The 72,089-nt window shown below is 33.8% G+C and overlaps 3 protein-coding genes, 2 long non-coding RNA genes and 1 other non-coding gene across 6 annotated transcripts in view; 4 read left to right on the top strand and 2 right to left on the bottom strand.

Annotated features, from left to right (window-relative positions):
- The window catches only part of LOC146931871 (uncharacterized), a 2,364-nt gene extending 617 nt beyond the window's left edge, over positions 1-1,747 (top strand). The window contains exons 1-2 of the long non-coding RNA XR_015006866.1: positions 1-815; positions 849-1,747. The exon at positions 1-815 is cut by the window's left edge and continues 617 nt beyond it. This is a non-coding gene — a long non-coding RNA (uncharacterized LOC146931871). The remainder of the gene's footprint in view (positions 816-848) is intronic.
- A 4,189-nt stretch (positions 1,748-5,936) lies between these two features.
- Positions 5,937-6,043, bottom strand: LOC146931870 (small nucleolar RNA R71). Its single transcript, XR_015009136.1, has one exon. It is a non-coding gene; the product is annotated as a small nucleolar RNA R71 (small nucleolar RNA).
- Positions 6,044-19,579: 13,536 nt separating this feature from the next.
- Positions 19,580-28,750, top strand: LOC146931869 (pre-mRNA-splicing factor cwf26-like). The gene is made up of 10 exons (XM_085703443.1): positions 19,580-19,731; positions 19,855-20,080; positions 20,711-20,939; positions 21,711-21,731; positions 22,587-22,630; positions 22,911-22,972; positions 23,601-23,704; positions 28,031-28,103; positions 28,199-28,370; positions 28,483-28,750. The coding sequence occupies exons 2-10, from the start codon at positions 20,047-20,049 to the stop codon at positions 28,566-28,568; spliced, it is 825 nt and encodes a 274-aa protein (XP_085559569.1). The 5' UTR covers positions 19,580-19,731; positions 19,855-20,046; the 3' UTR covers positions 28,569-28,750.
- Positions 28,751-43,804: 15,054 nt separating this feature from the next.
- LOC146931868 (uncharacterized) lies at positions 43,805-45,509 on the top strand. Its single transcript, XR_015008383.1, has 2 exons — positions 43,805-44,292; positions 45,233-45,509. It is a non-coding gene; the product is annotated as an uncharacterized LOC146931868 (long non-coding RNA).
- Positions 45,510-48,259: 2,750 nt separating this feature from the next.
- On the top strand, positions 48,260-49,967 carry LOC146931867 (expansin-A10-like). Its single transcript, XM_085703442.1, has 4 exons — positions 48,260-48,325; positions 48,457-48,586; positions 48,727-49,039; positions 49,143-49,967. The coding sequence occupies exons 2-4, from the start codon at positions 48,460-48,462 to the stop codon at positions 49,447-49,449; spliced, it is 747 nt and encodes a 248-aa protein (XP_085559568.1). The 5' UTR covers positions 48,260-48,325; positions 48,457-48,459; the 3' UTR covers positions 49,450-49,967.
- Positions 49,968-55,355: 5,388 nt separating this feature from the next.
- LOC146931866 (uncharacterized) lies at positions 55,356-58,001 on the bottom strand. Its single transcript, XM_085708348.1, has 3 exons — positions 57,648-58,001; positions 56,555-56,926; positions 55,356-55,639 (listed from the first exon to the last, which is right to left on the bottom strand). Exons 1-3 carry the CDS (start codon positions 57,999-58,001, stop codon positions 55,544-55,546), a joined length of 822 nt encoding a protein of 273 aa, XP_085564474.1. The 3' UTR covers positions 55,356-55,543.
- Between the last annotated feature and the right edge of the window lie 14,088 nt (positions 58,002-72,089).

Raw genomic sequence — 72,089 nt, 5'->3', positions numbered from 1 at the left:
ACCAAGCAAATCTCTACGCAACAGAATCGAAGCAACTCGGAGAGAAAGAGATCCGAGCAAGTTCCGGTGAAAGGACTCAAAGCAAACTGAACCAGATCTGTGAAGAAAGAAGAGGTAAAAGTCTATTTCATTGTCGATTTTAACTTGTAGATTTAAGATTATTCGGTGGTTGTTTGTGAAAACTAAGTTGATATTTGAAAAATATAGGGAAAAACGATTTGGAAACTGTAAAAACAATTTGAAACGGACGGAGTTTTGAACTCCGGCACGGTGGTGCCGCCACCGGCCACCGCGTCGGAGTACCTCCGACCATCTTCCCTTGTCTTCTCCGATCAGAACTGTGTGAGTGAGAGAGAGCTTTTGTTTCATGTTATTAAGAGGAAGGGAGTGTTATACGTTACTGGTGGGTCTGGAAAATGTTCTTAACAAGCAGCCATCCCTTTTATATTGCTCCAACCCATACCCACCAGTAATCTAACCCTGCCCATGACCCAGTAGGCTTAACCCTAGCCCAGTTCAATTTTTTGCATCAGTCCATTTATGTTTTCTGCAATTTCTTTGCTGATTGCTGCTTGAACCCCTTGCACATTTGCTTTATTTTTAGCAGCGTTTTCTTAAACAAAAAACTCATGCATTTTTTGTTAAACTACGTTTCATGCATTCTTTTTTTTTTGTAATACTTTAATTTTCATAATATGCACTTTTTAGTTGTATTTTAGTGTTTTTTAAAAGCTTTATATCATGCATTTTTTATCTAATTCATTTAAGGATTATATTTTCATCTCATGCATTTTTAAACTCATTTTTGGGACCTTGTTCCGAGCTTTTTAAATACTTTAATCTCCAAGATTCCGAGCTTTTTAAATACTTTAATCTCCATGATTCTCTTAGCTTTTTAAATACTTTAATCTCCATGACTCTCTTATTTTGCTTTAAAACTTTAAAACTTTAGTTCATGCATTTTAAATGTTTGTTTTTTTTTTCTCCATAATATCTTATGTTGATTTTGCTTTAAAATTTCAATCTCTACTTCATGCATTTCCTTAATACTTTGACATCATGCATTCTACTTGGTAAGTCATCCTAGTATGTGATACCTTTAAGCTTTTTATTATCTTGCTTGCTTTAATTTGCTTTTTATTATCTTACTTGCTTTAATTCTAGAATGATCTCATGCATTTGCTTTATTCTTGCAATTTATTTACGCCCTATGATATTTAGTGTGTATAATTAGGGGAGTGATGTAATTTATTTTGGGCTTTGCATTTCTCTTAGCGTGTATCTAGGAATGGTATGTAATAGCGTAGTAATTGCACACACCGACACTTGCACCGACACTATCACTTTATTTATCGCTTTTATCTCGCTTTACTTTTTCACGTTATTACGCTAGATTTCCGTTAGTTAGAAAAAAATCATTTTTATCTCAAAAATCAAATGAGCAAAAGACAAGTTCCTTTTCTTAATAAACCTTGGATCCAAATCCAAGAGATTTTTCCTTTATTTTCTCAATCAAATTTTCAATGAAGCTTTAATTAAACTTAGACTAAATTTCTCAAATAAAAATTAAACAACCTCACTTCTATTTTATTCTTCTATACCTTGAGGTCTCGCAACCCTTCTCAAAATCATTTTCAAAATCAAATTAAAATCAACCTAACCAACAAAAAATATTTTTTAAGAACGAACTACGGCGGTTTTGATCCCTTTTAAGGGTACGTAGGCAGAGGCTTTATTCCTTTCAAATCGATCAATCAAAAATAACCAAAACTCCTACTTCTTCTCCCTCCATTCTTTCACTCATACTTTAATCAATATTTTTTCAAATAAAATAAAGTTAGAAAGAGGTTCTCACGGAGTACCGTGAACGACGCGGGTGCCTAACACCTTCCCGAATCGTAACCAACCCCCGGATCCAAAAAGGGTTTTTCAATCTCTTTTTCCCTTCCCAAGAATAAAATCGAGCAAGTCCGGTAGATTGAAGGTTCAAGTTCAATTAATGGCTTGACACCCGAAAATCTTGGTCTACAGTATGGGTGGTGAATTGTTATATACACATGGGTACTATAGGGGTACTATATATTTCATGGGTGGTGGCTGCCCCATTTCTTCACTACTTAGCTCTGTCTCTGATTAGGCTATGTCACTATCTAAGTGCCTAAAGAAGGGTTGCGCTTCAGAGGAGACAAATCTTACGCATTACAGTAACACTAAATAGTGAACAAAAAATAACTGAATAAACGACATTAAATTAAATAATTATCTAACAAATAAAATAGAGGTTCATCTTAGAACTTTAGCTTAAAAAGATTTATTTACACATGATAACTAAAAACAAATTACAAAAAAAAAAAAATAAACATACCCTAGGAACACTTGGGAGAGAGGAGAGAGAAACTCCTCCTTGAAAGCTCTTAGTGCGCGCCCTCCTCTTAAACTGCTCCAGTTCTGAGTGAGGAATGTTGTCTTTATAGGGAGAGTTTCCACCTGAAGTTGGGTCAAAAACCGGACTTTTCCCACAAAAAAGTAGGAAAAAGCAGTTTTGACCCGCACTAATCAGTGCACGGGGGCGCACACCTCATGCCCTAGACGCATGAGTGTGCATTGCAAACCATACCCTAGATGCATGGATGATGCCTAGACGCATGGCGTACCCTAGATGCATGAATCACGGTGACTTTCTCGTCCTAAAGTCACTAAATCTCAATCCATCATTCCAATGCATATTTTTAGTCTTTTTAGTTTCCAATGCACATGTAATAAATGCTCGAACATAATACAATCACACACAACAATCATCACCACTACTTTAGTTCCAACGTGTAGTAACAAGGCACACATGGAACTTTATTTCATGCCACTACTATTATAAGAAAAAATTTGCATTTTAGATTTATTTATTAAATGATGTATGTGGTATATAATAAAGATCATATACATCATTAATTGAATGAATCTAAAATGCAAAGTTTTGCTTATAATAGTAACCGGAGGGTGTCTCTTTCAATATAGTATTTTTATTTCCCATGCACATGTTGTAAATGTACACGCATTATTTATACCCACGACAATGCAATCATTACCGATGTTTTAATTTCAATGTGTAATACTAATGCAAACACTTATCCGTATAAGCGATTTAATTCAAACATGTAATATCATTGCACGAATGCAATAAATGTATGTGAGGAGTTGAGATCCTCTCCATTTTTAAAAATAAATAAAGATTGTTATTATGAAGGGTTTTTATATCATGTGCGAATTTGCACATTTTTTTTTTTGACGTTAAAGACAATTTCATTAACGAAAGTCTGGCAATAAATCAAATGTCAAGACTGCAGAAATACAAGGCGGAGTTTCTTCGACCCATATGCAATCTAAATTCTTAAGAGCATATTTAGCTAAATAATGAGCAGCTTGGTTGGCTTCATGCCTAATATGCAAAAAATTTAAACTACGAAAACTACCCTTAAAACTAATACAATCTCGGATAGTAGAGCCAACATAGTTGGAAGATTGTTGGTGAGCATTCAACGCTGAAACCACATTTAAAGCATCTGATTCTGCTATAAGATTCAGAAAAGACATGTCTTTTGCAAATTCCAAACCTTTCCGCATAGCTAAGGCTTCTGCAACCTCTGAATCCGGTGATGAAACTACTTGCCAAGAACTAGCACCAACAAAACACCAATACCCCACTTATCACCCTCTATCGGGCCCGCTACGTCAACATTAAGCTTATAGAAACCACTAAAAGGAGGTGTCCAATGAACATCAGATATTGGTAAAATTGGACCTCCACTTAGTGTCTCCACCAACACCGTACTAGCACTCTTAAAATTCACAATAGATCTTTGTGCCTTTTGAATAGTGGCAGCCACATCAACATCAGTCCCCTCAAAACATTTATTATTTCTAGCACACCATATCTCATAACACAAGGCCAGAACATGGACTATAACATCCTCATCGACATCAATAATATTTTCCTCTAGCCACTTGTGAAAAGGGACATTCCTGGAATCATGTGAATTAAATACCACACCTAAAGTGGAAGCAAACCATATCTGCTTTGAGCAATGACACTCTGATGAGTCATAGATAGTCTATTTTATTGCTTTATTTAGTTTAGTTTTATTTAAGATTTGATTTGATTTTATTGCATTTTATTTCCTTTTAGAATATTTTACTTTAAATTGTCTTTTATTATATTTTAGGAACGAATATATGGTGGAAGGTGTCTTGGAGCAAAAGAAAGAGGACTGGAGCAAATACAGTACAAGAATACGAAGATACGAGACAAAAATATGTCTCTACCAAGTCAGAAGCTTGGCACGGCCCGTGCCAACATGTGGCACGGCCGTGCCACCCTCCAGGACCACTTTTGCTGCTTTTCTTCAAGCCCAAGTTACTCCGTTGCAGCTTTACTGTTTTGCCCTTATAGTAGCTTAGTTTCTAAGTCAATTGTAAAGCTATAAATAGAGTAGCACTCCATCATAAACATTCATCTTTTGTTCTTGGAATAAAAGTTCACTTTTATATTATCGTTCTCTTACTTTATTGCTTTCTCTCTTCTTCCCCTATGTCTACAATGAACGTTAGTGAGTAGACACTTCTTTGTCTTGGGATTGTTGGTAAGTCTAATGACATAATCCTAAACAAACCAAGCTTAAACCCTAATTTCTATGTAACCCTAATTTCTAATCTAGATTCACCGTCTTAACGTGGATTAACAATTATCAAACTGTGGAAGCGAAAGCGGAGGGTTTGATAATCGTTAATCCATCATCCCAAACATCAATTCATAAAGCGAGAGCGGAGCTTTGATGTTGGAACAAGTGAATCTAGACAATAATTGCAAAACAGTGAAATAGTCTTTGCAATTATTGAGACAAAGAGTAGTTTCAATCCTCTATGCATCTTCTAGTAATCATGTCAGTGAAATAGGCTTGGTTACTAGAAGTAAACTCTCATCGGACTTTCATCGGAAAGGTGAGGGGCTAAGGGAAACCGGTCTTTAGAAATTAAGGTGTAAACCATGAAATTAGATGTTTAAGTCTTGTCTAGTGAAGGGTTTGTTATTATGATAAACCAATAATCCCAAGGCTCTTTTATTATTATTGTTATTTATCTTCAGCAATTAACCCCCAATTTCATAATCTTTCTTCTCTTCTAATCATTCTCTAAAAGTTAATTGAATTCACAACTCCCTAGCGGAACGATACTCTACTTACTACTATTACTTCGATAGGCCGTGCGCTTGCGGTTTGGCTCTATCAAGTTTTTGGCGCCGTTGCCGGGGAGTTGTTGAAATTTGATTAACTTTTTAATAGTGATTAGACTATAAAAAAAAAAAATCTTTTTCGTTGTTTTATTTTATTTTATTTTATTGTTTCTATATTTCCTTCTAAAAAAAAAAAAAAAATCTTTATTTGATTCTATTTTATTTTATTTACTTAATATAAAAAAAAAAATAATCTTTCTCTTTATTTTATTTTATTTTATATAAAAAAAAAATAAATCTTTTTCTATTTCTTCTTTTGCCTTTAACTTCTTGGGAAGATAATAACGATATGGCTAAGGAATGCACTCTCATAGAGTATGCAATCCCATCTTCAAATGAGTCATACGATGCTATTGTGTACCCAACGGTTGATGACAATTTTGAAATAGAACCTGAACTTATTGAGTTAGTTCAGCAAAATCAATTTTTCGGATCAACCACTGAGGATCCGAATTTTCATATTTCAACCTTTTTAAGACTCAGTGGAACCTTGAATGCAAACCAAGAGGCCGTAAGGCTGCACCTCTTTCCTTTCTCCTTAGGGGGTAGAGCTAGTGCTTGGTTTCATTCATTGGAAATTGGTTCTATCTTTTCATGGCAACAAATGAACCAAGTTTTTCTTGCCCGATTCTTTCCCTATGCTAAAACCGTCCAATTAAGGATTCAAATCACACAATTCACTCAAAAAGATGGAGAATCTCTTTACGATGCATGGGAGCGTTTCAAAGAAATGCTTAGACTTTGTCCCCATCATGGTTTAAAGAATTGGCTTATTATTCACATTTTTTATAATGGTCTTTTGTATACCACAAAAATTTATGTTGATGCAGCTGCAGGTGGAGCTTTAATGAACAAGAATTACACAGAAGCATACGCCTTGATTGAAGACATGGCTCAAAATCATTACAAGTGGACCGACGAGAGAGCCATCACTAATTCTTCACCCTCCAAAAAGGAGGCAGGTATGTATGAAGTCTCTAACTATGATCACCTTGCCGTTAAGATTGATGCATTAACCCAAAAATTTGAAAAAATAAATGTTAGTGTCATCTCTTCTTCTTCTGCATCTCCTTCTTGTGAAATTTGTGGTGTATTTGGCCATTTTGGCATTGATTGCGAACTAGGTAGTGTTGTTAGAAGTCCTAAGCAAGTAAACCATGCTCAATATAATCAAGGGTTTAGAAACAACCAAAATTTTTTTCAAACCCCTCAAAATCTTTTTGGACAACAAACAACACCACCCAGTTATGCAAACAACCAAAGAGTCCCTCAAAAATCCAGCTTGGAACTTTTTTTAGAAAATTTTTGTATAAATCAATCCGAGCAGCTCCAAGAGCTTGAAAATCAAACTGAATTTTTGAAGGACTCTATTGCCAAACTTACATCAACAGAAGACTCCATAGTTACTCACAGTAAGATGCATGAGACTCAGACTTCTCAAGTACCCCAACAGGTGGCTACTTCCTCACAATCCTCCGAAGTCCTCCTAGACCAAACCGAAACCAACCCCAAAAACCATATAAGTGCTATTACTCTTAGGGATGGTAAACAATTAGAGGACCCCGTTGTGAAAATTAAGAACAATGAAGGAGAGATAGGGAGTGATGAGCCTCAAAGTGAGAAAGCCATAGGAGAGAATGAAAAGCCATTCGTTTCACCATCTCATGAGCATGAAATTCCATTAACACAAGGGTTTGATGAGTCCAAGTTAGATGAGCAGTTTATGAATATTATTGAAATACTTCCAAACAAATTGCCACCTAAACTTAAGAATCTAGGAAGCTTTTCCCTACCTTGTGTCATAGGATCTGAAACTATAGACAAAGCCATGTGTGATTTGGGAGAGAATGTTAGTTTGATGCCATTGTCCCTTTCTGAAAGATTGGGTATAGGATAGATAAACCACTTTCTAACCGTCAAGCTAATGACTCTAAACGAGCGCTTCGTGGGAGGCAACCCATGAATTTTATTGCTTTTATTTTTGTTTTGTGTTATTTTAATTTGTTTTGTAGGTATTTGTCCAAATATGATGCAAAAAGGGGAAAGAAAGTTGAAGCCATTGACCAGAAACCAAACCAAAAAAAAAAAAAATCCAAAAAAAAAAAAAAAAATTCTCAAAAAAAAAAAAAAAAAAAAAAAAATTCTTCCCTCTTTTTACAGAAGCTTGGCACGGCCCGTGCTAATGTTGGCACGGCCGTGCCAACCTTTCACCCAAAAAAAAAAAAAAAAAATTTTTTTGAAAAAAAAAAAAAAAAAAATTATTTTTTTTATTTATTTTTTTATGTTATTCAAAACAACCTCTTTCATTCTACCTCCATAACTCTCTTCAAACTTCACCAAACCATAATCTCTCCACCAATCTTCATCAATAAACTCAAAAACCTTATTTAAACCCCAACCCCATCACTAAACCAACCTTTCGCACACAAAACCCTAACCTTCACCCAAAATCCACACCAAATCAACTAAGGTCAATTGGAATCAAAGAAGAAAGGTAAGTAGACTGAAGACTTCAGAAGTGGTGCAACCAAGAAGCAATCAACAACTCATAATCATGGGATCCAAATCAAGGATTCCAAGCAAAGAAATAGGTACAATTCTCTAATCTCTAGAACTATCTATGCTTGCAGGTACCCTGATGATTAATGTTATGGATAGACTAGGAATGGATGAACATATGATTAGGCTGTTGAATAACACAACCCTGTGCTTAGGTACCTTCAAAGGGTTATGGCTTGCACCATATAAAGTAGGAAAGAGGTAGGAATGAAGAGGATTGATGAGCTGTTGTTGTGGGCTATGCTTTATAACCATTCTATTAACATTTGCTATTATTTGCATGATTATCTTGTTTCAATTGTTAACAAGAAACAGGATGATTAGAGTGATATAATGGTAGGTGGAATCATCACTTTTATTGCTAGGAAGTTTGGGGTGAGTGTGAATTAAAGGATCAAGAGGATAGAGGGGAACTATTATCTAGACTTATATACTACTTTGTCCTTCCTTAGAACTCATGACCACAATTACCAATATGAATGGAAAATTATTAGAGCTTATTGTTTGATTATTCTATCTAATCCGGACTTAAATAATTCGGAGGTGGTGGAAAATTTGCTTTATGTTGGTACTAACCCACAGGTACATAATGATGGTGATGATGGTGGTGATAAAGCGGAGGTAGGTGCAAACTTGCACCATGAACAAGAAGCCGGTGGAAGCTATAATGATGAACGGCGGGCATGGATGCAAACCAAAGTTCAAAGAATAAAGCACCGAGCAACAAAGACAAGGTGTTGAAAGAACCAATGTTCAAAGGAGCAATCGAATAAATGAAGAAAACAATCAAATGCTCTGAAACATGATACAACACCTTCACCTCCAAAGGTCTACTTTATGAACTTCAATAAAATTGTGAGCTTTCCTCTTCCTTTACTCTTTCTTCTTCCTCCTCTTCTTCTACTTCTACTCCTTCTTCTTCTTCCTCTTCTTCTTCTCCTTCCTCTTCTTCTTCTTCTTTTATTTTTTCTTTTGAATCATTGAGGACAATGCTTCTCCTAAGTGTGGGGGGGCCTAATAAAGTGTCTAGAGTCGTAGTGTTCCCAAACTCCCTTGAACTTTATTCTTTTGTTTTGTTTTTATAGCAAGAGGCATGACTAGTAGCTTGTTTTTAATGAAAAAATGGCATGAAAATTTTTGTTTTGTCTCTTTCTCAAAGGTTGCCTCTTGTACATGAAAGTAGTTTCTTGTGTTTCTTATGTTCTTGCTATACCCATGTCATGTTTTTATTGTGAAAATCTCCAATGAGAAAAGCACCCGGTTGCAATCCTTGAGTAAATGTATGAATAGGTATTTTAAGGAACACGTTCTATCTTTAGTGTTAACTTAGACCCTTTAAAGTCTTAAGAGTAAAAGTAGTATAAGTTTGTGTGGGAAAATTAATCAAATTGTTCTTAATTGTTATATTCTTATTAATTTGTTAATGTTAAATGGGGCGGGAGAATGGCACCAACATGTGGGGGAAAGGACAATCCCTAACTTCCTAATTGTGGTGGTGACTCCCTAATTTGAACCTAAAGTGAAACAAATCCATCAATGCTAGGGGGAAAGGACAATTACATCCAAAAAGACTTCCTACGCGGAGATGAAACAATAATTTTGCAGCACTGCTTAGGGTGATTTTGAATCTAGGGGGAAAGGACAATTACATCCGAGAAGACTTCCTATGAGGATAGATAGCCCCTAAGCATCTGCAGCCCCTTGTGCTTAATTGTTATATCTAATTTAATTTTTAACTCAAATTCCCATCACTCTTATATGAAATGAAGAAAGGACTTTTCTCGGTTACTTTAGCATTAAGGATGGAACCTATTCCTCATAATATCTGTCTTATACAGGAGCAAGAAAAGGGTTGGACTGCACACACACACTCACTTGAGACTTGATGTTGGGTAGAATAGGTTCATGAGAAGTGTTTGAAGTTGTAATTAGTGTACTTGAAGCAAAGCCTTTCTTTTGAGACATTTGTTCTTAATATTGCCATAATCAAATCTTTTGTTGCTGCTATGTCTGTTGCCTTTTGCTTGAGGACAAGCAAAGATTCAAGTGTGGGGGAGTTTGATGAGTCATAGATAGTCTATTTTATTGCTTTATTTAGTTTAGTTTTATTTAAGATTTGATTTGATTTTATTGCATTTTATTTCCTTTTAGAATATTTTACTTTAAATTGTCTTTTATTATATTTTAGGAACGAATATATGGTGGAAGGTGTCTTGGAGCAAAAGAAAGAGGACTGGAGCAAATACAGTACAAGAATACGAAGATACGAGACAAAAATATGTCTCTACCAAGTCAGAAGCTTGGCACGGCCCGTGCCAACATGTGGCACGGCCGTGCCACCCTCCAGGACCACTTTTGCTGCTTTTCTTCAAGCCCAAGTTACTCCGTTGCAGCTTTACTGTTTTGCCCTTATAGTAGCTTAGTTTCTAAGTCAATTGTAAAGCTATAAATAGAGTAGCACTCCATCATAAACATTCATCTTTTGTTCTTGGAATAAAAGTTCACTTTTATATTATCGTTCTCTTACTTTATTGCTTTCTCTCTTCTTCCCCTATGTCTACAATGAACGTTAGTGAGTAGACACTTCTTTGTCTTGGGATTGTTGGTAAGTCTAATGACATAATCCTAAACAAACCAAGCTTAAACCCTAATTTCTATGTAACCCTAATTTCTAATCTAGATTCACCGTCTTAACGTGGATTAACAATTATCAAACTGTGGAAGCGAAAGCGGAGGGTTTGATAATCGTTAATCCATCATCCCAAACATCAATTCATAAAGCGAGAGCGGAGCTTTGATGTTGGAACAAGTGAATCTAGACAATAATTGCAAAACAGTGAAATAGTCTTTGCAATTATTGAGACAAAGAGTAGTTTCAATCCTCTATGCATCTTCTAGTAATCATGTCAGTGAAATAGGCTTGGTTACTAGAAGTAAACTCTCATCGGACTTTCATCGGAAAGGTGAGGGGCTAAGGGAAACCGGTCTTTAGAAATTAAGGTGTAAACCATGAAATTAGATGTTTAAGTCTTGTCTAGTGAAGGGTTTGTTATTATGATAAACCAATAATCCCAAGGCTCTTTTATTATTATTGTTATTTATCTTCAGCAATTAACCCCCAATTTCATAATCTTTCTTCTCTTCTAATCATTCTCTAAAAGTTAATTGAATTCACAACTCCCTAGCGGAACGATACTCTACTTACTACTATTACTTCGATAGGCCGTGCGCTTGCGGTTTGGCTCTATCACACTCCATAAAGAGCTGTGAAATTGTCTCATTATGTTCCCTACATAGAGCACACAATGGATCGCTACTTATTCCTCTTTTAAACAAAACATTTTTTACTGGTAGTTTTTCATGTAAAATCCTCCAAGAAAAATGGATGTGTTTTGGAATACTTTTTATTTTCCATAATTTTTTCCACACCTGATAATTATTGTCATGCGTTGAGCTATGTGAGCCATTTGCTTCACGCCTTGCCTTTAAGAAATGGTATGAACTTTTCACAGAAAAAGTAGCTGACCGTGACGCACCCCACACAAATTCATCTTGCAATTGAGAGAAAGAAATTGGCAATTGAAGAATTTGTTGAGCCTCCAAAGGGAGAAAATTTTTATTAATTAAAGGAGCATTCCAACATCGAATATCATGGTGAATGAGATCTGAAACAAACATAATATCACAATTAGGGGGTTTAGGGGACCAAATCTTGTGTCCATTTTGATAAGGAAGTCAATTATCCTCCCATACATTAATTAGATGACCATCTCCTACTCTCCAAATACCAGCTTTCTCAATAACATCCACTCGTGCTTGCAAAATACTTCTCCATGTATAACTTGGGCAGTAACCAGTTGAAGCTTTCAAGAAATTGCTTCTAGGAAAATACCTTGCTTTCAAACATTGTGAGATCAATAAGTCGTCGTTGTGCATAATACGCCAACCTTGTTTAGACAACATTGCAAGGTTAAACTCGTGAAATGTTCGAAAGCCTATCCCACCTTTCTTTTTTTCCTTACATAATGTCTCTCATTTAATCCAATGGATTTTACGTTCACCTTGTTTTCTACCCCACCAGAACTTACTAATCATACTCTCAATATGCTCACATAAACCCATCGGAAGTAGAAAACAACTCATCACATACGTAGGAATAGCTTGAACCAATGATTTGATCAAAACTTCTCTCCCAGCAGTTGATAGAAATTTTTCTTTCCAACCTTTCAGCTTCTTCCACACCCTATCTTGGACAAAATTGAAAACCTGTTTCTTAGACCTACCAACAAAAGCAGGCAGCCCTAGATACTTAGAATGACACTCAACAGCCTTAATTTGCATCCAACCTTGGAACAAAATTTTACGATCATCAGGTACATTTCGGCTAAAAGAGATTTCAGATTTGTCCAAATTAATAAGTTGACCAGAAGCAGATTGGTAAGTATTAAGAATTTCTTGAATGGTCTGAGAGTCTTGAAAAGAATCCCTACAGAAAATGAGGCTATCATCTGCAAAAAATAAATGATTAATTTTTGGAGCTCCTCTAGCTATTTGAATTCCATGAAGGCCCTTTTCTGCTTGTGCCTTATTTAGAAGCCCAGAAAAAACCTCAGCACATAAGATAAATAGGTAAGGAGATAAAGGGTCTCCTTGACGGAGACCTCGTTGAGGATAAAACTTCTGACAAGGACTTCCATTCAACAAAACAGAGAAAGAAACAGTGGAAATACAATTGAAAATCAAGTTCTGCCATTTCTGAGAAAAACTCATTGACTGAAGCACCTCAATCAAGAAATTCCACTCGATAAAATCATATGCTTTTGACATATCTAGCTTTAACGCCACATACCCCTTCTTCCCTTTTCTTTTTTTTCCTCATATAATGGAAAGATTCAAAAGCTAGTAAGGCATTATCAGTAATTAAACGTCCCGGCACAAAAGCACTTTGAAATTTTCCAATGATATCCGGAAGAATTAATTTCAACCTATTTGCAATTGTTTTCGTAATTATTTTAAAAATAACATTGCAAAGAGAAATAGGTCAAAAATCACCTGGCACCTTCGGCTTCTTTTTTTTTGGAATAAGACAAATATATGTATAATTAATGTTGCTCGAATTTCCACCACCATTGAGGATCTTCAAAGCAAAAGAAGTCACATCCTTTCCAACTATACTCCAAAACTGTTGATAAAATCAAGCAGGCATTCCGTCCGGCCCCGGGGCAGCACGAGGCTTTAAGTTTTTAGCGGCTAGCAAAACCTCATTTTCTGTGAACTCAGCTTCCAATATGTTATGCATAGCATCCGACAATCTATCTTTGACCACTTGCACAACTTCGGTAATTCTTTCTGGGTGACTTGTAGAGAAAAGATCTTGAAAGAAATTATTAAAAACTCTAGCAATGTCTTCCCCATCATCAAATTTTTCCCCATGATCGTCACATATAGATTCCACCCAATTTATGGATTTTCTTTGAGAAGCTTTTTGATGAAATTTTTTTGTATTATTATCTCCATGCTTTAACCACAAAGCACGAGACCTCTGAGCCCACCAAATTTCTTCACTTTCCACTAAGTCATTCAATTTAGCCTCAACTCGTCGAATTTCTGACATCACCCCCTCATGCTTGGTTTGCTTATTAAGATCATCCAATTTCTTTTGACCAATTTTTATCTGATTGGGAACATCCCCAAAACGATCCTTACTCCAGTTAGAATCGCAGAGCGATATCGCAATCGCAAGCTATTGTCGTATCGCAATCGCAAGTAATCAAGTAATCGCAAGTAATCCTATCGCTCTGGCAGTTTATGAATTTCCTAATATACTACTTTAAGATCGATTCTTGAAAGCAAATCCTTGTAAAGATCCGTGAGCTTTCAACAGGAAAAAGAAAATAGCACCTTATCAATACTCCACCATTGCTTAGTGAGGGGTTTCAATCAATTCAAAGGAAAACTACATTCGTCCATGTTATTGATTTTGACGGGATGATTGATCGTTGAGAAGACATACGCTATGCACTCTTAATTAGGGTTTCTTTCGTGTTGCTACCTTTGAAATTCATTCGCCCACCTCTATTAATATCAAGTAAGGATGCCCTAAACCTATTTGATGAATTGCTCATGAAGAATGTTCTTTTTTGTTTTCCCTTTTAATAAGGAGTATTGATTTTCCCTTTCAATAAGGAGTATTGTTTTCCCTTTCAATAAGGAGTATTGATTTTCCCTTTCAATAAGGAGTTTTTGTGTTTATCGGAGACAATGAGTTGCATAGCTTGGAATTCTCGTGGGCTTGGTAATCTACGAACGATTAATGCGTTCAAAAAGCTCTTACGAGATAAAAAACCCACATGTGTATTTCTATCAGAGACTAAGAAAAAATATTTTGAGATGAACAAGTTTAGGAATGTTCAAGGTTATCTGGTGTTGTTGTCGTTAGTTGCTCAGGAGCAGGTAATAGACGTGCTGGCGGTCTTGCAATGTTTTGGAAGGAAGGGGTTGCAGTGGAGGTATTATCTCTTTCCTCTAAGCATATTGATATCTTAATTGCTATTGAAAATGGAGATGAGAAATGGAGGCTCACGGGGGTATATGGTTTTCCGGAGTCTCAAATGAAGCATAAAACTTGCGAGTTAATTGACCAGTTATCATCGGTGGAAAGTACTGATAAGTGGCTTCTCATGGGGGATTTTAATCTGATTCTTTCACAGGATGAGAAGGAAGGTGGGAATTTCGGAAGCTCTCATATGATTTCATTGTTTAGGGACACTCTTCAAAATCACAATCTTTCTGACTTAGGTTTTGAGGGTGATAAATATACTTGGCATAATAGACAAGATGGTGAGTCTAATATCAAGGCACGCCTTGATAGGATGGTAGCTACGCCAGCCTGGTCCTCATTTTATCCTTCGGCTTCAGTGGTGCATTTAACAAGATATGCTTCAGATCATCTACCTTTGTGGTTGCGGCTTGCTTCTAGGAAGCCAAAGAAAAAACAAAATGTTCTTAAATTACAACGTTTTGAAGAATGTTGGCTACGTGATAGTGGAATTTTGGAAGCAGTGAAAGGTTCTTGGGAGGTGGCAGGGGATTCTATGTGCGAATTTGCACATGTTAAGAAGTTCAAAATAGAAATTTTGTATTGGAACTTGTACATTTAAAAATAAATATAAAACTTTTGAATAAATAATTGTTGTTTTCCAAGAAAAAGCTACTACTATTAGTTGTTTAAACATGTGCAATGTTGCACATGTTAGACAAACCATATTATGAAAGAGGTAGACACAAAAAAATAGGCGGTGGGTCCTATCATTAAATGGATCCCACCATCATTAATTATTTTTAAGATTTATTGTGTCTTTATCTTTCTAAATTGAAGAAATGGAGAAGAGTTTAAATGGAGATGATCTTATCTCGTGTGTGTGTGTGTGTTATACAAAGGCGCACACATAGCTCTACGTCAAAATGCCCTTTGGCCTGCACATCCATTTAAATGCCCACAAGTGTACGAATATGTCGTCGTGATTAAAAGAGTATTGGATCCACAAGAACCTGTGAATCTTAAGGCTACCTTTTTTTTCTTCTAAGTATCCAATTAAAAACATTTTTGAGTTTTTAAAAGATCAGTGATTGTAAATTTGTTGAAAATATGTAACTGATAAAAAAACGCCTCATAATTGTTGAAGTTCATCACTATAATGAGCATTCCAAATCTTATTCCTTTATTAAGCCTTATGAGTTCAATACCTAAGGATGAGGTAATACCAAAGTGTCAAATATTCTATTTTTAGCAACAAAAGAAGTGTCTCATCGACATAGCTCCCTATTCTCATGGTTTATTCGGTTCGACCCATTAAGCCTAACATATTTCATCCCAAAATTTTCAAGGCTATTATCATGCATCAAAACATTTGTCTAGCCTTATATTTTCAGCAACTACCTTCACCTTTCAATTCTTTGGTCTTTGCCTAATAATTTTCTTTGAGGTAGGTTGATAAGGTTAGAGTTTTAGGTATCTCGTTAGATTCTTCAAGGCCTATCACTGATTGGAGTAAAGTTAAACATGCACTCTTGTCTCTGATCCTTGTCCATGTTTTAATCATTAATTCCTACTTCATGATGTAAGACGTTGTTTGTCGGAGAGGTTTTGTATTCTCCTTGCTGTGCTACTGTGATATCCTCCAAGGCGATGTAGCTTGCTACTAGCTTGTGCAATTCGTCTAATGTCGAGAAGGGTTAACTTTCTATCGAATCAGCAAAGCCCTTGTTTTGATTTCTTATACCAATACGTGATGCGCTACATCCGAATTCAGATATTTGATCTGGGATGTATCGTCATTGAAACGGTCCATGAAGGCATTTCATTTTGTTGTTTTCCGAATCCAACTAGGCACATCGAACTTTTCTTGGCTATGTGACTCATAGCAAAATGAGCCATGAACATCTCATCAAACTATTTCCAGGTCTTCATTGATCTTTTGGCAAGATGGGAGAACCACAATAAAGCAACATGTTTCAAAGTGCAAGGAAAAACTACGCACTTAGGTGCGTTGGAGCCCCCATTAAATCTTCATTCTAGAATTGTACCAGGTTAAGTGTTCGTGTAAGTCAGTCTTGCCATCATATTCTTCCATGGTTAAAAGATAAAAACACCTCGGTATTGACTCTTTGTTGATCTCCTTGGAAAAGCAAAGTTGTGTATCATCTTCCTTGTGTGTCTTTCTTCTTTGAGAGTCTCATGAGGAAGCCCCGCTTTGTAGTCCATAACCGGTACTACTATTGTAGTCATGGTCTCTATCATACTTAAGAGGTGATCGAAATTTTTTCCTCCTTTGTTTCTCAATTCATCTATTACGGCCTTAAGTCATTTCACCTGCACATGCATCTCGTTAACGTAAGATTGTGTAGGACTACGAGTCTTACGTCTTCAACAAGATAAAACGAAAATGTGTGTTATGACGCAGTTTGGAGGGCATTTGACTCATGGATGTCGGTGTTTACGCCATGTGTTAATGGACTTTATTACTAGACGACTCGCATGATAATTGAGTCAGATCTTTTAGGCTATGTTTGGAAGTTTTGAGGGGAGGGGAGAGGAGAGTTTTTGAGGTTTAGGTAAGTTTCTCAAATTCAATCTATGTTGTTATAATACTTTCAAAGATAAAAGTACATTAATCATAAGTATTTATTTATCATTCTCTACAAAACCACTCTCTCAAATTTTTGAAAGATTTTTTCTATTTTCTCCTCTAATCTCATCTCTTCAAAACCCTCCCCCCTTTCTCCTCCAAACTCTCAAATAGAGCCTTAGACTCGGCCCGTTACATCTAGGGGTGGGCAAAAAGAATCATAAACCGAACCGAACCGTGAACCGAATTGAAATTAACCGAACCATTTAAGTGGTTCGTAAACCAAACCAATAATTTAATAATAGTTATTTTTTTTTAATCGGCAAATATTATTAAACGCCATCCCTGCAAGACGCAAGGTATGGACGAAACAAGATACAAATGGTGCCGCATATAGGCGGTACACCATAACCACCTAAAAACACCCCTGAAGTTAAACCCAACAAAACACATCACCACCTGAAACAACCTCCAAAAAAGCGACCACTCTAAACACGGTATCCACCACCGCCCATCGTCCCAACTCGCCCACAAAGAACACCCTCAAAATAAAACTCCCAGACACCAACACCCAAGCTAAGCCACATATCGAAGAGCACCTAACCGAAGGAACATGCAGCTATCACAAACCTCGCGACCTTCGAACCACCGAAAGAGCATAACACAAAGCCCAAAAACCAACTTGAGTCAGAATTGACTCCCGATCTCGAATCAAAAGTGATCGGCCCACCAGACAATAGAACTAAATCAGCAGGGCACCCCTCGCTCTCGGTACATCAGAGAAAAACCAAAACAAGTCAAACAAATATTGCAGCTAGATCCCGACTCCCGATCTCGAAGCCAAATGAACCGGCCCATCGAAAACCAGCACACAATATGTAAGACGATAGACGTGGAATGCGAAGTTTAGACAACAAACAAATTAAAAGGAAAAGGCTCAACTCAATGTGACACGCACCCTCCAAACTCCATAAACACATGAACCATCCAAAAAGCACAAACAAGAGTTATTGACGACGAACAAGGACCCACGTAACAGAGGTTGCTTCTAAAGAAAATTACCCCAACAAGCACCCACCTCCTCACTTAAAACACCAACCACCACCCCACAACAACACCCCCACCAGACTTCACCACTACTTCACCACCACGCATCACCACCATCGACACTGCATCACTACGCCACCAAAACATCATCACCAAGAAAAAAGCAGCAACATAACCTTAAATATAGAGGAAGGCGAAATCCAACAACAAAACACGGGCAGCGACGCCGGTTTGTAGCGAACCCACAACCCAAATCAAATTAAGGTTGCCGCCTATGACAAGGAGAATGTGTTTGTCGCCGTAGTAAAAGAGAACCAACGGTGGAGTAAAAACGATGGATCTGAACAACACTTCCCGGATCCCGACACCCTTGAACTCCTCCCACCACACCACCGCCACCACACAACCTAAAACTGCCACCCAAAAAGTTCACCCCAAAGCACCGCAAAGAAACCACTCATAAAATCCATGAATCCACCTCCCACACTTAATCAGCTCCTGTCTAACAATCATAACAGCGCCAGTTCCAAGTCCACGTTATCCACGACCACCCCACCCGAACCGAATGCTACAAACCACCACGCACCACTACGCAAATCTGCACAACCACACCAGTACCACACCAAACAACCACGCAAAACCTTCACGACAACACCATAATCACCACAACCACACCAGCGAGAAATCACATCACCAACCACAACAACATCCACCTTGCACCACTCTCTCTGTTGTTCCCGATGACGCCACCCTCCACCACCAGAACCGTGAACCGCACCACCACCACCATACCAAAACCAGTGAACTGAACCACCACCCCCATCAAAAGCCGTGAACAGTAACACCACCACCACCAAAACCACCAAAAAAACGTGAACAACAATAGAGAGGTTTGCAGACCACTGTGTATGGCGCAGCCGACAGCCGTGAACGGCGAAGTATACAGTCGTGAAAAGGCGCAGCAGTCAGATCTGGAACAGATCGGGACAAACAAAACTGGACTGGAACAAAAACAGTGAAACTATCATGGAAAGAACCAGGAGTATAAGAAGAAACCACCACGACACCGGAATTGACGCAGCAGCCTGACCCTCATAGGAGGTGGATGAAGGTGGTGCAGTCGCAAGAGACGCGCGCACCACCCAAAACGGCATCTACATCTTGCTAGCCGCGTACGGCTTGTTTGGACAGAGGGAGAGGAAAACAACTTCTTTCTAGAGAGAAGGCAGAGACAGATTATTCTAGAGAGAGAAAGAAGAAACAATTTAATAATAGTTATTAAACCATAACCAAACCGTTTTGAACCAAACCGAACTGTTAGCAAAACACAAACTTCATATTTTAATAATGAAGTTTTATTTTCCCTTCCATCGTGCATTATCATTGGAATTTGTTGATGTTTCTGTTGATATTCCTAAAATACAACTAGTAAAACCACAAGAAATTAATAACACTGTGTGATTTAATTCTTAAAAAAGATTAATACATTTAGTCATATTTTAAATATAATTAATAAAAACTCATTCAAATAGCAAGTAAGATACACGAAATTTTCCCTTTTATCATCACCAAACCACAATCCCTCCTCTCATCACCACATTCACCCAACCACAACCCGTCATCAACAATTCAACATCTTCTCTTTGCCATCGCCATCAGCATTGCACCGCCTTATCACGGTGGCACCATCTCTTCTCTTTGCCGCCATCGCTGGTGAGTTTTCATGATTTAGGATTTTTAGGGTTTATCACATGTTAATCTTTATTTTCATCTTTCTTTCCGATGATTTAGGGTTTTTAGCGTTCCCTATTAGTGACCTTAGTTTTTATTATTCAGGTTTAATTTCATGCATTCAGGTTGTTTTCTTTGCCATTTTCTTTAACATGACACAAACACAACACCAGACACTGACATGTTGACACCGATAAAGTTTTGAGAAGAAAACGACATAATTCAATGTAATCACATGTGTTAGTGTTGTGTCGGTGGTGTCAGACACTGTCACATGTCGGGCATCGGGACACGCCTATGAGCAGAAGTGTCGGTCAGGTTAATTTCATCGGTAATGTTTAAAACTCTTCAGAGTAGAATAATGGTTTCAGAGTTTACAATAAAGCATGAATGTCTATAAGTTATTCTACATTTAGTGAAATTGGTCAGATTTGCCATTTTGCTACTTGCTACTCTGTTTTGTAAATGGTATAAACCATGGATGTTATGTTACTAAGTACTTGGATGCATCAATGTTCTTAGAACGTCATGACAACTTTTTCTGTTTCAAATATAAGGCCTGTTTGGATTGACTTGTTTGAGTTTATCTACTGGCAGGCATAAGTTTTGTGAGACTACTTTGGAAAATAGCATATGACATTTTTTATAAGTTTTTTTTAGCTATTTTCTTAAGTTTTCCAAGGTAACTTATGAAAATAGCTTACAGCATATACAAAAACAATTTAACTTTATTTTATCATCTGCTATAAAAATAGCTTATGTGAGCTTCTACATAAGTGCTTATCATGATAAGTTGTGCTATAAGCTGCAAATAAGTTGTTTACCAAACAGGCCCATAATACTGGATACTCGTGTCGATGCATATCTTCAACTACTTTGATTCACATTTAATTAGTTCATGGTGAAGGAGTTAACTTTGTGCTAAATTTTGATTTATCTCCTCATTGTAAACAAAGATCAGAGTATTACAATTGTAGCTCGTTAGCCAAGGTCATCAAATTTGAAGATAGTGATATGTCATCTCCTCGACGAAAACATGTTACTAATTTGGACCATGATCTCTCTCCGCCAAGGAAGAATCGAAAGGAGCCATCCATTCCAGCATCTGTTAATGAAAGAAAAGCTGGTTTGATTTCTGGTAAGGATCTCAGAGAAGAGATTGACAGAAAGAAGAAGGATGATATGTTGAGGTGATTGCGCAGTTATTTTATGATTCTTTTCGATGCACATATTCTTCTTATGTACTGCTGAATGGATTTTCATTAATATTTATACTTCATTCCATAATCTTCTGATTCTATTTTATTTTCTTGTTTAGTGCCGAAGCAAGCATGTTTTTATGTTGTTATGGTAGTATAGAATATTGAGTTAGTTCTATCTGCTATACACAATTCAGAAAAGGCAAACCACAATGTTCAGCAACAATGGTTGTTAACTGTTTGTTTTTTATGGCTACACTTGAATGAGTTTTTCTGGTGTGAATGACTTGAGAGTAATCCTTGACAAGTAAGTCTCATGAGTCATCAATTTATAATTACAATTTACAGCATACAATTTAATTCCTTAGTTTTAGGAACTGCTAAACTGAAAACAACAGGCAACAATGTGTTTCCTATTCTATTTGCAAAAGGTACAGACTAGATATGAGGAACATCAGCAGCAGGACCAACATTTTGATTAGCTTGTTTCATTCTTTGTAAGAGTTGTTGATTATTGCTAGAAAATAAAAGAGGCACAACTAAAGCAATCACATTTCTGAAAGTGTAATTAGTATATAATGCTTGTTTCCCTTTCTTGTTAGTTGTTCATAACTTGTTTATTGCGGTATGCACTAATCCTTAGTTTTTCTTCATTCATCAAGAAATATAATGCCAATAAAAATATACATGTCAAGAACTCATTCTTCTAAATCTTAAGATATTCAAGAAAATGTTGTTCTAATTATCGATTCCTTTATGCAGACTTGAACAGATGGACCCAAGGTAGACAAACTCGAGATCCTAAGTAAGATCGGGGAGGACAAATGAGATCGTGAATCGGGGGATCGTAACACGGATCGTAAGATCCTACCAAATTTAGAAATTCATATATATTGCATATAAATTCATACATATTCATATGAAGCAACGTAATTTATTAGGAAAAAAACTCTAAATAACACTCATTCATTAATAGAAAAAGAAAAAAAAACACTTTCCAATAGCAGAATTTGATGCCATTGATACTTTGTATGGTAGAACAGAACAAAGGGAAAAGGGTTGAATATAAAATAGAGTGGCTAAGAATGAAGGATTTTTTTTTTTATGAAAGTAAGAATGAAGGATTGTTGTTGCAGAAGTAATACGTAGATGATTAAATAAGTAACATTGGAGAGGGAGTTGAGTGCTATGAATATGGAAATTGCATTGGTAAGGTTCCCTAATTATTGATAGCGGCTGTTTTGGGAAGATCTTCAATAATCAATAGGTTTAATGATAGGATTTGAAACCGTTTAAGAGATTAAGAAGGGTGAAAAACGTATTTTTTGACTTTCTGTTTGGGAAAATGCGTTTTTTGTCGAACCGGGTCACGAACCCGACCCAGTAAACCCGGATTTCTGGAAAACAAAACATCAACCGGGTCGCGGATCGACCCGCGAACCCGGTTTTCTGGGTTTTCAACCTACCTCGTCTGGATCGACGTTACCACCGCTTCCACGTTTTTGCGCGGCGATCCAAGCCGTTCCGACCAATTTCCGATTCCGGCCACTTACCAGCACGGAAAGGGGGGGCAAGATCGTGGAACCGTACGATTCTACGGTCCAGATCGCGAGTTTGTCTACCATGGATGGACCCGAGCATCAGTGGGCACGGCGCTGAACCTGTATTTCGTGATAACAAAGGTAAGAGTTGACGTCAATTTTTAGTTTATGTTTCTGTCCAGTCTGTTGGATGCCTTTGTGACGGGTCTCTTGAGAGAATGGGTTGGGGGAAAGGCATGGAGTTTTGTGTGGGTATTGTAGGAGGGGTAAGGGAGGAAAATAAAAAGAGAAATGGCGTAGTTGTGCAGTTATACAGTTGGCATTTTGTAGCTTTCCATTTGGGGCAGAGAGTGCAACTTTTTCTTTGGGTGAATATCATTTTATGATAACATGAATTATTCAATCAAGCTGAATTTTGCAGGACGACGCGTTACCAAAGAGGAACACTTAAAGTCAAAACAGAAAGTAGTCAAAAAGGCCAAGGTATTTTGTGCAGCACTGCGTTTCTTATCTGGATGTATCTTTCTGTAAGTTATATAATTATTTCAATCGTACTAGTGAATGTTATATAATTATTTCCATATAGAATATAGTGTAACTTATTTGTTTCATGCACAAATATGTTGGCTAAAAATAATTTTATTAATGCCTTGTAAAGATACATGATTCTACTTATATGACATCTTGAAGACAAGAAACCATCTTTATTTGCTTAGTGATTCTATTCCTATGCTGTATTGAAATATGAAAATCGTTTGTAGTGATGTTTTAACATTCATTCTACTTATATTACATCTTGAAGACAAGAAACCATATTTGTTTAGTGATTTTTCTTCCTATGCTGTATTGAAGTATGAAAATCATTTGTAGTGATGTTCAAACATTGATTATACTTATATTACCTCTAGAGGACAAGAAAGCATCTATATTTGTTTAGTGATTTTGTTCCTATGCTGTATTGAAGCGAGAAAATTATTTGTAGTGATGTTTTAACATTCCGACCCCACTTAGTTGGATAAGGCTTTGTTGTTGTTGTTGTTTTAACATTGATGTTATTCATGTTTTCTTAAGAAAAATGGCAAGTTGAGTTATTGGCTATCTTGACTTTCAGAAAATTGAAATAGATTGTAGCAAGGGCTTGACTCAAAAGTGGAAAGCCGAGGCTAAGCAAAAAGAACTAGAAGATGAGAAGGACAAGCCTTTTGCACGGACCAGGTATACAGAAGGAAAATGTCCAGAAAGTTGTGTTGTGGTCATGTGGATTGTGTTAGATTTCTTATCTTATTACTTCTGTAGCTTATTACTTTCTTATTGAGTTTTGTCATGTATTCAATCTTCTATAACTATTAATAAAGGCAAAACACTGATTTGGTGTAGCCCTTTTTTTAATACCAAAATACCCTCAGACGCTCACACAGTTACAACTCACTTGGCCGGTTATTTTCGAAAACAATAAAACTGCTGCCATAAACAATTATAGTTTCACAACCGCTGCCACATTTCCAAACAAACATGCATTCTTTCATGCATTCTTTTACATTAGACAACTGAAAAATTGTTGACAAGGGAAGAAATAAGTTTGTCTCCTCCTCCAATAATACACAGGTTCCACCTACTCTCATTAAATTATAATTGCTTTGGTTAATTTTATACATCCAATAAACTTACATGCATTATTTTACATATATGTTGAAGAACACGATTGAAGTATATGGAAGAGCATAGTGAGTATAACTGTATAAACAATTGTTGATTATAGAGAAAGTAAATGACTATCATTAGTTGTATAATTGTTTTTATTTAAACTCTTAAATTTTTTACAACAATATATAGTTACTATCCTTCTATTTTGATCCTTTTTTTTTGTTCATTGACGTTCCCTTTTTCCTGTGTTTTTTTTTCTTTTATTCATTTTATTACTCTCACCCATTTGAAATATTGGAATTATTTAAAAAAATATATAAAAAAAAAAAAACTTCATATATATCTGCTTGAAGATATTAGAATATCGTCAAGTTTGTGATGAAGTGGCCAAGTGGGAATATCTTTTTCTTTTGCATGGAATAGTCCACACATCTTTGCCAATTTCTTTTTGTATCAAATACTTTGTTCATTGGCATGCTTACTGTAATTAATCAATCAATGCTCTAATTGAATGTATGCATGATTTGATTAGCATATTTTGCGATTGAAAATAACTTTTTAGCCAGAAGCACTTTTTTGAAGCATTTTGATTATAAACTTTTTAGAAATCAAGATAAGCATTTAGCGTGAAAAAAAAAAGTTTCAATTGCTCCAATTTTTGCAGTTAAAAGCCTCCTCATGGCAATTAAAAAATATTTATATGGACGCTTTGTTCATATATTTTCATCCTAAGATTGTTCATTATGGTTTTGCAGTTACTTTTTAAATGCTTATTTCAATTAGACAGATGGACAAACAACATAACAAAATGGAAAATAATCATGGTCAACAATCAAAGGACCACCAAAGGGAAAGTTGGACTCGAAATGCAAGAAAACTAAGGCAAAATATGAGCATCAAGCAGAGACAACAAGATTTTTTTGTTTTGAAGAACATAGACAAGAAGAATTGTAAGGCGATCAAATTACAGTCAGACGAAGAACAAAGATAAACAAGTGGAGATAACGAGTGTCATAGACGGAGAGCACATGATGCCATTTCAGGATTTGACAAATTTTCTATTTTGCTTTGTCACATGTTCAAGGAACACATGATGAGGCTTAGTGAGTTAAAATTATTATTTCTTAATTTATTTCATATTTATTTCAAATTACATTTACTTATATGAATTTACAATATATTAACTATTTTTAATCAATTAACCACTTTACTATCTATATTAGTCCTTACAAAGCAGCATTTTGATTCATCATATTCTCTAGGAACTCATATGAAGCGAGAGGCCAAGTAGAAGAAATATTGATGACACGACAAGTATGGTAAGTACAAATAATTTCTAACATTTAATTTGTTAAATTTAGTAATTATATATCTTTCGGTAATTACCTTTTTTAAACCACATCTTCCTAATATGAATTCAATGTAATTTTACGGAGCCTCCAACACCAAATGTGCTATCCGGTACCACACCTAATGACACAGCGTCATATTACAAACAAGGTACCGATTAAAATTGTGTAAAACCCAAAAAAATATAGAAAACAAATAGGAAAATGCTATTTATCTAGAAAAATAGCATCAAGAATTTTTCAAGACACATGTGGCAAGTTTTAATTGCATTATTTATTTGTCTATTTCCTATTTTTCAGTCACACCTCCTTGAATTGTGGCAAATAGTGCATTGTGATTGGTTGCTCTTTATTCTTGAAGAATTCTTGATGTTTTTTTTCTAGATATATAGCATTGCTCAAACAAATATGTTGATATTTGGTTTATTTTTATTTCTTATTAAAATTTCATTAAATAGAAGAGACATACAAAACATGAAAAAAGTAATAATAAATGAATTAAGACTCATTGATTATTACCCTTATTGTGAAACAAGTCTGGGGAAGAAGAGGGGGAAGGGAAAAATATTGAGAAAGAAATAAAGGGAAGGATGGGAACTATAGCGTTGGTGGAAGAGAGATGGTTAGGGAATTTTTTTTGCAGGTTCTTCTAATGGTTTGTTTGTTAGGTTTGCTCTTAATTCTACTATCATCAAATTCACATGACAAAATTATTTTTTAAAGTAATTTTCTCTGTAAACTGGAGTTTACGGCATTTCTTTAGTATGTTTTACTAAGAGGCCCCCTTTTAAACGGTGCATCATTTTTTTTGTTCATTTGATCATACCAACATTTGTCTTATCAAGTTCATTTCATTCCTCCTTTTACCAATTGGATACGTGTTGTCATATTGTGAAATAGATAGAGTACACATCAGTTTTCCAGTTGCGGGATGAATGTGAAAGAAATTCGTCCTGGTGCAGATTTTCTCAAATGAAAAGAGATAGCCTCTATGTTCAGCGACTCGATTTTGCTCTTCATATTATATATTTTCTATATATTACTCTTCTACGATGTGTAAAACACATTATATTTGTGTATGCATATTGTGTATTAATTTATACAAAAAAAATATAATCAAATAAATGCATACGTTAGCGCAGTAGAAAAAGCGGACAGACGGGCACGGGAGTGCCCGTCTGGACTTTTCATTATGTTTTTCTATTTAATTTTCTTATTTTATTCTAACTAATATTCCAAAAACATTAATTGAGAGTGGTATATAAACATGAGAGGTATTAAGGCCTCTTGAGGAATGGTCCGAAACGGTGAGATAACAAAAATAGGAAGAAATCAGGATTCAGGAATATCAATGGAGCATCACAACAAAGTTTTTACAGGAAAATTGAGATTCAGGTATGTGGTGAAGGCAGCAGCACTGTGAAAGCCGCATAGAGTCGGTGTGGAACGTTGGTCTTTCACCTTCAAGATAGAGAAATGAAAAAAGGGGAGGGTGGTGTTATTCTTGCATCAGACTCTAGTTGTTGTTTTAACATTGATGTTATTCATGTTTTCTTAAGAAAAATGGCAAGTTGAGTTATTGGCTATCTTGACTTTCAGAAAATTGAAATAGATTGTAGCAAGGGCTTGACTCAAAAGTGGAAAGCCGAGGCTAAGCAAAAAGAACTAGAAGATGAGAAGGACAAGCCTTTTGCACGGACCAGGTATACAGAAGGAAAATGTCCAGAAAGTTGTGTTGTGGTCATGTGGATTGTGTTAGATTTCTTATCTTATTACTTCTGTAGCTTATTACTTTCTTATTGAGTTTTGTCATGTATTCAATCTCTAGAACTACTCTTTTGGCTTTGTTTTAACCATACTAGACTTTCAGTCATCTGCTTGATAGTATCCTTGATAAACCTAATATGGTAGCCTGCAATAACTAGAGCTCAACTGTGTAAATTGGTTTATATTTGTTTCACAAATGAATGGCAGTCTTTACTTCCTATGAGAAATTAATCTATCAACTTGCTTGTTAATTCTCCTTAGCAGCCTTCCCAGTTCCCGGGTAGATTTTTCGTAATCCACTTCGTTGACTTAAAAGAGTAGTGATGATTGATTTTTCATATTCTTAATAGCTGTTATATTTGTTCAGGTATTTCACATTTTGCATCAGTACTAATGTTATTGTTATGCTTTTGTCTGGGCCCCTCAGTTCCACTTTTTAGTAAAATCTTACTTCAAAATGGTCAAAGAAACTGATACCATAACTTTCTTGTTTCTTCCAACTTCCAAGTTTATCATTTTGAACCTGCTAAACATTGTTTACCGTGTAGTCAGCCCTCCATCCATAATGAGTGTCAACTTTTTTTTGTAAGTTGTAATAATGAACTAATCGTTTTTGTGACAGTATGAAAGTTTATTTATAAAATTATTCAACTTGTTACAGAAAGTTACTTTAAAAAACAAAGTCCGAGTTTATCGTGTGAGTAGATGTCATTGAATTTTTTTTTTTTTCTTAATCCTTCTCGTCTCCCTATCTTATGTTGCATTTGTTGTTTTCTTTTAGAGACGATCCTGAACTTAATAAATTGCAGAAGGAGAAGGTACTATGGGATGATCCTATGAAACATTTAGTAAAGGTAATGCAATGCAACTCTAATTGTTGGACACTTACAATGAAGGGTTTTGATCTGTTCTGACCAATGTTTTTTCATGTCAATTATCATTTGTGCAGAAAAAATATCCAGAGCCTGACCTTCCGAACTTGGGGGAAAGTGATGATCTGAAATATCTCGTTCCTCAAGATATTCCAGATCACAGCTGGTTGAAGAGGGAAATAGAAGCTCCCCCTAATCGATATGGGATAAGGCCGGGACGACACTGGGATGGTGTCGATCGCAGTAATGGTTAGTTTCATATCAGCCAGATTTTTATACTTGGATTTTATATTAACATTTCTCATTATAATACAGGGAAGTCGTCCTAAATTATTGACTTCAGCTCTTCCCCTGCTTGTAGGTTTTGAGCGGGAATTGATGAAGAGAATAAATGAGAGACAAGCTGAAGAGAAAGAGGCTTATCTCCGGTCAGTGTCTGATATGTAAATAATGAGCTAGGGCTTATGGATGGGTTATAGGGTATACTATACTTGGTTTGTTAAGATTTGTGCTACAATTGTATTTAGTAAATATACGAGATATACACTAATAATAATCAAGTACACATTCTTCTTTTCACTATTTGACATATAATGGATAGCCTTTAACTAGGTGATTAGTGACAAAAATTGTCCAGTACGTTGTTTGCTCAAATTTTAAAAAATGTTTTTCAACTATGCAATTCCAAATACAGTATCAAAACTGAAATCACGGTGAGGCTTTAATGCCTGTGTTTAATTTGGATTTCAAGAGTTTGCTGAAATCATGTTTTTGTCATCAAATTCTGATAGTATATGTACCAAAACTGGTTTTGGTTTTTGAAAACATCAAAACGCAAAACTAGAACAGAGTTTGAATTACACTATTCTATCCTCTAATGTCAAAATATATACTTTACTACCTTCTTAGATCAAAATCTACACTTCCGTCTTAATATTTATTTTTATTTTTATTTCTAATGGGCTAACGACAAAAGTCTAACATACAAGATCAAAATCTACAATTCCGTTCTTAATAATTTTTTTTTTTTATTTCTAATGAGCTAACGACGAAAGTCTAATGAGCTAACGACGAAAGTCTAACATACAAACGCGGAAAAAGAGTATTACCGTGTACCATTTTAATCTATCCAAATTTTAATGCATATTTTTCTTTTCTTTTTTATTCACCGTATCATTAACATAAAGTTTAAAACCAAATTATAAAATATGAAGTGATACAAACTTATATTGTTCCTTTTAGTGAGAGAAACTCCAACTTCCCTCTAAGTTTTCCTTCTCTTTCACTCATCGAGGAGGGGTGGTTTTAGGTCATTTTTATCCTAAAATCATCCCTCAGCATCTTTTTTCCCCTTTCTTTCGATCTAAATAAGTGATTTTCACAAATATCAAGCGTTATCTTTTGTGTTTTTTCGTGATTTCGTCGTCTGAGTGCGACCTTGTGTTGTTCGTCGTCTTGTGCGGCGTTGTTTGATTTGGCATCTTGTTGCGGTGTTCGTTGGTTCATATTGAAAGATCAGCTTCAGTCAATCACAGATTCAATCAATGATTTGTACGTCAACGTTGCAGATCCAGAAGCAAGAGTATTCTGGTGATTTAGATTTTATCATGTTATTTGTAGGCATTTTGCCGTTGTATGCTATTAACTTGGGTGTTGTGAGTTTGTTCGCAGATTCATCCTTTACGTTTTTAGCGATCTTGATTCTGATGTATTCTATCGATTTGAATGAATGAATATCGTTTTGTTTTTTGTCAAAAAAAAAATAAATGTGAAGTGATACAAAAATATTATTAAATATTGGAAAAGTTACCTCTACTGATGATATATGGCTTTTCCAAAATGAATTTTATGTTATAAATCCTCAAATTAATAATAACAAAAATATTCAAATTTAATTATCTTTTACATTAAAAATTGGAAAGAACTAAATTATTTTTTCTTAAATCATGGTTCAAATTCAATAGGTATTATAAAAATATTAAAATGGAGTAATATTTAGTATTACATATTTAATTATTAACAGAGATAAGTGTAATTCAAATATCTCTTCATCCCATCCCATTATAAGTGAGCATTTTGCTCATTCCACACATATTAAGAAATAGTGTATAAGTGAAAGAGAGAGAAAAATAGTTGAATGTCTTGTTAATTATTGATGCATTTTCCATTATCGTAAATGCAAAGTAGAATATATTGAATCCAGAGTGAATATTAATTAGAGTTATAATGAAAAAGTAATTATTCCTTCAAAAAAAAATGAAAAAGTAATTAATATTGTATTTAAAAGTGAAATGAGTCAATTTTTTGTTACAATTTATTTTTTTGCAAATGACTCACTTAATATGAGACGGGGGAGTATCTTGAGGGGCGTATAATTAGCCTAAACATTTTTTTTTAAAAGAGATAATTTGAATTTCTTCTACTATGGAATGAAGTGAAATTTAGTCTATTATTTAATGGAGGTACATGTGATGGCCCCTGGGGTTAAGTTACGTAGACGTCAATAACGAAAGCCACTTTGGCTTAAACATGTTCGCGTTTATAAATATTCAACATTGCAATTATTAAGCTGTCTCTATAGCAAGCAACGAAATTTTCTCCTACGATTATGGCTTGGCAACGATGCCCAAAAACATGTTGTATCTTTCATTCCCTCTTTGGGTCCTTATTGGAGTACTAATTATTGGCACATTGTGGTTGTTGCCATGTTAATGTCTACTTCTGTTGTGGCTCAAAGTTGTATCCAGTTAATTATGAAAAGGGTGTGATCCTGTCTCAATTTGCATGTCATGTCTTATCTATCATTTTATTATCTTTGTGTTAACTTCGTGGCGCTTGCTCATGTTGACGTATGACTCCATTTCCATATATGGTCAAGCAGCTATTTGACTATTTGATGAAGATGATTTTTTTATATTCAATGGTATGAAATGGAATATCAATTCTATACGTAACTCGCATTTGAAGCAAGGAATTAGTTAGGAGATGTGCCATTACATTACTCGTTGTGGCTTGAGGTTTTCCTTGATCTTGGTGAGCCTCGGAATATAATTTATCTAAATTTTTGTATTAAAAAAAACTGGAAAATTAGTTGTAAAATCATTTGACAACACCATCGTTAAAAAACATGTTTTTTATATAATTTGTCAAAAAAAATTTACAGTCCACAAATAATCCCAAAACCAAAACCAAAATCCAAACAAAAATCAAACATTATTATACATTTTTCTGTGTTAATTATTATTCATTTTAGGATATAAGTAAAATGCACTACTCAATGTGTTCTTAAAAACCTCGCGAGGAAGGCGACCGTGATAGGTTTAATTTGGTTTAGTTTGAAAATACACATGATCCTATTCAAGGCCTGTTTGTTTTGGATTTTTTTTGAAAAAAATTTATTTTTTTGAGTAAAAAATCACTTTTTTAGTTTTTGTTGTGTTTGTTTGAGATTTTTAAAAAATTCATTTTGCTAAAAAAATCATTTTTAGCCTCAAAATGAAAATCTATTTCAAGTAGCTTTTCCAAAATCTATTTTTTTCTTAATGCAAGGAACTCAAGTGTAAGTGTTTCAAATCTCAAAAAAATAATTTTTATGATAGTAGACAAACAGAAATAGCTTTAGATTTTTTTTTTGAAAATCTTTAAAAAAAAATCTCTAGATTCTTTTAACTCAAAATCTATTTTTTTAAAAACTGAAACAAACGCACCCTCAATTTGATGATGGCACAGAATATGTGAGATCATTCTCTTTGGATGAATATGCAAAAGAAAAGTACACTAATAGTGGTTATTAGTTTAATCTCTTAGGAGTTTAATTGGTTTAGATTATTAGGAAAATAAAGCTTTAAACATACATCCGATTAGGGATGGGAATAGGCTAGGCCGAGCTAGGCTTTGCAAGGCCTAAGCCTGGCCTGCCATATTTTTTTAAAGCCTAAGCCTGGCCTGCGGCCTGTCATAGGCCAACTTTTGAGGCCTGAGCCTGGCCTTCTGAAAGTCTGATACGACCTACTAGCCTGTTTAAAAGCCTATATCTTATGAACATCTTTAAATAAGCAATGTGATCTAAGTTTAAATGGACTAGGAAACTAATAGTTCAATTATATTATACCCTCTTTTGATAATCAACACGAAGTTTTAGGGAATTCAACTATATATTGTATCATATTTCTATTCAAGTTTATAATAATACATTTGTATATGCAAAAAATTAATGTATACTAATAAAACTTAAATTATTGAAAAAGTTTACAAATTTATATTTTAATTCAAAATACAAAATATAATATAATAATAAATAATATTATTCATATTACTTAAATAGGTCGGCCTAATAGGCTTAAGAGGCTTTTTGAGAAGCCGGTGGCTTGGCCTTTTAAGCTAAATAGGCTTAAAAAAAAGCCTAGGCCTTCTCTATTTAAAAAAAAAAGTCTGGTCTGATCTGGCCTGTCGTAGGCTAGGCCGTAGGCCCCTGTAGGTCGGTCTAGCCTATTCCCATCCCTACATCCGATTATAAAAACAAATATAACAAAGTGACATAATTGTCAGACGTGATTCGATGCACATGTTAGAAGTGTCAATTTTTACCTTACACCATGGACCAACTCGATATATTTTAGGTTGTGTTGAGCTCATAAGTTGTGGGAGCAAAATATTAGGTCATTATGCACGGTCTAGTTAGTCCATTGAATCAAATTGGGGACATACTTCGTGCAAATTTTTATAAATATTAAGTACTTTTATTTGATAGAAATGTGTGTCTGGCCGAACCTTAACTACTACTGTGTTAAGTAGGGCTATGTTGCAAAATATGTCGTATGTTAGAACTATGATCAGACCTTTTTTGATCCATTTTTACTAGGGGTTGAAAATTGGCCAATCCACCCAACTTTCGTTTGTCTCACGACTAACCCATCAAAAGGGGCGTGAGGTTGTCCAACTACGGTGGTTGAGATGAAAACCCACCTCGTCCCTCCCCTTAGTAGCGTGATAAGTTTTTTTTTTTTGAAGGAAAGTAGCGTGATAAGCTGTCCTTGTAAAAAAACATTTTTTTCTTTCACATCTTATCTTGTAAAAACCAATAACACCAACGATTCAATCATAAAAAAAGAGTAGTGATATTTGAACAACCATTTGAGACAACTTTTGATGACAACTTCTTTTTTATCTCTTTTCATTGGTTAAAAACAATGAAGAGAGAAAAAGGAAGAGAGAGAATAAGAGGATAATGTGAGTATGAGAGAGAAAGTTGTCAAAAAGTTGTCACAAAGTGGTTGTATAAATATCATTTCTCTAAAAAAAAAAAGTTAACAAAAATGCATGCAAACAACATAAACATACGTCCACACTGGACAGGTTACCACATAATCAACCATGATAATGCATATGACTCAATCAATAATTAAAAATAATATAATGAAATAAATTAGTGATCTCAAAATAGTCTACGTCAAATTAAATCATAATAATCCCAAAGTATTCTCAGTTTCTCCAACAAACAAAATATATTCACAGCAAAACAAATTCAGAAAGATAGCAAGGAAAAAAAATTAATTGGCTCAACAGGTAAATGCAGAGGCGGATCGACTCAAAGATTACGTGGGGCTAAAGCCCCCATCCAACTTCTCTGTTTTTTTTTTATTATTATAAATAGAGTATTAATTATTTTGGTTTCTGAATGTGTTACGAATAATCACAAAGTATTCTAATGTTAAAGATTATTTTGGCTAACAAAGATATTTAATACATTGAAAGACTATTTTAACCTCACATATATCAAATGTTTAGATTTGCTCCCGTTAAACGAATCTCACTCCAATTTGAGAAAAATAAATAGTGTAAATGAAACCCATGTGAGACATGGAGAATAATTTATTTAGAACTAAAAAAGCTACCAATACCAAAGGAAATAGTTTCCCCACTATTTATTGTATAATGAATCTTGCTTCATGATCGGTTTTCCTTAATGCAAATAAATTATTGAAAAAAAAAATATGTTTTTGATGGAGTAAGTGAGATTTGTAAGCCATTTTGATTGATACGATACAATGTAGTTAAACCAATCAATATTTCAGAAAGCGAAGTGCTAAATTTACGCTAGTTTTCCCAATCATTTATTGAATTTTCTTTGGACCCAAAATCATTTATCGTATTGTATTTGAAAATGGAAAGATCCATAACTAAAGGAAACCAAAGGTGTCATGGATACATTTTACCACTTGATAAGTGTCGGCAACATAGTATCTTGATTACTTTTAAATGCTCTTTGAAGAGTGTACACCCTCCGGTCACTATTGTAAGCAAAAATCTACATTTTAGGTTCATTCATTTAATGATGCACATGGTCTTTATTATAGACCCCATACACCATTAAATGAATGAACCTAAAATGTAGATTTTTGCTTATATTAGTGACCAGAGGGTGTATAGTGGTTAACCACAAAATAGTCATGATGATCATGAACAATAATTAATGTAGAATTAACAAGTCACTTGTATTGTATGCAACTCAATATTATGTTTTGTGGATCTTTTCCACGCTTCCAAGCCAAAAGTTTTCACCATAATTACTTGCTCTCACCCACCAAACCAATTCAAAAGACTTGTCTGTGAGCAATATAAATGTATGATGACGAATATAGGGGTGAATTTAGAATACTCTGATGAAAGTTTTAGTGTTTAGCCATAGATCAATAGATACAAATTATAGCATATCATCAATAACAAAGAAAGAACAAGAAATTGTGTACCTTTGAATTAGGTTGATGAAGGACAACTGTAAAGAACGCCGACAACTATGAGAGGGGTAACTAGGTTTTCTCACCAATCTTCAGAATAATTAACCGTCTAATGGGATGACGTTTAAATAGCTAAACGACTGAGGGCAGGGACCTCTCATTGGGCTTATCTAAATGGTCCAACCCATCACGGTCCATTTAGTAACAAAAGCCCAATCACTCAAATTCATCATATAATTAGTGCTTAACACAATAGACCATAATTTATATTATGACATCAACTTACAATAATTGATTATTGTCAATCCATAATTGATTAATCAAATAATTAATCCAACAATCTCCCACTTGGATGACAATACTCAATTACTGAAAAAAAAAATTCACTTGTCATAAAGAATTTAAAAATTTAAAATTACATGTATGGTCAAAGCACTAATCATTCAAAAGAGAAGTAAGCTTTAATGCTGCAGAAATTGAATCCGATAGGGAAAACAAATCATACAGATCAAAGACTCACTTTTCTAACAAATGATGAATCTATAGTGACACGTTTGAATTAAAAAGAATATGTCACTAAAGAATAGCCCAAGCATTTTAAAATGCTATAACAAACTCCCACTAACCCAAAATAACATAGACTTAATCAAATCATTATGAGTTACAATACTCATATATAAGTATGTGGTTAGTGGTTCTGCCAATGAGTTTTCAATTCCATAAAAGTCATATATCCACATAGGTATAAGAGTAGTAATTACTTATAGGGATAGCCTATAAAGAGATAGTAATTACATTTAGTCAAAGTCGATAAATGTTCTATGACATTCAATTAATCCAAGTTTTATAAAAAAAAAAATGTGACTATGAAAATCCATAAAAGCAAAATAGGAAATTCAATAATCCCCAAATTGGATTAACATAGACACGTAGTTTAAAGAAAAATATGTGGATTAATGTGGCCACTAGAATGTCAATAACAAAAGAACATTTATGATTATCTCAAATTATAAGTACCACAAGAACACAATATCATACTCGATAGGAGTATTGATATTATACATTGTACTTACTATTTATGACCTCAAAAAAGTGGAATGTTGGTAAAACAGAAGCACAATATATATTTGCATGCTACGAGGTTATTGTGCATATTCCAACAAAATTGACTTAAGCATCCAATTATGATGCTTATTGAGATAAAAAGAATTTTAACATATATCTCAATATAATAGAATGAGACTAAAGTTTAAAGTCTCTTAAGTTATGCCATATTTTATAGTGTGCACAAGAGTATATGGCAATAACAACAATAATGTTGTGTACACATTTCTCTTGATCTCACATATATATATAAACAAGAGTGAGATTTCTCATTTGAGCTCATAATATATAATATTGTGTACACACTCCCACTGATCCCACATATATATAAACAAGAGTAAGTGGGATTCTCATTAGTGATCACTGATACAAAATATTATAATAATGTAATATTCAACAGTGGGATACTCAATTAATAGTGCAAGATTATCAACATAAGTGGTTATATAATTTTAGCCAATAGAGTTTCATGAACTCAACCACATATTTTGCACATGAGCATAGCAGAATTATTAACACAAGTGGTAACTCAAGAATAATATGAAACCCCATAAATACATATTTTATCAATGACAGATATTATCAAGAATTGGGTTTCGTAGTTAACCACAGATTCTGCATTTACAATTAAGGAGAACGTAAATTTTCATTTAAGAATTTTATAACACAAGATCTCCTTTTCACAATTAAAATTCCACAGAATTTTATAAACGTAGTAACCGTTATATGACAGAGTATGATAATTATATAAAAAATTTATCATCATATGAGTGAGATGAGTCTCTAAAAATAGGATATAAGACTCTGTTCACAATTTTAATAACTCACTCAAAACTCAAACGCTACAATTATACTTACACAAATTTGAGAAACAATTAGGTTACAAGCAGCGGAAATACACAAGACTTATATTTTATTATTATTGAGGATATAAGAGAAAATAGTCATAAGCTTCCATAAGTATTAAAGAATAGCAATAACATAATTAATATCCTCAATATAAGTCTCTATTTCATATCTAAAATATGAAAACAAATAAATATATTTGTTTATGAGATATAGTTAGTTGACATGTAGAATTTTTCTCACTTGTTGAAGAATGATAGTTAAACTATCTTACCCACAAAAGGATGATTATGTTAAGTAATGTCATACCGATAGGGTATGTCCATCACGTTACACAATACATAACAATGATTCTCCCACTTGATAGAGAATAGACAATGATAGTTGAATTAAAAAGGTTTGAAAGATATTTTATTTAAAATATTCAACTATTTCTCTATCACAAAATGATATGTTAAGTAACGTCACACCGATAGGGTATGTCCGTCACTCACATAACAAAGGGATAGTAGCAATCCAAAATATTTATATATATAAAAATCACATTTAGGTAGAAATTTAATTCAAAAAAATGTAATAATATTGGATTGCAAAATTTATACAATTTTCTACATGTCTTTTAACAAAGTAACTTACTTATATTAATCTCATTCAAGGATCTTAACGATAATAAGTAAGAACCACATCATCACAATGTACCATTCTTATGTCTTACAAAATTTTAAACATTGATAGAGTATTATAATTATAATTGACATAAGTATAAACATTTTAGGTACATTGAATAATAACAATTATATTAATAACAACACACCGATAGGGTATGACTATTACCAATATAATGCTAATCTATTTAACAAAATTTGCATAATTGTACCCACGATAGGTGAGATTACAATTATACAAATAAATAATGTTTATGCTTAAGAGAATATGATACAATAATATCATGCATAAACAATTATACTTAAATTTACTCAACTTCGGTCATATTCAAATGATAGAAAAATGTGCTTAACAATATTTTAAATTAGCACATCATAAATATGACTTTAGAATTTCTTTTATATGAAGTAGTATAATAACAAAAGTTGTTATTTGGAATAGAAGTGTCAAAACAAATTCCAAAATTTACCAAAATATTCAGAATATTATTATTTGGCAAAAGAAAATAAAAAAAAATTGGAATTTTAAATATTGAACACGCGCCCCCACGCGCTACAGCTGCGAGTGTTTTTATTTTATTAATTTAGCGCGTGGAATTCACGCGCATTGCATCTTCTTTGCCCGGATAGGTTAAGCGGGTCGATATTGACCCGTGGGTGCAACCCAGCTGTTTCTGGCGATTTTCGCATTGAAAAGCGGCAATTTCGGTACGGATCTCATCGATTTTGAGAGAAGAAAAGAACCCATATATTAATTGAGGATTATCGACTCAATTGACATATCTAAGAAATTAGGGTTCATCCCAAAATTTGAAACTAGACTGATTTCAATTTCAATTTGATACAGGTTCGGTTCGGAATTGATCCATTAAGGGAGATCAAAGATCGAAAATGGGTTGTTAACCGAACCCGAAAGAACGGAAATATTAAGGGTTTTTTCATCGCAACAATTAAAGAAAAATAAAATAAAAATGGGTATGAGATCACGATGCAATATCTAAGTGTAAACCCAAAACAATTTCAAGAATGGCAAACGTGATAACCCAAATACGTGTTAGGGAAAAGCAGTTTCCAGAATTCATGATTAACAATATTTGGATTAAATATAATAAAACAATGAAACTCAATACATCAATTCTGATGTCATACGAATGAAAGAAAAATATCATATTTAGGGTTCATGCCATTCAAACAAATAATAGCCATAAATTGCATCTATTCTGGCTCTGATACCAATTGATGAAAGTTTTAGTGTTTAGCCATAGATCAATAGATACAAATTATAGCATATCATCAATAACAAAGAAAGAACAAGAAATTGTGTACCTTTGAATTAGGTTGATGAAGGACAACTGTAAAGAACGCCGACAACTATGAGAGGGGTAACTAGGTTTTCTCACCAATCTTCAGAATAATTAACCGTCTAATGGGATGACGTTTAAATAGCTAAACGACTGAGGGCAGGGACCTCTCATTGGGCTTATCTAAATGGTCCAACCCATCACGGTCCATTTAGTAACAAAAGCCCAATCACTCAAATTCATCATATAATTAGTGCTTAACACAATAGACCATAATTTATATTATGACATCAACTTACAATAATTGATTATTGTCAATCCATAATTGATTAATCAAATAATTAATCCAACATACTCACTAATGATTAAAAAGATCAAGTGTTCAATTAAAAATTTAAACTCATGATTTATTAGAGGAAAATGTTTTTTGTAGAAACTTAGAGAAGACGCTAACGAGTGCATGATTCACAAAATTGAATTGGAGTACTTGAAAGTTTAATAGCTCAATTAATTTGAGATAATTGAAAATCAAAGGTTTTAAGTTCAACTCTAAAAAGATAAAGATATTAATTAAACTAACTAACTACCAACATTTGTTATAAAAAAAAAAAAAATAGACCGTTCTCCTCCTAGAAAAATAATTAATCACAATAAACGACTTTTTTTTTTTTGTATTTATTCAAATTTAACTTTTTATTTTTAACATGTTTACTAAATACATTGAATATTACTCTTTTTTTAAAAAATAAACTATTGACTAGAAATTCATATTTTTAAAGTGAATAAACAGTGCATTCGAGTTTGAACTACGATCTACATGCTATAAACTTGAATAACCATCAAATGAACATTTGATGTTTTTTTTTGTCAAATAGCCTAGTGGTTAGAGCTCACACAATTTAGTGGTTAGAGCTCACACAATTTAATTGTGGAAAAGTGGGTGTCTGATGTTCAAACCCCGACCCCTGCATATAATATGCAATATCCCGTACCAACTGAGTTATGTTCACGGAAATACATTTGATGTTTTAATTAATGATTAAAAAACACGTTATTCAGCTGCAATTTTCAGCGGTTGTGGAATTATGGATACTTTATTGCATGTTCGGCAACCTTTACCTAAATTACCTAATTAATAATCAAATCTCAAAGCTTTTCCACCAAATCTTGTATGGTAGTTGGAGTAGTATATCGTTGCAAGCAAGAAAAGCATCGTAGAGAATTACAGAATTAGTTGGGCTCGGTTAAGTAACTGGTTAGGTTAGGTTAACTAACTGGAAACTGAGAATGAGAATCTATGACAAAGAATACAGCTAGTAAAAATCCTACTTTGACCATGTGGGCACATATTCACACATTTGACTGTCTTTCACTACTTTTTTTTTTTTTTTTTGAAGGAGACTGTCTTTCACTACTATCAAAGTAGTAAGTGCATTCCCGTATTGTAGGAAAAATAAAATTAACTACAGTTATTTATGTCTTTGTCTAACAAGTAAACCAGCTATAAATTGGACTCAGATGGTTTATGAGCTTTATAAATGATAAATTGTTCAAGAAAATCTTAATTTTATTTTGGGAAATGTTAACTTGTGTCTTTAGGGCATAAGTTAAGGAACCAAATATAGAAGGTTTTTCTTGGAACTTGTGCATTCAATGTCTTAAAAGTTGCAAAAGTTATACTTTCAATACAAAATTTATTTTTAATTTCCATTTTAAACTCCTTAACTTATGCCCTAAGGGCACAAGTTAACATGACCTTTTTATTTTTAGTTGATACAATTTTGGTCAGACTTTATTTATATTTCAATTAAACTTTGGATTACCATAAATTTTCATCCAAAGATTTTTAAAAGAATATTTCAGTTTGCAAATGTACAGTAAAAAAATTTTAACTTTCTTCTCTTTCAAAAAAGAAACTTAATTTTCTTCGTGATATAGTGATACTATTTGATGTTCACGTGAATCTCTGAGGTGAAATTTAAAATGTTTGGAGCTTGGAGTGTGCTTTGACTAAATTAGTATGTTGCATGTCAGTGTCTTTTTGTGAATTGCGTGGAGTGAAATTTTGTCCTCCCTGTGAAACTGAAAACTCAGAGAGACTACTGACTTGCATTTTAGAGAGTCCCACTCAGTGGAATGTTATGTGATATGTGGTGTCATGGTGTGGTTAACGGTTATTACTCCCTCCGTCCCATATTGCTTGACACAGTTGACTCTGACATATATATCAATGCATATTTTTTATCTTTAATTCTCTATCAGAAAAAATTATAAAAATTTAATATTTTAAAAATACTCATAGAGACGAATCCAACAACATCTTACATGTTAATGTTTATCTTTGTATATTAATAAAAAAATACGGTCAAAGTATGTCAAGTCAATATTGTACATTGTCAAATACATCATGCATGGTGGGAAGGAGGGAGTACTCCCTCTGGTCACTATTATAAGCAAATTTCTACTTTTTAGATTCATTCAATAAATGATGTATATGATCTACAATATAGACCACATACATCATTTATTAATGAACCTAAAAAGTCAAAATTTACTTATAATAGTGACCGGAGGGAGTACTTCTTTAATTTGAAATTTTGAATGCATGGTCAAGGTTGCCAAAACAAATCTCTGTGGAAAACTTTTTGGTCGCTTTAGTGCTCTTGGGTTGAGTCACCACAATATATGATTATCAGATTTTCACTTTTTAACGACATCCCACATGGGATTGGAAAGTTGTGTGCTAATGGACTCTTTATAAAATGAGCTGTGTTATTGAAACAATTATTTGCGGAACAACCATGTACTCCATCCGGTCTTAAATGTAAAAAAAAATTCACTTTTTTGATTCATTCAATAAATGATGTATGTGGTCTATAATAAAGACCACATACATCATTTATTGAATGAATTTAAAAAGTGAAAAATTTCTTACATTTAAGACCGAAAGGAGTATTTAGTAAGAAAATTGGATAATGACACGAAAACTAAAGTAATAGAAAGAGAAAGTAAAAACATAAGATGAATATGAAAAAAAATTATAAAAGTTGTTAAAAAACGGTTGTACAACTATCGTTACTCTAATAAAAAATAAGTTTATTTTCAACCTTGGGGGCAATGTTGTGAGCAATATGCTCACTTAAATATTCCCTTAACTAGATGATTTAATGCTCCTTTAAATATCAATAACATTTTTTATAACATGATAAACATTAATGGGTAATAAAGTCATTTTCCTCATCCATGACGAGTTTGAGGATGAGTTCGGGGTGGATATATTAGGGATGACAAAATGGATTGGACCCGTCGGGTTGGCCCATTTAATCCGCCATTTTTAGCGGAGTGGTTGAGATTTTGAACCCGCCACAAGTAGGGTGCCCGCTCCGCCTAACCCGCTAAAAAACGGGGTGATGGCGAGGAGGGGCGTGTTGGCCCATTGGGTTGATATGTTAAAAAGAAACTCTTTTTTTCACTTCTTTTTATTTATATGTCACAATAAATTTTTCAATTTTCACCTCCATATATTGGGGAAAAAATTCAATTAATTCTATCACTTTTGTTTTATGATTTTAGCCTTATGTTTTTAACAATTAGTTAATTTATAACTCATGGAGTTTTTATTTTCAATGTCTTATTGATTTATTATAGAATTTTAGAAGATGCAATTTATATGTTTGAATAATTATTTTTATATTTTTAGTGGAATCATTAGTTATATATTTAGATTTATTTAAATTGGCTTTAAATTTATATATTTTTACATTGTTTATGTGAAGATTTTAATTAATAATTTAAAAAAAAAACATTGACGGGTCAACCCGCCAGTCCGCCATAAAACGGGGCGGGGTGAGATTTTCAACCCTATTTTTTTAGTTGGCCCGCCCCGCTTCGCCTCTTTTTAGACGGGTTATTGACGGAGCGGGTTAGCCCTTTTTGCCATCCCTAGGATACATATATCCCCGTTACCCATCACGTACTCGTGTTTTGAACTCAGAGAAAACTCAAACTAATATCCAGACCTAGTAAGAGCAGAGAAAACCCGTCAAACCGATGTGGGTTCGAACGGGTAACCACAGATACGAGTTTTGTTGTCATACGTACATGCATAGATGAAAGTTGAAATAAGAACCTCCACCTTGAAATTTTGGGCTTAAAAGAGGGAATAAAAGTAACCGTTATCACTCTTCCATGATTCATGTTCTTGGTCACTCAAACAAACTTCCTATTCTTCGCCATGTTTCGCTGATATCCCCCGCATATGGTTATATAAAAGTTAACGTGGATGGTTCCTCATCTGGTAACCCAGACAATGCAGGTTTCGGCGGCCTTTTAAGAAATCATTATGGGGGGTTGGATTCAAGGTTTTTCTGGTTCCACTGGTAGTAGAGTGTCTAATTTGTTTGCTGAATTCTTGAGAATTTTGCGAGTTCAACTAGCTTGGGACCTTGGTTATCGATCTATTACTTTGGAATCTGATACCCACGCGTCTTTGAATTTTATTGTTGATGCCCATCATAATGAATTTCATCTCCATGCGACTACTCTTTCACTTATTAGAAAGCTTTATGCTCTTCCTTGGTTGGTTTCCTTTACCCACACCTTGAGGGAAGGCAACGAATGTGGCGATTGACTAAGTAAATATGGGGTTGTCACCATTGACACTTTAGACTTTAGATATATGAACCTCTCCTTCTACGCAGTTAAATTCTACCTTGTTTGTTGACTCTATGAAGTTTTCAAACACCTAGTTTCTTAATTTTTTTTCTTCTTTTTTTCTGATAAATTTTTTCCTCTTCTGGATTTCGTTATTTTAGGGTGATATTACAAAGTTGTTTCAACAATTTAACGTTAAAAAAGTCAATTTTAATTTCAAAGATATGCTAAAAACATTTTGCCGAGAATCGAGGTTCGTATATCACTTTCAACATAAAATTTCAAAAATAGCTTAACGCTTTTGATAAGCAGATCTTATTCACAGAATCAAATTCCAGCTGTCCAAAGATTATACTAGTAACTACTGGTAGCCAGGGGCGGTGCCACGTAGTGCTGAGGGGATGCACCTGCCAACCCTCAAAATTTATTTTTTTCACATATATCCCTATGCTTTTTGCATCTTGAACCTCCTCATATTTTTTTTTTGCACCAGCTGCCAAAGACCCAAACTCTCACTTCACTCATTTACACATTTCAACTTCTCTCCAAACTCCTCTCAAAAAAAAAAACTTCTCTCTAAACTATCCTCTCTTCGCTTAGGAAACCCTTCTTCCTCCACTACCACCACTCTCATCAACTCCGGTGGCCGAACCACCACCAAACTCCGTCGCGCCACCACCTATCCCATTCCATCCTCACTTTCGCGACCTACATCTACAGACTACAGTCACGTTTGTGTTCTCTTTCTCCATCTCAAAAACCTGTTGCAGCAAATCACCACGGGCTCCACCCTATTTCGCCGTTCTCCGCCATCGTGCAACCACAAAAGGACATTCAGAAACCTTCAAAACACTGAATTACCAAGGTAATCAATTAAAAATCTTTGGTTTAGGGTTTTGAAATTTGGGATTTTTTGACATAGCTTCAATTGTGATAAATTGGTTGATTGAATGTGCAATTGAGGGTCCTAATGATATGTTTGTGTTGTTAAATTGATTGGAGAATTGTTTTAAAGGGACAATCTGACACTCAATCTTGCTTATGAGGTGAAGAGGAAAAAGTTGCTAGCTATTAGTTCTGTCTGAATTTTTTTTTTTTCATGTTGAAAATTTGCAGGGGATAACATGTTGTTGTTCTTAGTGTAAAAATTGAGGATCAAGATGCCTTTGAAAGCGATTTCTTTCAATTGAAACCTTACTACAATGCACAATATATGTTTCTAATCTCTTACAAGTACATAATATGTGTTTCTAATCTCAGAATGTTGAAACTGGAACTAAAACAATAGACATGTCCTGAATCCTGATCACTTAACAATTGCCTTATAGTATATTACCTTGTAGTATATGCCAAGAAACGTGGAAGTATTTATCTATAAAAGACTGTGATTCAATATCCAACTCATTTGCTTTCTTGTTGAGCTATTGTAATTTATGATAAGAAAAGAGTAGTAAAACATTGTTTTACTCTAATGGGGATGGATAGTAAGAAAGGAGTAGCAGCACTAGGTGAAAATGTTTTACTCTTTCATTCAATAAGTTTGTTATTGTGTTGGTTGTTGTAGAAGTTATGGAGAATTTTTTTAAAAGACAAAAATCATCCCATGAGCAAGGATCTAGTTCTCAACATGTTTCATGTAAATTGTAAAATCATCCCATGCCAAACCTAATCAACATAATTTTCCTCAAAGAATGGATGAAGTTTTTTTGAGTACATTGTAAATTGAATACAATGTAATTTTTTGGATATAAATATTATTATATTATTATAAATTAAAGTTTAAAATTTTGAACCTCCTGACCCAGGGTCCTGGAGACGCCACTGCTGGTAGCTACGTAGAAAAACACATAACCGATAGACAAAACACACACATATGGGCATGAATAGTTTTGGTAGGGTGTTTCATAAATGCAGAGGAAAATCTTCTCTGATTTTAGATATCTCTTTTAAATGCAAAGAATTATAAATTAATGGAAGTATATGTACTTTAAGCCAAAAAATTATAGCAAGAATTTTCAACGGAAGTACTATGACTCAAAAAATGTCATATACCATGTGCTCACTTGCTCTGTGGCATTAATATCTCTGCTGTGCAATTTGATGTTATAGTCGTTGACAGTAACAAGACATTCCAATACATAGAAGAGACCGGCAACGGCAACACAGTGGTTGGGGCTATTGTGTTTAATAGCCGCGAACCTATGATGTTTGTAATGCCTAGATAAAATTGAAGGACATAGCTACTCTAAATTGAACTCAACTATTCATTTTAAAGCAAATTTGTGTTGGTTTGATTGTATTGACCTGAGATAGAGAATGTGTTTCTGCTTAAAGTTTCACTTTCGGTGTCAATTTGAATAGACTGATTTGGCTCTTCAATAAAAAAAATTAATATAAGATGAAGTATTTAGTGTTTACGACTTAAAAGGATAAAAATTGAAGATCATGTCCTATTTATACGGTTTAAATATTCCGAATCCATAACATAAACAATGGAGAAATAATAAATCATCAAGTTCAAGCTTAATGGTTGAAATAAAAATGAACTCCCGGTGTTTTATGTGATATAAAAATACTACTCAAGTTAAAAGAATTTTTTTATCCGACAATTGTAAGGCCAAAGATGTCGTATGAAATAAAATGTTACAACGAGAATGAACTAACATTTGAATAAAGTAAGTGTAATTTGAATGAACGTGTTGTATTAGATGTGTAGTAAGATTAAACATGTTATGATTAAAAATTCTGCTCTAATTTTAAAAATTGAGCTATAATAAAAACACGCACAAAGAAGTGAAAAGGTTCTCTCAAAAAAAAGTGAAAAGGTAAAAAAGAGACTTTTTTTTTTGAAGGAAGAGACATTTTTTATTTAAATAATAACAAAGACTTATAAATATGTGAGGCTTATCTCATAAAAAAGACTTATAAAAATTGACATGGAATTATTAATCAACAATTTAAAATAAAATAAAATCTACCCTCATTGCCGCATATTTGGTATCTTTTAAGATTATGCCCACTTTTTAAGATTTTTTTCATTATAATCACTAGCGAAAAGACGGACACATAAGTTTGAAAATTATGAACGGTGTTTTTTTTATGAAATTTTGATTTTAATTAAAACTAAATATATAAATGTTTGTTGCTTTTAAGTTATAACAAACTAAACTAACCATGATTATCTATTTTAATGACACCAACAATATAAAAAAATATAATCTAATTTTTTCTTAACGACGCCAACAACAATCTTTATTATAGAAAAAATTGTTTAAAGATATAATTGGGATAGTGAAAAGTAAGTATAAATATATTGATATAGTTTGTTATATTTTTTAAATGATAAAAAAAAATCACATGTATTATTTGTATTGAAAATTGAAGATATATTTTGAAAGAGAAAAAATCAGCCTAAAAGAACCAAAATGATTTATTTTCTTTATATATACCCCCTCCATTTCAAAATGAGTGTTGTTTTAGGTGTTTACACACATATTAAGAAATGCGACGATTAAAAGAAAAAGAATGATTATTTTACCAAATTATCCTTATTACTATTAGTTAGTTTCAAAAGTAATACTTTGGAAGTAGTGTGCATAGTATTAATTGGAGGGTCCAATTGAAAAGAAAAATTATTATTGCATTGGAAACTGAAAGTGACATTCATTTGAAATAAATTTTTTGGTTAAAGCGACACTCATTTTGAAACGGAAGGAGTAGTATGGATATAAATATCATATACTAATACTACGTTATTTAAAATATATCTTAGTATCAATTTTTAATTAAAAAAATGATAAAAGGATCAATATTATCAAATTTGAAAATAGAAGGATGAAATCTATGAAATGGTGAAAATAAAGGGCGGGAATAAGAAGGAGTAGCAAATGGTTTGTTTGATGCTTGGATAGTAGCACTTGCATGTGACCCCGGAGCCACGGAAGGTTAGTAACCTGTGTGCCTGCCCCACATGGATTTTGGAGATTTTCCCGCTCCCAAGTTACCACTGAACCAGAACCACACATTTTCTGCCACAAAACAGCTTTTATGCAACACACATCTAAAGGAAGGAATTAGATCCTCTCACATTGAATTGAATTGAATTCAACCTAAAGGTCATGTGGGATTCAGTAGATTTCACGGTTACTTCTTTAATACATGTACACTACCGTCTACTCTCAAATAAATAAGCAAAAATATTGGATGGTTTTTAATACATGTTTAATCACTACCTCAAATAATTAATGTTCATTTGAAAACTACAAATGAATAAGAAAAAAAATTACTCAAACACGACAAATAAAAACGAAACGAGCGATAATTTCTTATGTCTAAACCAGTATTTTATGCAACTACATAAACTAATTCCTCGAATTTTATGAGACAAGTTTTCACTAACATTTTTAAAAATATAGTTATTAGTTTGAGTACTTCTTTACTGTGTGATTTATAAATATCTCTGTCAATGTTTATCAATATGGATACTTATTTAGAGGATAATTTATAAGTATCTTTGTTAACGTTTTTTGAATTTTGAAGTCCGCTCTAACGCTAACAAACATCCATAGCTCTACTCTAACCAGTAAAGTGTGCGATTTTGAAGAATAATTATTTTCTTTTGCATATGACACACAATATACAAATCCAAACCAATTATTTGAAATTTGAAATGCTTTAACTAACCACCTCTACTCTAACCTGTATATTTTGGTCCAAGGTTCAAACAGTTGAAAAGAGTTAGTTAAAATTGTTAGAGTGGTCCCATGCTATTCTCCCCAAACCACTCTTCTTCAAGGTCTATAAATTAAGTGGCACTCCCACCAACACTCTTCACTTCACACATCAAACTAATTGCTTTTGTCTCTGTCTCGCTTCAACTTCTTCCTTTGACTATCAAAGTAATTTCCTTTTTCACATTGCTCCTTCATCTGAATGCTAAAGTTCACATCTTTATCTTTAGCCAAATTTATGTACTAAAATGTGTTACAAGGAAAAATGTCTCATTGTTTTGTTTTGTACATTGAAACAGGAAATGGCTTTCATTGGCTTGGTTTTGGTGTGTTCTCTTACCATGTTCTCCTCTGTTTATGCTTATGGTGGAGGATGGACTAATGCACATGCTACCTTCTATGGAGGAAGTGATGCATCAGGAACAATGGGTATGCACCATTTTTTCAATAAAAACCACTACTTGAAATAAAGTTTTGATTTTTATGCTTCTTTGTAAAAAAAAAAAAAACCAGATCTTGAAGCAAAAAACAAGTAACCCATTTCACTGATTTTGTTGTTTTTTGTGTAGGTGGGGCTTGTGGATATGGTAACCTATACAGTCAAGGGTATGGAACAAACACTGCTGCTTTGAGTACAGCACTTTTCAACAATGGCTTAAGCTGTGGCTCTTGCTATGAAATTAGGTGTGCTAATGACCATAGATGGTGCCTTCCTGGTTCCATTGTGGTTACTGCCACAAATTTCTGTCCTCCAAACAATGCCTTACCAAACAATCAAGGTGGTTGGTGTAACCCTCCTCTCCAACATTTTGATCTTGCTCAACCTGTTTTTCTTCGTATTGCTCAATACAAAGCTGGAATTGTTCCTGTAGATTTTAGAAGGTAGGTTGCTTTTACCAAGCATCTACATTTTTTATATAAATTTTCAATATTTTTGCATTTGGTATAAACTAATTTGTGTTTTTATTGTGTTGGTTTTGTGTAGGGTGTCATGTAGGAGAAAGGGAGGTATAAGGTTCACTATTAATGGACATTCTTACTTCAACTTAGTTCTCATCACAAACGTTGGTGGTGCTGGAGATGTACATGCTGCATCCATCAAAGGGTCAAAAACTGGTTGGATATCTATGTCAAGAAACTGGGGACAAAACTGGCAAAGTAACAATTATCTCAATGGTCAAAGTTTGTCTTTTAAGGTTACAACTAGTGATGGTCGTACTGTTGTTTCCAATAATGTTGCTCCAGCTGGATGGTCTTTTGGTCAAACCTACACTGGTGCTCAAATCCTCTAGAGCATATGGTCAAATTCCAGTTTCAAGTTTAGAAATACTACTACACATTTTAAGTATTGTAGTAAAGATTTGTAGTTTAGTACCTCAATAGTATACTAGGATATTAAATAGTATGCTGCTAGGGAAAATGGGTTTGTTTTTGGTTGTTTTAGAGGCCAATGAAGGGCATATTTTAAAATGGCCCTTCAATTCATGGCTCTTTGGTTATTGTGGTGTTTTGGTTTTTGTACTTTTGAGATGTTTTTTGACCATTCTGCTGCTCTGCTAATATAAATGTTAGCAGAAGGGAACTTTTTCTTTATATCTTTGTGGTTGAACTGCTAAATTGGAGGAGGTGGAAATGGATACCACCCGCTATATTTAGTATTAGGGTAGTATCCTTTTAGTTTTTCATTTTGGGAGTGTTTGCTTGCTAATCCTTGTAATCAGCCTTGGCTGGGTAAGGTATGTTTTGGTTGTATTGGGGAGTGAATTTGTAAAGCTTCTTAATGAAATTTAAGTAATATTTACTAGTATTACTTGTTTGTGCCTTTTCCGTATACTATGGTTGATTTTTTTTGAATTGCTGTATACTATGGTTGATGTTACTGTTATAATCCCATCTGTATTGTTTGGAGAAAAATTGATGAAAGTTTCATTTTGTGTTTTCTGCTGATTAAAAAACAAAGCTTTGCAATATCTTAGAGAATGATTCTTATGACTTGGGAAGTTGGGTCACACATGAAGTTGAAACGTAAATTTGGGCACGCATTTTGGATCTGGTATCAAATTAAAGGCCTAGTTGGATGAAGTTTCCCTAGGAAGTTTTCTCAAGTCAACCATCTAAGACAACCTAAAACAAATGACTAGTAAAGAACAATTAGGAAGGATTAATATATATATTTAGAGTTTGTTTTTGGTAGAAATAATATATTTAAAGAGTAAATCACACAAATGTTTGTGGGATCTAAGAAGCCCAATGTTTGTGTCCTGTGTAACAAATTAGAATGCATGGAGTATAGATACATGAAAGGATTATCATTAATCTCTTAAGTCTTAGTTAGAACTCAAGTTAACTTCTGAATTAATTCAATAATCAGTAAGATACTGGATAAAAAAATATAGGTGAATTATGTTTTGTATCAAAGCACTATACAACAGTATAGTTTCATGGCTTTATTAGCTTGTACAATAATACTGCACTATATCTTAAACTTCTATTCTACTCTTACCATGCCATACATCAAAGGGGCAATCACAAGAAAATTGGATGTGTGGCGGGTTATTCTCTGTCAAAATTCAGCCAGGTCCATTGTAAGTGGCACCATGTACAATTTAACTAGCACACCTTATTCCCAAGAATATACAGAATGAGTTTGAACAGAAAGAAATAAAAATATAAATATAAAAGTCCATGGGACTATGAAATTCTAATTTGTAGTTATGTGATAATATTAATAGTAACATTCACAGTTTCGCACCCTAGCATATGTTTGGAACTACGATGGGATAAGGCCTGGACGCACATTTTTCTGAAGCAACAAATAGTAGCGTCTTGTTTCCTGCAGTGAAATAAGGCCAGACATGCAGCTGCGGTGGATAGAAGCTAAACCAAACACATGCCTAGACAAGGAGAAGCAGAAAAAACCAAATTGAACCTATTACTGGTAATTAATTATTAGGATCTAATATAACATTATTCTCCCTCGTCTTAACTCAGCTCAATCAGTGAATGAATGGCGTCAAGTCAAGTGCACTTATAAGAAAACCGTGGTGAATCAATTGGGTTGCTGCACTTATAAAATAGAAGTTAATAAGAAAAAGTGAAGTATCAAGTCAAGTGCCAGAGGCACAATCTAACTCAAAGTTGAAGCTGGTAAACATTAGAATAGGGAGGCCTAAATATGTAAATCTATTTAGCCTGACACTTCATATTGAAGACGTTCCTGATGTTCAATGACTCAATAAGCAACCACTTCCCAATTGTACCTCAGACACACCCTTATGCTACAAAACCCTCAAGCAGCACCTCTCATTCCTTCCTCAAATTCCTGATTACGCTTCCCCTGTGACACCTATGCAAGCTAAAGGACACGATCACCACTAATCCAATTCGTATTTGAACCTTGTGGATTTTGTTCTTAACCAGTTCCAATATAGTAATCTGACTTGATCTACAATCTTATCAGTAGAGACCTTTTTGTCCTGAATTATTTTAGCATTTCTCGACTTCCAAATGCTCCATAAGCAAGTAAACGATATTGATCCTAATTCCAATTCAATCCCTTTATTCCCGCATATTAATCCAACAAAAGAATTAAATGGACCTTGCTGATATTATGATACACTACTGGGTACCGACACACCCAACCAGTTAGCAACACTAGTCAAGATTTAGGAGAAAAATGCGCATTCAAAAAATAAACGGGATACTATCTCATGCTCTCCACACCCTAAAGCACACTTCCCGGCATTAACACTAAGAATTCCTCTTCTACACATGTTGTCTTTTGTCGGAATTCAATACATAGTATTGGGCGTGAGGAGGTGTATTAAAAAACCTAAGGCCCACATTGAAAGAGATAATGTCTGAATTTATTTTAGAAAGAAAGACATTCCTCGTCTTACAAGCTGATTTAGTTAGGATAAGTTAGATAGATATAAAATTCTAATAGACACTACAATATATTTATCTTGCATCCACAAATAGCTATGTGACCAAACTCTTGTGATTATCCAAGAACAAGTGAAGCATTGAACTTGAGTATTTTAAAAAACTACTCACTTAAAGTAAAGAGAAACAAGTTTGAATCCTCTTGTAAAACTATGTTTTGGTTGTCACCAATAGCAATACATAATAGAGGTTGGAGATGCTTGTCTGCATTCATTCGAAGGGAATATTTACTTCATTGAACTGAAATATAAACATGTTTTAGTCATGTCTCTAGTGTCTGTCTACACTATAATAAACAGTTTTAGAAAAGAATCTCAATTACCACTTAAAGAATTTTTGGCCTGATTAGTGCATTGTAGCGACACAAGTTGTTGGTTGTTTTTATAGTTTCCACAGTGTGCAAAATGTTAGACATTAGATAGAGTCAACGGTTTAAACAATGCAATTTTGAGGATAGAATATATAGCTTCCTAAAATGTATTTACTCCCAAACAACTTGTGTTCCACATCATTGTTGTCATATTAATCATTGTTGAGATGTTCATTTACCATTGTTGAGAAATATTTTTACTCCCAAACAACTTGTGTTCCACATCATTGTCATATTAATCAAAACTCAATTATGAATGAGAATTGTAACAAAATCATCCAACAATAGTAACATGCATTACTAACATTTATATTTTATATTTTATAGACCCTTTAACAATGTACGAGGGAAAGTGGTGAGTTTACTGAAATGATGAAATTGAATGTGTAACTAAAATTTTTCACAATACAACCGGATAGAATGTGGGAGTTTTCTTTGTTATTGTTTTTTTGACAATTGAATGTGGGAGTCAATAATAGGTTGTTTGACAAAGAAAATGGCAATGTAGGTGATTGTACCTGATCAGAAGGATGACGTCTTGCATGGTTGTTCTTGACGTTTGTGAGCTCTGGAACAACTGAGGGTGTGTACTTGTAGACACTCTGACGCTCAAGTCAGTAAAAGAGCAAAATGAGGGTTTAGGGTCGAATAGAATCGTATCTTTGGGGACTGTGGGAAGTCTCATTATATAGTGTGAAGTGCAGGAGCCGTTGTAAACACCTTGATACTCGATGGTTACAGAATCGCGGAGATCGTAACCAACAAGGCGACATTTGCGACACGTGGGGAGTGCACATTACCATTCGGTTTGAAAGGGTCTCCTGAGGTGCTACGAGCACCCCCTCACAGGGAGGGGTGTACAAGAAGTAATTGATCTAAATGCGATATTAGGCCTGTTTGGTTTGTGTCTTAGAGCATTTGCTCGGTTCAAAACAGTAGGATTCGAGAGAGAAATAGTACTTATATATATAGCTCATGTTAGCGTAAGAATCTGGAGGTGAGAAACTTTAGAGATTTCATTACATTTCATATACACCAACAATAATTACAAAACAATATAACTATTGAGTGAAAAATTGTACCCAAAAATAAAACATTTAAAATAATAGTATAACCATCACCATTATTTTTCTTGACTCTGCGAATTGTTTTATCTATGCCTTCTAAACCTCAACATTTTCGAATCATGCAAAACTTCTTAAAACTTTGAAATAGGATTCAAGGGAATCCCACCTTTACGCGTTTGAAAATACCGATAGTCGATGTTCTTAATGAGATGAATGAATTTCAATGAGAGGAGATCAATCCTAAAAGTTTATTTTGTGTACTATTTTGCAATGAAAAGGTAAACCTACTCTTTTGAGAGGGTATGCATACCCTATTGATGTAGTGGTAAATTTCACAAGTTGCATGCTAACAAATGCTTCTAGGGTACTCATTAAAGATTAAAAAAAGAAAATAATTGTTGAATTTTATTCAGACAAATTGATTTTTAATATTTCAAGAGGTTGAATATACAATTGACAAAATAAAGTTTCTACTTTGAGCTTTTTAACAAATATCTTAAGAAGGTCGAATGACACTTGTTAACATTTCTCATTTCACAAACTACCCGTAAAATGTGTATTTGCATATGTGTTGGTCTATTCAGAAGTTTATTTAATCTCAGAAGTACATGACCAAATCTCTACAACATCTATCCAAAAACAAACAAAATCATCTTCCGTTCCATGAAGAAACACAATTTTTGTCCTTTGCACTGCTACATTCCTTCTGCTGTACATTACCCCATTTCTATCACTTCCATTTGTACATGTTTTGTTTAACTTGAACTTCGATCTTAAGATTTTCTCTATTTGCTGTCGCAAGTTTGATCCCATATCACATTTTGCATGTAATCAATATGAGCTCTTAGAGTGTTAGGGCCGACCCAATGTATTAAGAGGCACGAGACAAAAAATTTAATGAGACCTTCTAAAATAATTCTTTTTATCAAGATACTTATAAAAAAATCATTGATATAAATAATTTTGTGGAGTTTAAAACTTGAACCCACGTCAAGGGTATCTAAGACCCATTCAATAACTAAAATAAATTTTTGGAGGCCAATTTTTATCAAAAAAAATTAGGTCTAAAACCATTGTTTGAGTTGCTTTGCTCTTGAGCCGGTATTGTAGAGTGTTGTCCACATTCATTTGAGGTGAGAATTGTCACTTCGAACTCCTTGGTAATTTTTTTTTTACTAGGTAAGGCTTGTAAGTCGTATATACTCAAAAGCAATAATAGCTTTTGGAGATACTTTGTCTTTGCAGTATATGTTATGTTTGAACAATAGGTTAGATATGCTTTTGAACATTATGTTGTTGATGAAAGTAGCTTTTTCTTACTGGTTATGGTCTGGTTTAGGGCTTTATGATTTGATTTAGAAAATTTAGTATTGTTGCATTTTGATAGTTTATCTTTGCATATTGTTATGAAATGTATTGAAAAAGTGAAGTTGAATTAGATAATGATATTGATTTAATGGTGTGGAATTGGACATGGATAATTGTGTGAGTATACATAAGACAAAGAAAAACATGAGATATATTGTGAAAAAAATATAACTGATTTGACTAAGGGTGTAAGAATGAAACCAATGATCCGATGAGTATGAAGATACAAACCAATTAAATTTGTTTAAAATTATAAAAAAAAAAAAAAAATTCTCTTTTCTTTTAAAAATGATTGTCTTCAAAAGTTAACCAAAGTATCTTTTCAAAAGTTAATTTGTATAGAGCTTAATAGTGATTTTTTTGTAAAAAATAAATAAAATCACAGACATATCTAAAACATAAGAAATAATTTGTATTGGGCTTTTACTGGGGAGAAAACTTTATGTTATTTTATTGAGAGAGAAAATGCAAAAAGATTGTTGACTAATTTAAACACCAAAAGACAAAAACATGAAAGATTACAACCATTCACTCTTAGAACCATCTAAGTTTGGCCACTAAAGCTTTCTAACTAGTCTTTTTGGGAAGAAATATAAAATTTGCATTACACGAGATGAGAAGACAATTTTCTCATCATCAAAATATTAAAAGTCCCCTAATTTCTCCTGCTGCTAGCTTGTAACTTTCCTCCACTGAAATTGCATTTTGGCTTTGATGTGTAGCTCGTTTCACCTGCAACATTAACACAAATCAATTGAGTTATTTACATCCACATTGTGGATAATGAAATAAAGATGCATGTGTACTCACGGCTTAATGTTGTATATATTGAGTTTTTCATTTTTTTTTTTTTGGCTGAATATATTGATGTAAATGTTCTACTATACTATATGCTATATAGTCAATATTTGTTGCAATGAAGTTTGCTCTTATCACAAAAAAAAAAAAAAAGTTGGCTCTTATGCTAGTTAGCAAAATACTTTTCTTCTGGCCAGTAGTCAAAGGATAAACTTTAGGTTTGTTTACGGGTTTGAGCCCACATTATTGTTCTCCGAAGAAAGGACTAAGGAAGAAAAAAAATGTCATTCATTCAACCTAAACAAAAAGCGTCTATCTTCGTATGACACATCCACGACACTACGGGGCCGCAATAAAACTTTTCATGACAGACACCTTTCTTAAATAAAGATCCATGACTGAAATAAATCCGATGATCATTGACATCAAAGTTTCACATTGATTTCCGTCAACATCGAGACCAAAAAAGAAAACCTAAGTCACTCATTTAGACTTAAACCCTAAACACTAATTTTGAGCACATTATATCGCCGACACAAATCACAAAAGTTCTTCTACATCTACCTCTTTTTTGTCAAAAGAAATGAGCGTGTCTCAAGCGAAATCGTAAAAATGGAGTTTTAATCATATCTTCTAAAGAAACTTTAACTAAATTTATCAATATATATGCTATGTTACGGATTTAAACTGTGAATAATGGTAAGAACACCTTCTCGAACACACACATTCTTACATACTCTCTTCTATTGGTTAAAATTCACATAGATTCCTCCAAATTACTCTACAAGTACTAGTATAATATAAGAAAACAAAACGCACGATAAAATGAGAATTGAATTTGAAACTTACATGGGCTTGGATCATGTAGCTGTTTCCATTATCATTGCACAAGATGTTGGCATGTATGACATCAATCTTATGTTTCTCCATCGCATGAAAAATTGTTGTCAACAAGCCTGGCTTCTTAGTTGTGTATATGCAAAATTGTGCTTCATCTCCGCAAATGTTAAAGGTAACATTTTGAGAAAACCACATTTGTTGAAAAGCTCGTGCATTTGAAGTTACCATCTGCGAGTTCAAACTAAAAGATCTCTGATCAGCTGTGAATGCTTCACTAAATGATTTGAGCTTTTCTTTTTTCTGCTTTTCCAGCTTTTCAAGAGTTTGTTTTAGATATGTTATGTGCTTCACTGCTTCCTCCACAATGGTTACAGAATCTACCTGCCAAAGAAATTAAATACAAAGCATCTTAGTAATTAAATCAATGTTACACCTAGGTGTTGCTATATATACATAATTGTTAGACAATATAAAAATAAATTTTATATGAATAATCGGTTTGAAATAGGAGCGGGACAGATATCAACTCCCTAATCTCAACCTCCTGCCCAAACTTTTTTTTGTTGTATTAATTCGTTGGTTCTTTGTGAAAAGAGACCTTAGTAATTTAAAATTTAGACTGGAGGTAGTCAAAATTATTTTGACCATTGAGAAAAATCCAAGCCCATATTTGAATTTAGTTAAAGCAAAATTTCTCCATCAAAATTGAATCGATTCATGGAGGTATATATAGTTTCAAATATCTTTGCCATGCATGTTGAATGACGTGCAAATTTTTCTTGGATGATATCAGCGGACAGATAAAATTGATTAGAAATAAGTTAAAGTAAACTTGTCCTGCCATGGTACAAAGAATAAAAAATATTTGTTCTCTTCGAATATTGAGAAATTATTTTGAGCATGTATATTGAAAATTTGTTACTTAGAAAATGTAAAAAAAAAAAAAAAAAAAAATTGAAAGGATAAAATTAGGCCAAAACACTCTTCGAGGACTTGGTGCACATTTTATGAAAGGATTAATTAATATGCACAAAATTTTCATTGAAAAATGGTTAACGATAAACTAATTGACCAATCTTAAAAATGAATGTAATCAATTTACCTTGTAAGTAAGATGAGGAATCAAATCTTGAAGGCTATCTAACATGCTCCTCATTTTTTTTCTCCTTTCTCTCTCAGCACGTGCATGTTTTTCATGACTAGAAATGCGACAATTTCTATCTTTCCCCTTATCATTTTTAACATTTAAATTATCACTTTCACTCGCAACCCCTCCCTCACATTGCTTCTTATTCACTAGGGTTTCTTCTTCCATTTCTACATTTTGGCTCATTGATTCAATGTCTAATGGTTCTTTGTTCTCATTTGGTTTATCAGAAATGAAGGGGCCCGATGATTGATTTTCACACATGAAAAACTCATCAATCCATTTATCATCATCTAAAGTCATGGCCATATTGTTTGTGTGTTGTGTGTGAGAGAGACAAAAGAACATGTATTTATATAGAGAAATGCTTAATGTCGCGAGAGGATACATCCCGAGTATTTCACGATTTATTTTCATTGGCTAGTCAAACCTTTGACCTGCCCATGTTTTCCTTGAAATCCGGAATTGCAAGCTTTCCCTTGTTTTGCAAATACAACACTCGTTTCGTTTATATAAAGCAGGAAGCGTTTCTTTGAAACTACTAATAAAAAAATACATAAAATATAAATCAATGATGAGACCGTTGACGAAGCGCCCAAAATATAATCATAAAGTAAATGTCGTTACTTTGCATTCTAATAAATACATTTAAATTACTCATCGCATATAACAAATAGGTCCCAATTCATAGTACTTATCACACATTTTTGTGTTTAATGTAATTATTTATTTTTCATATAATTAATTATTAAAAAAATTTAAAACTAAAAAATAAATTTTGAGTTTCTAATGTGGTTACCGCTTCGTCTATATAGCAAAAAGAATATATAATTAATTTTATTAGGTTTAATTAGATTTTTTGGTCTCACACATTTATTTTAAGCTCCATTTTGGTTTTTATGAATTAAAAGTTTCATTTTCTTCTTCTAGGTATAAGTATTATATCATTTTGATCGATTTTGTCAAATTCTGAATTAACACTATAAGTAAGAATTTAGTACAAGCAGTACAAAAACTAATTGTAGAGAACAAAGGAATAAAAGAAAAGAAAGACGGGGAAGGGGAACACCACAAAAACAAAAGCAAATAACCCAGAACAATGAGGCCGTAAAAAAAAAAAATATTAAAAACTCAACCCATAACCATATGGGGAACGACTTGACATGGAGTCGATGGCTTCTAGCGCCCGGAGGGAGAGAGTGGTTGTGAACCCTATCACTAAACTGAGATGCGGTCGTAGAAGTGTCATGGAGGGGACCTAACTGACGAGTGTGTTTCAGGTTATGGGCCCTACTAGTAACATCTAAGGCGAACGGGGGTGGTGAGTGGTCGCCAGTACACAAGACATGACAAGGAGCGGCTCCCGACAGCTTCTAGATGAACTGAATCACAACAGAATAAAAGAGATCCTGAGATTGTAACGACTCTATTTTTGGATTTTATTTATTTAATTTATTTATTTATAATTTAATTGTTTGGTGTGTTTTATTTATCGCGTTTTAGAGAATATAAGGGCATTTTGGCAATTTGAGGAGTAAGGGTGATTTCGTAATCTAAGGATGAAGGGTATTTTAGTACTTTTGGGTATGGAGAGTTATTTAATGAAAATAGTGGTGTATAAGTAATGGTGGGAGTTTTAATGAAGTAATTGTGTTGTAACCTTTTATGAGTGTTAGAAAGTTTGCTAAGCCCATTGGTGAGTGTGACTAAGCCCAAGAGTATATAAGATGACTATTACTTTTCTCACCCCGTGCCTTTCCTCGCGCACCCTATTTTTTCCCAAAATACCCCTTGTCCGAATAACAGAATCTGACCCATTCCGGAATATTAATTCCGGATTTCTTCGCGTATTTTGTCACTTCATCCACTCTGATGGATGATCATGTCAGTTATGAATAGATGGATTTGGATTATATAATCCAAACATTTTAGATAACGTCCGGATTATGCAATCCGAATGGTATAAATCACCCCGTTGAAAGTCAACAAAAGGGGGTGGTGTACTTACATAATCTGGAATGTTATAAATATGTCCGGATTATATAATCCGGAATGCATCAGTACAGAGGCAAAAGCTATCTGTTTCCACTGAGCCTCTGTTTTGGCGCATTTTGCTTGCTTCCAAACAGACATATCATGCCTCTGACATGTTCTGACAGTAAATCGAACTTATAAATCATCAACAAAACATAATTTTGCAAACATAACATTAATCAAATATAATTAAAAATTATCCAAGATTACATAACATTCAAAATTATCCAAGTGTTGCATAATTCAAAAGCATCCAAATTATTCAAACATTAAAAGTAAATAAAATACAATCAATCCCTAATAACTACACCCCCAGCACCTCTGCCACCACCCTTGCCACCCTCAGTAGCTCCCCGACGACGGTAAACTTTTCCACCATGCACGAGACCACTTCTGATCACAGCATAGATGCGGTCTCTGATGCGGATCATCCTTCCGCTAAGCTATAAGTAAGCAAGGTCTCCATCCTCCTGAGCAGCTCGCGCATCAAGGATCTCACACTCCGGTGGCCTCGGCACCGATGCTGAAATGTCAGGAAGAATTATGCGTGGATGGGAATGGCGATAAAACCATTCGAAGTATCCATCTACTGCCTCCACACCATGAACTGTAGGCTCTCCCAACTGCTGAGGTGTCAGCACATAATCAAGTGCACGGCGAAAGCAGGTTGTGATCTCCGCCAAATTAACATCAACAGCTGCACTCTCAACCGAATGTCTTGGTATGGTCTGAACCCACCCAAACTGACGAAGCACCCTCTCTGGCAGATATCTCACTAGAGTAAAGGCTGACCTGCTCAAACGGACGTGCCTGACGGTGCACTCCATATGGGGCCATGACAACCCTCGTCAAATCCAGCGCATCCAGATAGTTTCTGTAGTTGTCCATTGTGCCTAAACCAGAGAGTGGTAAAAAAAGCATCTCGCGTGGATACTGATTCTCTATATATCCTGCCCAGACATCCTTTGTTCCCATACCTGGGAAGTGATGAAACACCCAAGCCTGCACAAAAGACAACCACATATAAATATACAAACCATATACACTTACATTAAAAATAAATAAAACATAATTTTTAATTTATACCTGCAACAAAGTCAAGTATCCTGCCACCTGACTGCAGTTCCAATGTGCAACATTGTTAAGCTCCTTATACAACTGAGCTAAGGCCGCAGCTCCCCATGAAAAACCAAAAACAAGATCAAGGTCTCTAAAGTATCTCAAGTAAACAACATCTACAGCCCACTGGCTCTTGTCGGTGAAGATCGTGATCCCCACCAAGTATAGCAAGTATATGCGGATAGCCTGCTCCCGCAACCTCCGCACCTCCTCAGTCACACCATACTCGGTCGCCAAATCCCTCTGCTCCTTCAAACGCTCCTTGAAGATCCTCTCCAAGTAGCTAAATCGGCAATGTGCACCTTTGGTATTTTCGACCTCAGTAAGAGCATCACCCATATCAGACCCCAAGTACTCCTCCATCAACTTCCTCGCCTCGTCCCGTGATATGGACCCGTGGGACAGGAGCATGCCATCAATGGGGAGATGGAGCAAACATGCCACATCATCAAGTGTGACTGCAATCTCCCCAAACTGAAGGTGGAAGCTGGAAGGTGGTATCGTGGAGCCAACCAAGGTCGGTGCCATGCAATCTATTCTCCCACCACTGTGCAGCCATGATAGGTCTGGTGTCATCATCATGCATCGCTTCTATCTTCTTTCCGTTGCTGGTGCATTTTAATTTTCCACGCCACTGCAAATAATTAAAATTAATAAAGTGAGTTTAAACTCATGGCTTCACAAACAAATTTAACATTACACAAACATGCAGTTTCACAAATATCAACATCATTTTCACATAGATTAACATTAATTAAGTGAGTATAAAGTGAGTTTAACATTAATAAATACCTCGCCATCAGCCGCCTTCCTGGCCACGTGCACATGGTACTTCCACAGCAGGCCAGTCTATCGTGGGCCATCGGGATAGTCATCTTGTGGCTCAGGGTCCACCACCTTCTCCTTCTTCTTTCACCTCTGTCGTGGCTCGGCATCTTCCATTTCCTCGTCCATAGCATGCAAATCCTCCTCAAGCTCCTGCTCCTCCATATGCTGCAATTCCACATCAGGCTGCTCCTGCTCCATGTCCATATACTCTTGCTGCTCCGGCTGATGCTCGACATCAGGCTCGACATCATCATGACGTCCTCTAGCACCCCGACGCCTCGGAGGAACACCACCTTCCTCCTCCAGCCGTTGGCGACGCTCTCTCCTACAGGAAGCATGCCCTGCCTCCCTTATGCGCCGATTATTAGGGGTTGAACCTTCTGTAACATTTAAATTAGTGTAATCAAACATTACAATCAAACAACACAAAACAGAAGCAAAAAAACATTATGGGTTTGTCCGGATTTCGAATTACGGACATCAACAATCTAGTCCGGAATAATAAATCCGGATTGTACCCGACCAAAATTCCAAAAAAAAAACCACCAAATTAACCATGCAAATGTACATAAATCGAACTTACCTTCCATGATGTTTGACGAGGGTTGAAATGCGGTGCTTTTGAGCAAGAAAACTCCAAATTTGGACAAGATTTGTGGTGTTCGGGATTTAGGATAATGTAGAGAGAGAGAGTGAGAGAGAGAGTGAGAGAGAGAGAGAGAGAGAGAGAGAGAGAGAGAGAATGGTGAAAGTGAAACTGTAAAATAGTAAAAATGGGGGGGTGAAGTTCCTTTAATACTTCGCAATTGTCCGGATTTTATATTCTGGAATACGTATAGATGTTCCAGATTATATAATCCGAAGAGGCATGTTGGTAATTTGCATAGGGCGCGCGAGAAGGCCATAGGGTGGTAAAAGTAATAGTCATATAAGAGAAGTAGTCTTTGAGAAAATTAGGTCAAGATCTCATTCTAACATTTGAGAGAAAAGAGGCAAAGTTGAGAGAAGAGAGAAAAATAGAAAGTGAGAAGAAGAAAGAAGAATTTCAAGAGAAAGGGAGATCTAGCTTGGAGGAACTAGAGAGGGAGAGTAGATTGAAGAATAAAGTTAGCTTTTGGAAGGTTAAGGTAAGAGGAAAATTTATAATCACCATTTAAGATTATTAGTGATAGAGTGGTTATGAGTCATGTTTGCTTTTGTGATTTTCATGAAATTAGTGTTGTGTTAAGTTGATTTTTGTGCAAATTAATTATGCTAATTATGGGTATGATGAACTTTGTGAAATTAAGTTGTTTATATTCTTAAACTTATGGTTGACGATATAGAATAAGTTGTTATTGAGGTTTTAGCTTAAATGTGGGAAAATCAAGATTATTATTTTGGTTAATTTATTTTTTAACGGTTTGTTTTTGTATTTCAGATTCACAAGCGTGTAGTAAAGAAAGTTGCACATGGAAAGAACATTGCTACACTTACATTCCCACCAGACCATTTCGTGACTCCATTTCGACTGGTTCAAGACTATCAGTAGTGCCATTTCGATGTGGCATGTCTTCTACACATCCCCGTCAAAAGGAAGATGATGAGGCATGACGAATAGACCTCTTATGAGTACGGTGTGGTGCTGATAGCGGATTTGTTAGGCGTTGATGAGGATCTGGAAATTGAGGAGAGAGGGAAACAATGAGGTGGTTTTATCCCTTCCTAAAGAGATTATATGAGGGGCATGTTAGTCAGACAATTAAGTTGAAGGAGACAGATAACACGCATGATTGGTGTGTGAGGGCTTTCTTACTCTTTTTGTTCAGTTGTTCAAAAAATGGAACAAAAATGCGTCCGACAATATCTTCAAAATAAAGAGAGAATTACTTGCTAAATTGGATGGTATTTATAATAGTTCCAATTATGGCTATAGTTCTTTTCTGGATTCACTTGAAAAAGAGCTTCAAAAGCATCTCAACATGACTTTATACCAAAATAATAGTGTCAATTTTCCCATTTTATGACATTAAAATAAAATGGTGGTTCTATATTACATCTACATCTTTTCTTTTCTCTAAAATGTGAAATAACGAGGAGAATAGTATAACAGTTCATAGTTGAGGAGAATTTATTCTAATTATCCGCTTCAAAAATTTATTCTAAAAATTGACTATAATTACCAGTTTTGAATTGCAACATATTTTAATGAATTATTGAGTATAAAATTATTTTTAGTATAATAAAAAATACATTTTAAAAAAACAGTAATAATTTTTAGTGACAATCACAATCGTAGGTAGAGGTCATTGATGTTTACAATGATTTTTTTTTTGTGGGGGTCCAGGTTCGAACCTCGGACCTTGCACGTATGATGTTTACAATGGTCTTTTAAGAGTTATTTGTGATTTTGTCCGTAAGTAAATATCGAAAACAGTTAGTAAGTGTGAGATTTACTTATTGATTTGGGACTTATAGTGACAATTTTTACCGGTCACTACAAGTCAAATTTCTTATAATGTATGCAAATTTTTTTTAAAATAAAAAATTGGTGTGGCTATAGCTGCACTATACCTAGAGGTTGATTCGCCCCTATGATCAATAAGTGTTTATTTCTCCCACCATTTTGTATATTTTTTTTACCATGATATCAATAGTAAGTATCCATCGTCGTTTAACAATAACTAATCTTCATCGGAAAATATACGACACGTGCTGTATCATTTAAACACTTATATTTCAAGTAGGATGAACTTAGGATCAAGATATGTATCATTGTCATAAGTACAAAGTACATATTTATTTATCTTTTCTTTCTTTTTTCTTCAATACAAATTTACGTTACAAAAGACCCTGTTAAAACATGAATTTTTGTCGTCCTAACTCCTAAGAGTGTGATGGGAATTCTTACGGATGGTGTTATGTTTGACTGAGAACATGAAGAAACATTTTACAGTAGGGTCTACTTTGCTAATGGTACTTGTTCTCTCGATCTATCTATGTTCATACAAACCAAATATTTGATGCAACTTGACACTAGCAAGTGGGAGAAGAACCCACCATTGCTCAATTTGCTATTCTTTTCGCCAATAACAAACGAACTGTCACGTCTTGTACTACGCTGAAAACTGTTTAATTTTGTGAAAAATATGATGAAGCAATTTTACTGTTTTATTTTCATGTAGCTGGAATCAATCATAGCTTTGCTTGTACAACAATCGTTTTGTTTTGTTCCTATACAACTTTATGTAGTAACATTTCTTAGGTTCATCAATGTTGGGTACCTGAATTCCAAAGTACCTCAACTTTTTTGTGAAATTGAACAAAGCTCAAATAGTAAATCTCTTTTTACATTGTGTAGGATTGAATGCTTTATTACGTCCTTTTAAGTGATAGTTGACATTCAATAATTAAACGGGGAAAGGAAAATATAAACTTTATGAAAACAGAACCTTTTCCCTTAAATATGGCTAAAAAGACCTTTTGAAAACAAAAATAGCCTGCCTAAATAGACCCTTGTGAATATTTTTATCCTCATACATTACAACAACAATAATAAGAATAAAGTTTAATTATGATTTTAGCCCTAACAAGTATGTTTTTTTTTTTTTGCTTTTAAACTTTAGACATTATATCAATTCAATAAATAAATAAATTTAGTCAATATAAAAAAATTGTTTTTGTAATTTAAAATATAACATTTTTACTTTTGATCCTTTGCGTTTTGTTTTATTAACTGCAAAATTTGTCTTTATAATATATATTTCTGTGTTAACCCTCCGGTTCTGGAGGAATTAGTTCTATTAATATGTAGTTCGATCGTGAGGTAAGTATAGTCTAACTAATAATTGTTTTACCTAGAAATTAAACTTGAATTCCTCGGAACGATTCATCCTTTAAGTAAAGCTCGTTAACCACTTTGACAAATCATTTGTTTTTTTTATAATATTCATTTTTATCTTTATTTTAAAAGATTAAAATCAAATATTTCACACATAGAGAGATTTTATAAGGTCATAATGACAAAAATAAAAAAAAAGTATATATTTACAAGGACTATTTTTTTTTTTTAAGAAATAAAAAATTTAGAGATAAAAAACATATTTAAACATTTTAAAAATAATAATAATTACATGCTCCTATGGTACGGTATTGCAGAAAGACCTTGAACCGTTGGGCCTGCTTTGTTTATCTGAAACAGTACATTATGGGTCTATGCACGTGGGCTGGTACAATTTACTTGCTTTCTTCGCAGAAAAAGAAGAAAAAAGAGAGATAAAATACACATAATAAAATAAAGAAATAAACAATTTCTATATTAAGGTTACCTAAAAAAAAATCTATATTAAGGTGTAACAAAACAATATACTTGAATCAAGAAAAACAAAACTTACTCAAATTTCATTTTTATGAACCATATTTACAGAATTCTCTCATGTATATGTGGACTAAAAACAACATACTTCTTTTAATTAAAAAAAAAAATACTGCTTTTGCAAATAAAGTAACGAATAAATTATTATTCTTTAGTCAAATTTTGCTGAATGATGCAAATAAGCAATAAATGCATCTTACAATATATGCAAATACCAGTAAAAGTTATGCACTATTGTACGGACAAAAGTAAAATTAATATCATTAACAGGTAATTCAATTCATCTATGATACATTGATATATCAAAGCCTTGTCTTATCCGTATTGAATAAAATCATACAAAATCAACATCATGTCCTTTCTCATAAACTATGCAGTTAATTAATTTCTCTACAATTCTTCTTAATAAATACTGTACAAAAACAATGGTTCAAAGTCCCAACCCAAGTCCTTATCCTTCGTCTCATTACTGTGTACACTTGGTAGTTGCAGGGTACTATTGAGTCAGATATATATATAATAGTCCAAATTATGAAAAAGTATACCCTTTTACTGTGCCCTTATAACAACCATTTGTTATGAGATGTTAGCATCAGAGAAATCATAGGAGAGAAAGGGTAAAGAAAATCAATCTACACTTACAATGCATTTATTAATTTTCTTTCAATGAGGTCATCTTTTCTGTCACACACTTTTTTTATCTTTTGCTTTTATTATTATTCAGTTTGTTGTATTAGTAACTGTTATTCTTATTATCTATTTATGGTATCATAATCCCTTTTTTATATCCATTCTTTGTTTGGATAAATTTTCAGTTATTCACCGAAGTTCAGTAACACAACATGTTATATTCCACAGACCCCTTTTACGCAAAATTTACTCTCACACACACATGCACTGAAACCAAATCTGAGCTGTAGAATTTTGAATTCTTGCTGTCAATTTAAATTGGAATTTTTGTATTTTTAGATTGTCCTTTTTGTTGTTGAGTGTTGGCATATGCATATATATGACATTGTGTGTATTATCTTGTACTCCCTCCGTCCCGGAATAACTGACCCATTTTCTAAAAAAAAGTGTCCCAAAATAACTGACTCATTTCAATTTTCAATACAACTTTCATCATTTCCAATACAATATAACACTAAATAATACTACTTTTATCATTCCCAATACAATATATTCCACTTTCCCCTTTATTTATACACTTTTCTTAATCTGTGTGAAAAACCAAAGTAGGTCAATTATACCGGGACGGAGGTAGTAACAAATATAGAATCAATGCATGCGTGCAATGCTAGGTGGGAATAAGATGTGAATTTATGACAGTGTAGAACATTTTATTATTAGTGATATAAGATGATGATTTTTCATTATTATTTTCTCTATTCCCAAGAGTGTAGATTCAATGAAGTAAAACTTTGATCAGCCTTATAAGAAGTTACACCTTCCTGTCACTATTATAAGCAAAAAAACAACATTTTAGATTCATTCATTTAATGATGTATTTGGTCTTTATTATAGACCACATGCATCATTAAATGAATGAATCCAAAATGTTGTTTTTTACTTATAACCACATGCATCATTAAATGAATGAATCCAAAATGTTGTTTTTTACTTATAATAGTGACCGGAGGGTGTAGATTGTTAATACCATTTGTAATACTCCCTCCGTTTCAAAATGAGTGTCGCTTTAGCCAAAAATATTTGTTTCAAAATGAATGTCGCTTTCGGTTTTCAATGCAATAATAACTTTTTCTTTTCAATTATACCCTTCAATTAATACTATGTTACACTACTTCCGAAGTATTATTTTTTCTTTAATGAAAAACAAATCAATAGTTGATTAGGATAATTTGGTAAAATTGATTTGACTACTTTATTTCATTCCTTAATCTGTGTGCAATTGGCTAAAGCGACACTCATTTTAAAACGGAGGGAGTATATGATATACTCCCTCCGGTCACTATTATAAGCAAAAGTTCACTTTTTAGATTCATTCAATAAATTATGTATGTAGTTTATATATAGACCACATACATCATTTATTGAATAAACCTAAAAAGTCAACTTTTGCTTATAATAGTGACCGGAGGGAGTAAGTTCCTTAAAGTTAAAAGAACTATAGTACTATTTCTAAATGCAACTTTTTGTGGTTAATGCATTTGGTCCACGGCAAGAGCAGAGCTTTTTGAAAATGAATTTGTATTGTCCAAACTAAGATGTCTTGGGCAGAGATTCACTGCAGTGGATTTTCCTTGTGGGGATGGGAAGAGATGCATTTACACCCTGCACCTGCAGGTAACCATCCCTCAACATTAAGACGTGGGTCTTCAACTCTACCTATACCCTAGCTAACTAGGTTTGGACCAAAAAATGAACTACTTTGACTAATCTAACACTTTGTTTGTCCTTTGCTTTTCCTTGAGAGATTGGTTACACCACCTCATAAAAGAAGTTAGTAAATTACCCAATGTCTATAATTATTCTAGCAATCCATTCAAATTCTTTGTAGAGATTGGTTACACCTTCCCTATAAAGGATTTGAATCCATTACCAAATAAATTCTTTGGATAGGCTCGATTATCTGAAAAATACTTCGGATCAAACTATTTTAGAATATTTTTATGGTGGCTTCTAAGGTGTAGAAGTATCTCATATACTCCCTCTGGTCACTATTATAAGCAAATTTTAACTTTTTAGGTTCATTCATTAAATGATGTATATGGTCTATATTGTAGACCAAATACATCATTTATTGAATGAATCTAAAAAGTAAAAATTTGCTTATAAATGTGACCGGAGGGAGTAGTTTATAGTGTAAGATGTTTGAAACCCTAATGACAATCAATGTTTGTTACTTGTAAATTATTTTTTGAACTGAAAATTTGATTTAATTAAGAAAGAGTACAAGAAACTTTCATACCTTTTTCATAAAAAACAAAAAAAAAAAAGAGATACCCATCCCATATTACATGATCAAAGCAAATACTAGCAACAAATAAACACCGGTCGGAAATAACACTATTATCTATTTCCTCTAAAAAGAATCAGTATTATCTAGAGGAGCATCCAAGAGGCTCTATCAACTATTCATAAAAGATAAATAATATTTGTAAACTATTCTATGACAACTTTATCTTTCATAATTATATAATGTTTTTACTTTATCTTTAAATTATTTTGATTTTTGTGTCAATATGTATTTTTTTTTAATAAATCTACGATTGTCACGTAAGTTGTCATACAAATGGTTATACAAATAGTTGGTTAAACAACACACCATATCATAGAAGAGCATACATGATATTCCTCGTTTTCTCAATTGAAAGATTTTTTTTTTTATCGCCGGGGTTTGAAGCCTGACCTTACATATATTATGCATTGTCCATACCAACTGAGTTAAGCTCATATATAATTGTCATTTCAACATAATACAAGAAAATCAAATATTAGTGCTTTAAATCTCAACTTATACTCCCTCCGTCCCGGAATATCTGACCTATTTCTTAAAAAAAAGTGTCCCAAAATAACTGACTCATTTCAATTTTCAATACAACTTTCATCATTTTCAATACAATATAACTCTAATTAATACTACTTTTATCATTCTCAATACAATATATTCCACTTTTCCCTTTATTTATACATTTTTCTTAATCTGTGTGAAAAACCAAATTGGATCAGATAAATTGGGACGGAGGGAGTATATGTTTTTCTTATCAGTTTTTTAAAATCGGCACTTTTCCTATCATTATCTCAGCGATATGAATATGGAGGACCTTGACTTCTACTTTGACGTAGGTTTGGTTATGTGGCGACGTGAATTGATTTTAAATAAATTGATTCTATAAAATTAGTTTCGACGGAAAATGGATTGAAAATAATAAGGTTTGTGTTTGTATATATTAATATAAAACGTGAGTTAAACTATAAATTTATGTGTACGTATCAATTCTAAGATAAAAAACTAAAAATCTTAACTTTAAGTAAATTCAATTATTGAGACAAAATCAATTCTATTAAAAAACAATCAAACATGTCGGAATTAATTCTACACATCTTCAATTAATTTTGGTCAAGTGAAACCAAACATAAACTTAAAAATGACAACTACAGTAAATCAGATTTTACACTCCCCCTTACTAGAAATTGTCAATATCTATATAGACATGCAAGAAATTTAAACGTTGAAATCATACTTTTACTTATGATATTGATAATAGATAAGTAGCAAATTTGTTCTTACAATTAGGAACTTGAACTAAGTATTTGCTAAATTTTGTAGAAAACCCTCACTATTAATTCATGTCATTTGGAAATTACTGGATGCAAAAGAACCACATAATAATTATTGACCCAAATGAAAAGGGAGAATATTAAACACAAAAATAAAACACATGGTGTGGGACACATTTGTGCTTGTGATTCTTATAATTCCAGACAAGCCTAACTGACTTAACATATATCAAACAAATTAATAAGAAATATAGAGGCAAAAAACCGAGTGTTTATTATTTCTTGGACCTACTCATGCTCACTTTTCTATATCGTTTTTTTTTTTTGAGAGACACTTTTCTATATCATTGTATACGACTATATGTGTTTGTGACATTTATGTATATAATTAAATTTTTCAAAATACAATGAAAAATGTCATCAGAAGATATAGATAGACTAATTGATTTTCAAGTACTTCCAAGGAAACAACCCCAACAGAATCTTGTGCATTTGTCGTACTATTAATGTTGTGGGTCATTCATACCACCAATTTTGATTTTCTTTCCTATATATTCATGCCCATCTGGATTTTTATGTGACACCAGCAGCAACAACAATCTCACAATGTGGTTGGGTCATTCCAAAGCATGTTTATCAATTGTGTTCACTATAATAGACTAAAGCACATCACATGAGCTTGGAGTTTTCTTGTTGCTAGGATGATAGAAAACCTCACTTTCAATCACTTTGATGTGTTTATGTGTACTGCTTACACAATGACACACACAAGCTATACGTTCCCAACTGTCACCTATATATCATATTTTCAACGACAAAAGTTTGTTTTCACCTTTTTTTAAGGGAGTTTTCACTTTTTTCAAGGGTAATGATATTTTGACATCTATTTGATGACAACTTTGTTGACAACCTTGTTTTTCTCAATTCTTATTGGTCAAAAACAATGGAGAGAGAAAAAGGAAGAGAGAGGATAACACCATCATATGAGTATGAGAGAGAAAGTTGTTCAAAAGTTGTCAAAAAGTGGTTGTCAAAATATCATTTCTCTTTTTTTAATGACAAATCGAAGATATATATATATATATATATATATATATATATATATATATATATATATATATATATATATATATATATAGGAGGTGTCAAATTATATCGATTTAATGTTACATAAATGTTAAATCGTTCAATATCATTTTACTAGATATATATTTTTCAAATTTGAGTGTTGGATTGTAAACTTATATCATACAGATGATCTATGTAAAATTTTACACAAATCTAAAATCATTTAATAAGTTATTGATACCCATCAAGATGAACGATGTTCAATAAAAAATCATAAATTGTTAATCTTGATGGGTCTCAATAGCATATCAAATGATTTTAGATTTATGTAAAATTTTACAAGGATGATCCATGCTTGTGATGTAAACTTACAATTTATCAATCAAATTTTAAAAATATATATCGAGTAAAATGATATTGAACAGTGTAACATTACAAGAAGTATTGTACCAAAAAAAAAACATTCCAAGAAGTATCGGGAGTACTCAAGTTTAGCAAACACTAAAAAGATATCAAAACAACAACCAAAATGGAAGCAAGAAACAAAAACACCCAGCAGACATCGGGTTGCCAACCGCAATCACAAGGTCATATAACTCCTGAACCAACTTGCGCAAGAAAAACAAAGGGAACGACATTTATGATAACACTCGAGAACCATCTATAAGCAAACATGACCCAATGACACTCGGCCCACAAGCCTCTATCTGCCCAAACACAAGACATGTTGCAACACCAACTCATGTAGGAAT

This window comes from Medicago sativa, chromosome 4 (genome assembly GCF_051527215.1).
Source record: "Medicago sativa cultivar Bolivia chromosome 4, Bolivia_mono, whole genome shotgun sequence".
NCBI lineage: Eukaryota > Viridiplantae > Streptophyta > Magnoliopsida > Fabales > Fabaceae > Medicago > Medicago sativa.
The sequence above is the reverse complement of the archived record's forward strand: the minus strand, read 5'-3'. Positions and strand labels throughout refer to the sequence as shown.

Bases quoted from the DNA above. Each gene is read 5' to 3' on its own strand.
- LOC146931866 (XM_085708348.1), bottom strand. From the start codon at position 58,001: ATGGCCATGACTTTAGATGATGATAAATGGATTGATGAGTTTTTCATG. The intron at 56,927-57,647 runs GTAAATTGATTA...TTTCTTTGGCAG, and splicing joins TTCCTCATCTTACTTACAAG to GTAGATTCTGTAACCATTGT. The intron at 55,640-56,554 runs GTAAGTTTCAAA...TTAATGTTGCAG, and splicing joins GCTACATGATCCAAGCCCAT to GTGAAACGAGCTACACATCA.
- LOC146931869 (XM_085703443.1), top strand. From the start codon at position 20,047: ATGAGCAGAAGTGTCGGTCAGGTTAATTTCATCG. The intron at 20,081-20,710 runs GTAATGTTTAAA...AACAAAGATCAG, and splicing joins CGGTCAGGTTAATTTCATCG to AGTATTACAATTGTAGCTCG. The intron at 21,732-22,586 runs GTAGACAAACTC...GATGGACCCGAG, and splicing joins CTTGAACAGATGGACCCAAG to CATCAGTGGGCACGGCGCTG.
- LOC146931867 (XM_085703442.1), top strand. From the start codon at position 48,460: ATGGCTTTCATTGGCTTGGTTTTGGTGTGTTCTCTTACCATGTTCTCC. The intron at 48,587-48,726 runs GTATGCACCATT...TTTTTTGTGTAG, and splicing joins TGATGCATCAGGAACAATGG to GTGGGGCTTGTGGATATGGT. The intron at 49,040-49,142 runs GTAGGTTGCTTT...GGTTTTGTGTAG, and splicing joins GTTCCTGTAGATTTTAGAAG to GGTGTCATGTAGGAGAAAGG.